General features: G+C 39.9%; 1 pseudogene; it reads right to left on the bottom strand.

Annotated features, from left to right (window-relative positions):
- Nucleotides 1-690: 690 nt before the first annotated feature.
- On the bottom strand, nt 691-13,935 carry LOC125246115 (annotated as a pseudogene).
- Nucleotides 13,936-68,116: the final 54,181 nt, after the last annotated feature.

The following is a 68,116-nucleotide window of genomic DNA, read 5'->3' on the forward strand; positions in this document are numbered from 1 at the left end:
ATCTTTAAAACAAGCAAAAATGTCTGCCAATAGGGTTAGAAACAGAAACAATATTATTCCTTACCCCCCCCCCCCGGCAGATAATTTTGCTTATTTTAAGCAATCTAGTGAAAGCATCTGGATTTAAGATTTAGACTGGAAACAAGGCAAAAAAAACTAAATAAGAAAAGCATTTTTGCTGTGTTAGATTAGAATAATTGTGCTCATACTTTCATTGATCAAGAGTTTACATTATGATTTATATATTTTACATTTAATGATAAATTGACATCATACAACAAATCATCATCATACAACAAATAACTTTTTATTTATAATGCATTCTGTCTGTTTGTGAGTCCTGTTTGTGATCATTTCAATATAATGTAATTTTGACAGTAATAATATGATTGATGTGACACTACAATAAGAACTGAATTACTGATTTCCATCAACACAAACAGAGTTTGATAAAAGCACAGATACACACCGTCACTCATCATGACTCACAAACACACACTGATGTCAGTGTCTATATGAGGATTCATTACACACATTTATTCTGACAAGTTATTTCACTGACAGAAGTTCAGCTGTAGTATTAATGTAATGAAGAGAAAATAAGAGACTCTATAACATCTCACTGTTACTGATTCATCATGAGCTCAAAGCATTATGGGGTAGAATCTCTCTACAGTCTATTCTGATTCATCAACACAGTTTCACTGATGATTTATTGCAAACATAAAACCCAGGATAGAGCGGTTGAGTGAATGTGGTCTGGACTGTGCGGATGAGGATCATTGTGTCTCCAGAGACGCTGTAGAAGGACAGAGTTCCTGCACTGTGATCCACATACACTCCTACTCTCCTGCTGATGGGCTTTACAGAGAGTTTAGTCTCTATGTTATTGTGCCAGAATGAGTAACTGGAGGAATAGCAATACAAACTGGAGGACTGATCATTATATCCAAACAAACACTCTTTACCTCGTCCCTTCCTGCTGATGCTCTTAAATGACACTGATATTAACACACCAGCACCACTCCACTCAATCTCCCAGTAACAGCGTCCACACACACTCTCTCTACACAACACCTGAGGCCAGTCATCAAATCTGTCTGGGTGTTCAGGATACGACTGAAACTTTGGGAAAGTTACAGTAATCACTCTGTTCCTGTCAGACAGACGGAGGCGTTTATTCACTGTGTTCAGATCGAGAGTGAACTGATGGGAATCTGATGGAGATAAAACACAGAATCAGGAATTTTTGATTTTTGATTTTTTCATTATCTTTTAATGTATCTGAACTCTTCATGTTCAATATATCATCAGTGTCTCAGTACAGTTTAACAGATATCCTGTGCAAATCATCATTTACATGATCAACTATAAAACTCTTCTGTCGTGTTTTCTTTCTCCTTCTACAGGAAGAACATGAACACACTCAGTGAGTTTTTCTGCTTGTTTTCTTAGTGACTTACATTGTAGGAAGTCGTTCCTGGTCTTGGGAACAATGTTGGTGAAAGTGACTGTGGAAATCAATAGACATGAAGACTGTGATTATCATGTCAAGAGAAAATGATCCCTGCATCCGTTCCTAAGACATTTCTAACATGATCTTCTACATGATATGAGATGATGGAGAATAATTTCTGAGAGCAGATGAATCTCCAGGACTTTACCTCTGTCAGAGAACTTCTTGAGCTCCTCTTTGCAGAAATCCTCCACTTTGTCTCTCAGCTGACGGACAGATTTTCTCACATCATCAAAAGAGGAGAGAGAACTGAAGTCATTTATGTCTGTAGATTCAGGAGGAGCTGAGAGAGACTGGAAACTCTACAGAAAACAGAAATCAAAGCTTATCACCTCCACACTTCAGCCAATAACCTGCACTACTGTCTGATTTGAGCAGCTCTTGATGATCTTTAGTAACTCTCCTCAATCCAGCACTTTCACAGAATCAGCTTCATTTTTCTTATGTTCATTATATCTTTTAGAGCTATAAGTTCTAGCGTTTGACACTTACACTATTTGATGATCAAACATCTGCCAATAACATAAATGTAACAGATCAAGAGCATCAATGGCGTCACATGACAGGGTTGAGTAGATTTGAGTAGATCAGGAAAAGCAGTTCAAAGGCAACGAGTAGACTGACCATTATTTATAACTTTTGAGCAGTTAGTGGCTCTGAAAATTCACAAGGACTCTTAGGACATGATCACAAGGTCATGTTTTGTGTTTTAAATACACTGAAGCAATGCTGATATACAGCCTGACTTCCTGTTTCAGGACTTCACTGTTAAATAATAAGTAAAGAGATTATGGGAAATCTAGCTGGGTGAAACTGGTACCATCAAGTTCATGGATTTCACATTGTTGAAAAAAACTTTTAAATATTAGTGAAGTTTTGAACTGTTGCTGTCTGGAAGCTCAATATATCTTTCAGAAAAATGTTTTCTAAGAGATTTCCAGAGCTGAACTGCATTTGTAAGTGTGTCTCTTTCAAAAGAAGATGATCAGATGAGAGTCTGACTGATGATTATATAATAACCGAACACACAGATCAACATTTCAGTCAATGGCTCATTCTGCTCTCATTAAATGTTTCTCCATAGCTGTGTCCCAAATCAGGGTCTGCAGCCTTCGAAGTGTGTGAAAGGTGTGGGCCTTTGGAGTGGAGGAAGGTCTAACTGAGAGACAGGGTTGTCAGATCTGCACAACAAATCCATACCAAAAGTAGTGTAATCATGGCAACAGTGTAATAATAGCCCAATTTCAGACTTGGCAACAATGAGCTGAGCGTCATTACATGGCCCAGCAGCTGTGTGACAGCTGACAGCGGAGCAGACATTTGTGAGTTTATAAAGGGAAATGGATGCAGAAAAGTTTTATGACTTTCTATTGGATTTTTTACATGCTTCAGTGCCGACGACGACAGGACACCGGACCATATGAACAGGTAAAATATGTACGGTGATGCAGCACGCCAAAGCCTGCCAAAATGGGCGGGGCGACTGGCTATATAAGCAAGCATTTCGCCATAGGATTTCAGATCTCTCTCCTTCAGCGACGACGACGCTTCTCTTCACTGGAACTTCGAGCTGAACGCCTTCGCCTGCTGGAACAAGCTCTCCCACCGTAGAAGAGGCACTGCAGCGGACCAGCTGAGATCGCTGAACACCTGCAGCGCTGCTCTCGAGCCGCCCGCTTCCGGCCGGCATCTCGGCGTGTCTCCTGCCACCATCTGGCGCTTCTAAAATAGCAAATTTCTTGCGGTTCGCAGCTTGCTAAAAGAGCTTTCTCCAGAGGTTTTCACCACTCTAAAAGAGCCTCCTAAACACCGTTTTCACGGCGACGTTACAAATTCCGCACCACAGCTGTGGCATATGCAGAGCCCCTCTACATGATGACGATGGGCTGTGGGGTGGAAGAATAAAAGAGCACTTCCTACTAAGCCCTGTAGGACGATCTCCAGCTTGGCTGGCAGAGCCTATTCCTTTGCGGGCCAAGCTGCCTCGGCGCTACACACCATGGCCATTCTCCAGGTGTTCCAAGCGAAGTTCCCTGGACGAGTCTGAAATTGACGCACCTGCCTTTCGCGACCTCCGCAGCGCCACGGATTTGGCCCTGTGTGCCACGAAAGCCACAGCCCAGGCCATTGGACGACCTATGGCCAACCTGGTCGTGCTAGAGCGCCACCTCTGGCTCAATTTGACGGAGATCAAGGAGATCGACAAAAGTGGCCTTTCTTGATGCCCCGGTCTCTCTAGCCGGTCTCTTCGGGCCAGCCGTAGAAGGGTTTACTGAGCGCTTCACTGCAGCACAGAAGTCGTCCCAGGCCATGCGACACTTCCTGCCCAAGCGCTCCAGCTCAGCCTCTGCCTCGAGTCACCCCAGGACTGTGCTGACTCAACAGCAGAGCAAGCCTGTTCCTTCTACCTCCTAGGCAGTGCCCCTAAGGAGCAGCGCCAGCAAGCCCGTTCCGCTAAGCGCTCTATCTTCCCGAGACGCCAGGGCCCCCGGCCAAGGATTGTGCTGGACCCGACGCCTCCAAAGTCTTCCTGATCTCACAGGAAAGAAAAGGAAGGGACAAAGTCCCGCCGTGGCCAAACCACCCCAAAAGCTCTCATGTTTACTTCCCCCGCCACCCCGTTCAGTTCCGGGTGTTGGGAGCGAAGTGTTTGTTCTGCGCCCTGGGCCCACTGCTGTTGCGCCCATGCAAAACTCTGTTGTTATGGCGAACACAATAAAAAACTTACATTTTCAAAAAGAGAGCAAAATTCCTCTTCCACACTCGTCAGTGTACAGGCCCCTACACAGTGGTCTGTCATCCGGCGCCATTCAACCCCTTGTCAGGCGGGCAGAGGCCTGGCAGGCCATCCCCAGAGTGTCAAAGTGGGTGTTGGGGATAATAAATCAAGGCTACTCACTGCAGTTCACCTGAAGACCCCCACACTTCAGCGGGGTGATTCCCACTTTGGTAAATCCGGACGACGCTCATGTCCTCCGTGCGGAAGCGATGACTCTGTTAGGGAAGGGAGCCATAGAAATAGTTCCCCCCTCAGAGAGCGAATCGGGGTTCTACAGCCGTTATTTCCTTGTCCCTAAGAAAGATGGCGGTCTCAGACCCATCTTAGATCTCAGGCTTCTGAACCTCTCCCTCATGAGACGGAAGTTCAAGATGTTAACATTGAAACAGATCCTCACACAGATTTGCCTTGAGAACTGGTTCTTCTCTCTGGATCTGAAAGACGCTTACTTTCACATCCAGATAGCCCCCCATCACATACGATTCTTGAGATTCACATTCCAGGCGTGGCTTACCAATATACAGTCCTTCCTTTCAGGCTGTCCCTAGCTCCTCACACTTTTACGAAGTGCATGAACGCAGCACTTTCTCCTCTGAGACAGATGGGAATCCGGGTTCTGAATCTAGGTCGCGAACCAAGCTAGACCATCACAGATCTGTGCTCCTCAGCCACTTGGAGTGCCTAGGACTCAGGGTCAACTTTGCCAAGAGCTCACTGCTCCCCAGCCAACTTATTATAGTGCAGTTTTTGACTCAGTCTGAATGAGGGCTGTAGTCTCGCCAGAGCGCGCCCTGGAAATTCAGCAGCTCGCGGCTTCCGTCAGGAACAAAGCCTGTTTCCCTCTGAAGTTTTTCCAGAGGATGCTAGGGCTGATGGCTTCCGGCTCCCCGGTTTTGCAGCTCGGCCTTCTGCGGATGTGGCCTCTGCAATTCTGGCTGAAACTCCAGGTCCCACCTCACGCTTGGCAGCATGGCCGCTTTCGCGTCAGGGTCAGTCAGGCCTGTTTAGCAGGCCTGTAACCTTGAACGAACCTTGGACCTACATTGAGTGGTCACAGCCATTTCGGCAATCTGACCAGCTTTTCGTCTGCTTTGGCGGCCACACCAAAGGGTCCCCGGTCTCAAAGCAACGACTCTCGTGTTGGATAGTCGATGCTATCGCTCTGTGTTACTCCTCTATGGGCCTTGATTGCCCCATAGGAGTAAGAGCCCACTCCACTAGAGGGATGGCTTCCTCGTGGGCCTGGTCTAGTGGCGTCTCTATCAAAGACATCACCCCATACACAGTACTCGTTCCGTATCTCAGGGAACCAAGGTTACGTTCACCAGGCTCTCCCTGCTCCGTTTTGTTCTGTTTTATATACTGTTAAACCTACGTTCTGTTGTAAATAGCTGTAAAAAGTACTTTAAGTAATGTATAGAATGATTTATTTTAATGTAAAACAATTTACTTATTGAAAAAATATTGTACAGAAGAATGTTTCATGTAAAGATTATTAAGTTGCATAAAAAATAAACAATGTATAGGACAATTACTTCTCTTTTATTTACATGTGAACATACATAAAAAAATAAAAAAATTTACAGAAATTACTCCAGCTCATTTACAAATAAATTACATTACACACACACACAAATGTATACAACTTATGCATTTCATTTTTAACTTACATCACAAAAATAAACTGTACAGAAATGAGGTTGTTTCATTGACAAAGTAACATTTAAAAAAACTATTTACAGCTATTTACAACAGAACGTAAGTTTAACAGTATATAAAACAGAACAGAAGGGAGCAGGGAGAGCCTGGTGGAGCTGCTGGACCTGAATGGGCTCCACATTAGACACCCTGGTAAGGCCTCTGCCAGCAGGACATCATCTGGGATGAGTGCATATTTCCACTGTCCACTGCGTGTCTACCAAAAGGTTTGCAGGGCTGACTCAATCGACAGCTGCCATGTCACCGAGATATTTTCAGAAAGAGGGAAGATTAAAAGAAATGAACTCACATACTCAAATCAAACCATAAAATATTTCAACATGCAAAACAGTTCTATGGTCCATTCAAATTTTGTCTTGGGCAGGGGCGTAGCAACCGGGGGGGACGGGGGGGACACGTCCCCCGCACTTTTAGAAACTGGTGATTCTGACCCCTGCTATTTTTTTGGATCCAGCGTGAATATTTCCGGCACCGGCAGTGTTCTCTGATTTGTTACTTAGATTTGAGTGAACTAACATTCAGCCAATCACAGAGCGAATCATCTCTTGGGCGCGTCTGCTATGAGCTTCAAATCTCTTGTTGGTGTTGTGAGTTTTCGTTCGTTCATTCGCCGTCTGGGATAAAATGCACCCCAGAAAAAAAGCAAAGGACGATTACATCCTTTTTTCAAACACACACTGTAAGTATGTTACAGTATGTCGTGATGACACGAATCACGCGATAAAGTTTTCATGTTATGATTTAAACTACTGTAACGTCAAAAGACAACAGAACCCGTATGGACCTCGTCACGTCGCGCCGGATTCAGTGTGTTAAATGCTCTCCTACTTGTTGCTTTGTATAAAAGCGTCTGCTAAATGAGACGTAACAAATTATTGGTTTCTGCTGTCTTTTGTTGCCTACGTGCTGCTCGCGGAGTAGAATTATCCTTTCAAAATAAATCAAATTTGTTTTGCACCGAATATCTTAAAATACTTTATCAAATTTAAAATATATATTTTTTTATACTTTATGTAAATATTCTACTTTATGTCCTAACTGGTCTGTAGGAAAGGCAGGCTGTGACGTCACTGACAGAGAGAGGGGACAGTTGCTCAACCTCTCCAGAATGTGTACAGGTGAGATTTGTATAAAAAAAAGCAGATTGACTATTTTAAGGCAGTGTTTTCTTAATTGGAACTGTTTCCCAATATTTTAAGGAATTACACATCAATTTAATTCCTTAAAACAAAAGATCAACCATCAATCACCTTTATTTATATAGTGCTTTTAATAATACAGATTGTGTCAAAGCACTGAACAGTATCAAATAGGAGAATAGAGTAATTTATAATGACAAGATTAAACACTGAATTTCCAGTTTAAGGCATTTTATTATTGAATGCAGAGAATATTTTAAATATCATAAAATATCTTTATCTAAATAAAGTATAGATGGTCTCACATTGGTCTCAAAGTCCTGCAGTATTTTTAAATTTTGAGGATGATTTCACAAAAATAGGTTCCTGTAAGCTATCACGGCATGTTCCCAAAATTGCCACTGGGGTGCTGTAAAATGCCAATTGGTATTCTATTTAGAATTTATTATTATGAACATCAGCTTTGGGTCACATCACCATACAGCTGTCCCCCCCACTTTTAAAATGGCTGCTACGCCCCTGGTCTTGGGCATCATAGCTTTACAATTGTGTTGCCTGTTACAAAGAGTCATGGTCAGCAGATATATTTTAAGATATGTCAGTGCAAGTATCTTTTAGTTAAAACAGCTCAAACATGCATTTTAGTCTGGGACTAGCTTAAGTCTTGTCTGTGAAACTGGGGGTATAACATTTTTAGAGATTCTATTATATAGCGTTCGTATTTTTTCACCAATATGTAATATCTCAGTCAAACTGTAATATCTATGATGTACGGAAGCCCTAAACGGCCATGGATTATTATTTTTTTCTATCGTTTTGTCGTGATCACAACTTATTTTCTCGTGATCTCGAGATAACAAAAGTTGTTTTGTCATGATCACGACATAAAAGTTCTTTTTAAAATGATTGATTCTGAAACGCACTGTACCCGGATTCTACTGTTGCTATAGTAACGAACACAACTTTCACACACATCTGATCGACGGATAAATCATGCGCTCTTATATCTTGTGGATATTTCAGCTTAATGTTTAAATGTTTACTTCACTTAATAATAAAGTTTACAATAAATTAATACATATAGGCTAATCAATCACTGTTCAATAAATGTATGCTTAACATTTTGTTTGTGTAATTAACATGTTTAATATTCAACACAGCATTAAACAACTTAACATTATTTTATAATTCTAAAAACTATTAGATTAAACCCACTTTATTTTCCTCACTCATTTGAAACAAATTTTTAAAAAATATTACATAATGTGTTTGTTATTTTTATTCGTCACGTAGGATAGGCTGTGATATCATGTGCGTTAAACTGTCTTCCTCCTATCTTCCATTAAAAAGAGGTGCAATACTCCAGATTTTCAAAAAACAAAACTTTAATCCAGTTAATATAGGCTAAAACAATCTTGGGATGCTGTTTGAAAAGCATGTTTATGTGTATGTGTGTTGTTTCCTACAAAGAAATGAGGAAAATACAATGGTTACACACTATCACTGAATTAAAAGACATAGGCTATAAATCACATTTCTTATCAATATACACTGAGTGACATAATGAGGTAAATTAACACTGAAACTGCGATGATTAAAATAGCATCTTACAGAATACTATACAGTGACATCAAAATTAGTTTTAATAAGCAGCAAGTTTAGTATCACACCGAACTATTGCGGTCGTGAAACTGGTGATCATGCAACTAGTCAGAACGATAACAGATACACTTTCAAGCAAAATAATTATAATCAGTCATTTAACAGTTAAGTTAATCACTTAACGCACACAATACTGCACAAAATAAAGCAATCACGAAAACTCTCTCTGTCCGAAACTCGTACAATCTGAGCCAATATAAACTAATACAGTAAAGTGGATATTTACAGCACATCATAAGTTATATTTGGTAATATACTGCCACCTGTTGGCACATTTGTGTAATTTAGACCAGAGATCAAGTCATGATCACAACAAAACAACTTTTGTTATCTTGAGATCACGAGAAAATTTAAGTCGTGATCACGACAAAACAACTTTTGTTATCTCGAGATCACGAGAAAAATAAGTCGTGATCACAACAAAACAAGACAGAAAAAAATAAATAATCCATGGCTGTTTAGGGCTTCCGTAATGATGTCCAAAACATAATTTTTTTATAAATACAATATTTGTCTCTGTGTTTGTCTAAATTTAAAGCACAGTACATTAGGATTTTATTCACTCCATCTCAGAGTAAATGTATAAATTAGGGCTGTCAAACGATTAATCACGATTAATCGCATACAAAATAAAAGTTTGAGTTTGCCTAATATATGTGGGTGTACTGTGTGTAATTATTATGTATATATAAATACAAACACATCCATGTATATATATTTGAGAAATATTTACAAGTATATGTATTTATTTATATTTTTATATAATTTATATTATATATAAATACATTTTTTGTACATAAATAACATATTTCTCTTAAATATATACATTAATTTGTGTGTATTTATATATACATATTATTTACCCACATTACTCACACATATATTATGCAAACTCAAACTTTTATTTCGTATGCGATTAATCGCGATTAATCGTTTGACAGCCCTAGTATAAATGTGAAAATATATTTTCACAGTTAACGTTACATTTAGCATAAGAGATAAACAAGGTTAACTGGTTGCTAACAAGGTTGCTAATGATATAAAACTCACATTACATAGTTTAACCGTACATATTTTACCTGTTCATAATGTCCGGTGTCCTGTCGTCATCAGCATTGAAGCATGTCAAAACCCAATAGAAAGTCATAAAACTTTTCTGCATCCATTTCCCTTTTTAAACTCACAAATGTCTGCTCCGCTGTCAGCTGTCATACAGCTGCTGGGCCATGTAACGACGCTTGGCTCATTGTTGCCAAGTCTGAAATTGGACAACTATTACATTGTTGCCATGATTACGCTACTTTTGGTATGCATTTGTTGTGCAGATCTGACAACCCATGTACCTCAGTTAGACCTTCCTCCACTCCAAAGGCCCACCCCTTTCACGCATTGCAAAGGCTGCAGACCCTGATTTGGGACACAGCTTGTGAGTCTCTTGCTCAAGTCCACTATGATCCTGTTCTTCTAGATCTCTGTTACCTGCAGGAAATGGATGTGATCCTGTGTGTGTGAAAGCTGCTCCAGCTCAGCGTCTCTCTTCCTCAGATCATTGATCTCCTGCTCCAGTCGCTCCAGTCGTCCTTCAGCTCGACTCACTGCAGTCTTTTCCTGATCTCTGATCCGCTGTGTGGCCTCAGAGCGGCTTCTCTCAATGGAGCGGATGAGCTCAGTGAAGATCCTCTCACTGTCCTCCACTGCTGTCTGTGCAGAGCGCTGTTAGGACACACATCACAATCACACAGTGGCTTCAGTGAGTCCTGACTGAGACTTCTCAAACTTCTCTTCTTCTCCAGACTCACCTTATGAGACTCCACAGCCTCTCTCAGCTGCTGAAGATCTTTCTCTCTCTGCTGGATCCTCTGCTGAAACAACCTCTGCGTCTCCTTCAGCTGGCGCTAAAGGACAAACCAATGACAGGAGAAACATCACATAAATCATCAAGTAAACAGATATGAATCCAGTATCAATGAAGTGGTGAGATTGAGGGTTAAAGATCTTGCATGGTAAGATTATAGGTTAAATCATAAGTGTCAGAATTATTTCATCAGTGTCTAGTTTTATAGGGATAGTTCATCCAGAAATGTAAATTCTTTCATTGTTTACTCATCCTCATGTCTTTCCAAACTTGTATGATTTTTTCTTGCATAACACAAAATAAGATATGATGAATGTCTTTGTTTCAAGAGCCCAAATCAAATATGGTGACTTATCAATAAAATTAAACCTCACTTTCTCATGCATGTCACCTGACTAAATATGCCACCATAATTGATTTTTCTTATTGCTTCAGAAGACTTAGATTACGCCCATTTATTTTATGCTACCTTAATGTCCTTTTTTAAGATTGAAAATCTTTTGACTTTCAATATACAGACAGATGAGACATTCCTTAAAATACCTTCTTTTCTGTTCCTCAGAAAACAGAAAGTCCAACTTGTAATAACATGAGTAAATGATGAATGTACATTAAACTACTGGTTTAAAGGGGCCCTATTATGCTTGTATCCATGTTCATCTTTCTTTAGTGTGTAATGTTGGCATGAAAAAACTGTAAAACACAAAGTCATTATTAAAGTTGTTATTCTCTATATCAGTGTCACTGTTTCTGAACTCCCTGCAACACCTCCATTGTAGTCTTGTGTTTTCTTCTGGGAACAAACACATCACAATATCCCTTATTTAAATAGTCTCCTCTCAAGGCATACACAAAATAAAGAGCCGAAGCCTGGTTGAGTTAGTTGGTAGTGTGTTGTTGTCATGTTCATGAGACCATTTTTACCACACCGAATCTAAACACCTTTTTCGGCCTTGCTAATGCAGACTAAATGGATGGTTAAAAAGTACTTTTAACACTATTCTTCAGCAGTGTACAACATCAGTCTTTTGTTGTGTTTTCACTATTATTATTTCAGTCATGACAACTCTCGGAGTGGATTAAATTCAACCAGCATTTATTGGCATGGGGCATGAAGTATACATGGCTTGATTTTGGCGTACAATATCTACTACGCCGCTGCTGTTACTGCTGCTGCTGCTGAGCAAATACAAATTTGTTCAGCTTAGTCAAATAAAACAACAAAGAAAAGGCTGCTGCAAGAATGGTAGAACCCCCGTAGCAGATCTCTACAGGTGGCGCTGGGGAGGAGGGGAGGAGGGATAACAGCGCTTTCACATTGCGCAGCTTGTCGATCGCAGGCTAGGGTACAATATATTTGGTTGCGTGGATTTAGAAATACTTCTGATTAGATGGTGCCATGGCATAGAAAGAACCCATCAGCGTTCAGCTCAAGGTTTGAGCAGTCAGCAGGGGTCCCCTATTCCCCATCATGGCGGAAGGCAGCACGTTCCGGCGAACAGCAGTGACTCCTCTACTCCCTCAAGGACAGCAGCTGCCCTTCCACAATCCAGGCGGCCGGCACCGAGTTCGTCTGTCCCCCTGGCAACTCACTTCAGCCCACCGCCTCGAGTGTCTATGGTGGCAGACCTTACTCAGCCGTGATCAATGCCACCGTGGATTCCCCACAATGGAAAGGGCTCTATGACAGCACGTTCCTCCTTCCTTCTGGGTTTCGGCACCAATGTAGTGAGGTATGTAGATCAGGAAAGACGGAGGCAGGAACCGGTGAACATTTCAACAACATTTAATAATATTCAAAATAAACAAACACAAAATGAAAGTAAAAGTGGCACCCACTCACACACACATAAACAAAACATAATATAAAATACTCCAGGCCTGGTCCTCTCTCGTCCTTCACTGTTGTCACTTCCCTTTTATACTCCTGGAGCCCCTCTGTAAGACTTGAGACGGTGTGGAGTGCAAGTGGCCTGCTTGCCACATATCGTTACTGGGGGTTGAGCTCAAGCCTCCGTTGAGGACATCAAGCCAAGTTCGTTTACCAATACTTATTAAGACTGGATGGGCAGGCAAACTTGTGAAATTACAGTTTTAACATCACATCTGAAATATAAGAAAGGATTAAAATAAAGAATGACCACCATGAAACATCCTGCTTGCGAAGGTGTTTCAGGTTGATCAGCCTGTTCTTCTTGACTGTCATTATTAGACTCAGGTTTGAACTGATAAAACTGATGCCATAGTGTGGTTACAGTAGTGCTTGCAGCATCTCAGGAAGCTGCTCCGCTGCTGATACTCGCCATTTATGGTAAGGCGCCATTAAATTACATTTACATCGGAAATTACATCCAATCAGATGTAACATTTACATCCAATCAGAGCATAATGCGATTTTTGGAAAATAAAACGTGTTCAGACATTAAATTATGGTATGCATATTGTGTATGTCATATTGAACATAATAATTTGACTCAACATTTTAAAAGTAACAATTTATGCAATTTTTTTTATTTTATAGTTTTACACAATTTACTTAGTAAATTATTTAAATGATGAACTCTTGGTGTCAAGTTTATTGTTTAGCTTGCTGGGTACGAAATCAGTACAAATTTCATACCTGTTTCTCTGTCCTCTGTGCTGCAGCTGATACAGTTTTGTGGTTTTTATGTTCATCCATACATAGCACACATATACACTTCTGATCAGTGCAGCAAACCTGATCAGAAAACCTCAAGGATCTTGTCGTGTTTCTGGCAGATCATCTCCTGCAGTCGTCCAGTGGCTTCAGTCAGATTGTGTCTCTTTCCTTTAAAGAAACTCTCATGTTGTTCAAGGTGATTCTGACAGTAAGAGTTCAGACACACCAGACAGGACTTGATGGCTTTGTGTTTTCTTCCAGTACAGACGTCACACTGCACATCTCCAGCTCCAGCGTAACAGTCAGCAGGAATTTCAATCTTCTTCAGTTTTTCCAGCACTTCAGCCAGCATGGTGTTTTTAGCTAAAGCAGGTCTTGGACTGAAGGTCTGTCTGCACTGAGGGCAGCTGTAGACTCTCTTCTGATCCTCCTGATCCCAGAAGCCTGTAATACAGCTCTTACAGTAACTGTGTCCACAGGAAGTGGTAACTGGATCCTTCAGGAGATCCAGACACACTGGACACAGGAACTCATCCTGATCCACTAAAATTCTGGCTTCTGCCATTTTACTGCATGAATACAGAGAAACAAACACACAACAGCTCAACTACACTTCAGTTTCTCTTTCCCTGAACCCATGTGATTCCTGTTTCCTGATTATACTTAAGTGACGTGTGCAAAAGTCTAAAGGTCACAGAAAATAAAACATTCACTAGATGTGAGTCTCAGAGAGAGACTCGAACAATGTAAGTTACAGAGAAGCTAGACAAAAAGTACAGTAATACTAACATCCTAATTGCTTTTACTTTATGCATCATGAAATATTAAGTCATTTTAATGACAGGATGATCATTACTGTGTGTCTTTTCTCACCAAGAAGGATGGACATGTTTTCAAACATTTCATTAAAGTTTGGAATCTCTGATTATCCCTCCATCTCCTCATCCTTCAGCAAATATTTCTCATTTGGTAATTAAGAATGGAGGCATGTAACCTGGAAGTGCTGAATGACAGGCACTCGCATAGATTTCAGTATTATTATTTTTTTCATTTAAAAGAAAAGGCTTTGTTGTTTCTTTTGATATATTGTATGTTATGGGGGCCATAACATTTTTATAAAAATTATCAAAAACGCTGATGCTGAGTGGAGGGGAAAGAGTTAATAGGTTCATTTGTGTTTATACATTTATCATCTCTGACCACTAGATGTCTCTTAGGATATGAAAAAACATATAACAATATATTAACCCATGTTTAAACCATGGTCTGTCTGGATACTCAATTCTGTTTGGCTGAAAGGTGTGCAATAAAACTGTTTAATGCACAGGTAGTTCCAAGTCAGAATGCTATTTCTAATGAGCTGTAACTAATGAAAATAACTGTCAGTTTTACCCTTCCAGGTCAAATATTGTGCTGCAAACATCAATAACAGCTTTAAGTTCTCAATATTGGCAAATGATCATGGTATAAGCGGGATAATTTACGGCTAGCTATGCATTAAACCATTTGAATGCACAATGTGGTGGCAAAGAACCACCTGATGCGAAGCATCATAAAGTATAAATATACATAAAGTATACTGTGAACAAAAGGAAATAAAAGAATAAACCTCAGTTAAGCAACATCAAAACAAAACGAAAGGACGCAGAATTACAGTCTCACAACATCAAGTGTGAACTCATGAATGCATGTATGACAAGAAGATATGATTTTTAAGAAAAAAATTGGGGTTTTATGTGTGGCAGGAGCGCCAGGTAATGGGGAAAATAGAAACACCAAAACTATACCTAACGCTTGACTACGCCACCCGGAATACTCTGGGAAATATCAGCTCTACACAGGGAGGGCACATAGGTTTGTTACCAATATGTGGGTGATTAGAGAGACATAGGCAAGGGAGTACAAAGATGGGGCAGCTTTATTAAAGTATACAAAAGCTTAAAAACTATCCATACATTGGTCTTGCAAGGACTCCATATTCACACAAAATACAAGAGAAGAGAAAAATACTTTACTAACCCAAATGAAATAATAATAACAATAAGAATACAAATACAATAATAAATACAAAAGAAAGTTTAAAGAAGTTAATACCCAACACATACACACAAACACAAACAAAACACTCTGGTGAGATCACTCCAACCTATCAAGCACAGCATTCAATGTGGACACCATTTAAATGACAGCAGCCAAACCCCTCCCCTATTCACTTTTCCCACTCCTCTAAATGTAAAGGAGAAGAAAAACAAACAAACCAAAAAACAAACAAACAATAAACACCAATAATTAGCTGGTACTAACCAACCAAAATGAATCAACTTTTCACAAAACAAAATTACAAAAAAGCAAAACAATATTCATATCAGTCACACTTTGTAACTTAATGAAAAACGTCTAGGTTACTGTCGTAACTCCTGTTCCCTGAAGGAAAGAATGGAGATGTTATGTCGATACTGACGAAATGGGTACAAATCCTCCAAGTGGTACAAAACGAGCCAATGGAAATTGGCCTGTGAGATTTACATGCGGAATCCCACCCACCCGCCACATCCAGCACATCCAGAACACCTGGGACATCCGGGTATAAATAGGACCTGCAAACTTTTATTCATATTTTGCTGAGGAGCTGAGACAAGGATCCTGGCCATTCAGGGGTGGTTCGGGGCTATGGGAAGGGGACGTAATGTCTCTGTTCCCTCATTCAGGGAACGGGGGTTGCGACAGTTCCTATTCAGTCAGTCACATTCGACGTTACGCCGATACTGATGTAATGGGGTCCCAGTGGAAAATGCCATAGCAACTGAACCATGTTGGAGATCCTGGCAAGCCGTGACGTGCCCAGAGCGAGAGCTACTCACAAATGTCATAACCTACCCAGCGTCCGGAGTATGGCTGAGAGAAGTCCTCCATACCAGGGGATGGACAAGACAGGGCCTTACCCAGGGAATGGTCGAAGCTGCTGTTTCCTTTCAAAATCTACAATCGAGCTGCGCTTTATTCAGCACTATGGGAAATGTCTTTAGTGGTGACCAGCTGTGAATATGTGTATAAAACGTCAATGAAATTGACCTAGAATTTCGATAGCGTCGATAGTGACGTCATCAGAATGCGGCGCATCAGAGGCTATAATTAGATGAACCACAGGTGCGTCTGCAGGTCTTTTGTCTTCAGAGGCCATCCTGTGAAGTGTGTGTGAAACAAGCTCTGCTCAAGGGGGAATACGACGATGCCACAGGTTGAAGAGATGCTTGTGAGCTATCTTTCGCCTGGTTCGGCATCATCCTTAAAGAAACCCACTCTCCCCACAAAGCCGTGTAGAACCACCTCAGCACTTGTGGGAACAGCTTTTCAAACTGCAGGTCAAGCTGGTGCTGCTCTGCACACCATGGCAATGTTACAGGCATATCAGGCTGACCTGCTGAAGGACCTGAGTGCGGGTAGTACTATCGACGAGGAGGCATTCACAGAGTTTTGTCGAGCCACAGACCTGTCTCTCCATGCCACCAAGCAGACGGCTCATGCTATCAACCATTCTATGGCTGCTTTGGTTAGCACTGAGTGGCATCTGTGGCTGAAGCTCACAGGCATCAAGGATAAGGACAGAGTATTCCTCTTTGATGCACCAGTGTCACCTTCCGGCCTGTTTGGCGACTCAGTCAACACTCAGCAGGTTTCGGAAGGTGAAAAAATCAGAGTAAGCTTTAGTGCAATTCCTTCCTCATTGCACTCAGGGAGAAGGGCTGTCGGCCACCCAGTCCCAACCCAGTCCTAACCCAGTCCTTCAAAAAGGGTGGTTCAAAAACAAAGTGTGGTAAGCCGTGCTCCCCTTCGCAGAAAGTAGGGGTCGTCTCACCACCCCCAGCAACCTCCCAAGCAAGACCTTATGACTATTATATCCAGAAAGAAAAAGTCCTGATGGTCTTGCACCCAGCCCTGTGGGGATAGCCCCCCTCAGGACGGGGCACGTAAAAACATTTAGCACCCACCCCTTCTCGATATCCCCACAAAACCTCTCCTGCCACCTGTGGTGCTTTGGGGGGCAGCGATTTCAAGCGATTCCGTTCCGTTGATTCCTATTACAGACCAGGAACACCCCCTCAATGGGGAAGTATCAACATTTGTGACCATTTCAGAGAACTTGGCAGCATGGAAGCTACTGCCAGGTATTTCTGCGTGGGTTCTAAAGACAGTGTTCAGACATTAAAGGACGCTCTGGTTGTTTTAGCATTTCTGCTCCTCCTAGTGGTCATTTTATATTCTACAACTTAAATTTATTTTATTCAGTTTCTGAAGAACAGCGTTTCATTCCATCATATTAACAACACTTAACGAGGCACTGCCTGTAAGTAAAGTTCATTGATTATTATTATTGATTTATGCTACTTTGTATGTTTATGAAGGATTACAGGTAGATATAATCATTTTCACAATACAACATTGTGAAATTCATTGTTCTGTTCTTATAAAATATTTGTACTGCTTAAGGTCTTATTAAGCATTTATCTCTCAGTAAACATGTTGCATGATTACTTTATGTTGGGCACATTCAACAGTTTATTTATACAATCTTTTTATTTTATAGTTTTACACATTTTACTCAGTAAATCATCTGAACAACGACTTCCTGGTGTCAAGACTTGTTATTGAGTAGTGTTTAGCTTGCTGGGTACGAAGCCAGAACAAAGTTCCTGTTTCTCTGCCCTCTGTGCTGCAGCTGATACAGTGTTGTGGTTTTTATATTCATCCATCGTACACAGCACACATATACAAAATGAAAATGGAACTGAAAATGGTCATATTAGAGATCAGTGTTTTCTTCACATCAATCATGCAGATGAAACTCTTGACAGCTATTTGGATGGTGCAAATACTGCCAACCAAAGGATCGAGAACTGGTGGGGGTTTCTGTGCAAGGAATGCATGGAATTCTGGTTTTCCCTGTTTGCTGATTTCAGAGAGAATGGATACTTAGATGGAAGATTCTTGGACAAAAGTTTGCTCCAGTTCTGCTGAATGGGACTTTATACATGTGAGTTCAATGCTTTGATGCTCAAATGTGGTAATTTCGTCTCGGATTTCATCAAAAAATATTTTAATTTGTGTTCTGAAGATGAACGAAGGTGTGACTCAGTCAGCCACAGAAGAAATGCACAGAGAAGATATGATTGATGTATTTTTTCAAACCTATTCCAACAACATCCTTAGTGTTGGTTGATGAAAGTGGCCAATATCAACTCCACAAACAAGGTATGTCCTCTCACCGTGTTTTCATAATGTTCACAACATGTACAATGGTACACTATAAGCTCTGTATGTAGTTTCCTTTAACTGTTTTTTTATTATTAAATAATTTTGGAATCAAAATCTGAAGCAAAAAATCAGAGTCTATGACATAGACTCCGATTTTTTGCTTCAGATTTTGATTCCATCCAGTCGGATGATATCAAACCATGTTTGATATTTTGAGCCGATTTTAGAACACATATTAGTGTACTATATGTGTTGCTGCTAATAAATACAGTACACGGTACAGTCATACGCTACCCAAGCAATGCAAATCAAGGGTGCAAAGTCACAAAGATCGAGGAAAAAAAAGGAGACTACTGTACAAGATCGGGTAATAATGAAAAACTTACCATCTTTCAGCTCACGAATCACAAGCTTGGCGCTTGACGAGTAATCATGTTGAGACACTAAAATATACTGCTTACATCCGCTAGATGGAGCTCGCAAATGACATACATGAATTAAATGAGAAAATGCAGAATCTGCCGTTTGTTTAGAAATTGTTTGCGGCAGTTTTGTCACATAGTCGGGTCAATGCAGCTCACGTCACTCTCAGGTTGAAAAATACGGAAATTCTGTACCGTGTACTTTACCGTGTTCTATCCATTATACATTTACGCTTTATCCTGGATATGTAGCTGGATTAAAATGTCAGAAGCTGCGAATTATTGATTATATTACATTAAATGTACACAGTGACTGATAATTGATTATATTAAAGGTAACAATTTGGATAATCATAAAACTACACAATTTACCTCTAACTTCTGTTGTTATCTGTCCATACTGACTGTGTCTACCGACCCCTGTCTATCTCCAAACGCATTTGCCTCGCATCTTCCACTACTGTGGGTCATCCAAGCGGCAACCTCACCCAGTTTCTCGTGAAGCCAATACGGAAGTGACTTAAACTGCAATTCATCGACTGCGAAAGAGAGCAGAATCTCATTGAGTCCCATGTTAAAATACCTAATTTTACAGCAGAAAAAAACATGTTTACAGCCTGGTGCAAATTGTGGTTTTGGTCTATACAGCGAATTTTGCCCTTAATGACAACTCTGAGGGGGGTTAATTTTATTTATAACTCATCCGTTTAAATTATATTAAGCCTTAAAGTTCTGCATAATAAAGAGTGTGGTCACTTGAGTGACAGGTAGATGCCGCGGTCTGTGAGCCGTCACTTTATTCCAGCCGCTGAATTTGGCATCTCAGCCGTATTTGTGCTTTTTTTCTGGATTATTTTATACAATTCTAAAATAATATGGCTTGCTGCGTTAATGGTCAAGACTCGAGACAGATGTGTGTCTGTGTAGATGTGCTCGCATGTGGAAGATAAACAGAACACGTTGTTGGATCGTGGCATTGGCTGAAAGTTTTGTTTGTGAGATTTATACAGTGACAATGGCAGGAGGATATAAAACTCTGACAGGACAGTATGCTTGGATATTATAACTAAAACTGCTGCATTTTGAAAAATTATACTTTTGACGCGGGCTCATTTGTTTGTGACATACAATCATACAATTTTACAACATAAAGGCTGCTCAGGTTGCATTATTTCTTGAAGAACGATAATGGAGAGCAGATATTCAGAAGAAATGTGATGCAAACAATGGATAATATATTAATATTTCATGGATTTAACACTTTTGTGCACAAAAAGTACTGTTTTTTTTTTTTCTTTTCTTTTTTTTTTTTCAATGGACACTGACATTTTACCCAATTAAGTGCCACGGATTGAATTGATCTCGCAATCATTATTTCATTATAAAGTAATGAAGTCCCATTTGATTTTTCGTGTTGTTATTTGCACACCCAACATGCAACACAAATGCTGGTGCTGGAGCATCTATATCTTTATAGATCTTTATATCATTACATTGGCTCCCTATTAAACATCGTATAGATTTTAAAATCTTGCTACTTACTTATAAAGCTCTAAATGGTTTAGCTCCCCAATATCTAAGTGAGCTCTTGGTGCATTATAGTCCTTCACGTCTATTGCGATCTCAGAATTCAGGCCAGTTGATAATACCCAGAATATCAAAATCAACTGAAGGCGGCAGATCCTTTTCCTATTTAGCACCTAAACTCTTGAACAATCTTCCTAGCATTGTTCGGGAAGCAGACACACTCTGTCAGTTTAAATCTAGACTAAAAACACATCTCTTTGCTCTTGCATACACATAACACATTATCAATACATTAACATTTTTCAAATCCGTTAAAGGATTGTTACGCTGCAATAATTAGGTCGGCCGGAACCGACAACATTTCCTATAACACTAGATATACCTGTACATCAGAATAAGAATGGCATCTACGCTAATATCAGTCTCTCTGCTTATCCTGAGGTTTGCTGGGTGCTGGATCCAGGCCGTATCCAGATCAGATGGAGAACCTGTGTCTGGACCTGACTACAACGTAGCCCAGGAGACAATGGGCCTACAGATCCAGTTCTGGCTGCATCTATAATTCAGATTTTTAAATCTCTGTATCCGCTTACATATATTTATATATAATCTATTTTTAATCTCTATAATAAAAATGTATAATTCAGATTTTGATCTCCATATCCATTTACATATATTATATATATCTTCCAAGGGTTTTTTTCCCTCCTAGGACTTTTTTCCCAGTGTTAGCACGCTGGGTTTTTCTCCTAGGGGGTTTTTTCCACCCCTGGGAGTCAGCCGACATTGGCTTAATGTAGCACCATCTTGTATATGTTACATATTACCACGCTTGCTTGTACAGCTTATTTTTAACCACTTCTCTTTTTTCTGTGCTCCTAATATGTAAAGCTGCTTTGAAACAATTACCAATTGTAAAAAGCGCTATATAAATAAATTTGACTTGACTTGACTTGACTTTAAAAAGACACCGTAGATTGCCAATACACATTTAGAACTTTCTAATGAATTTGTTATCTTTAAAAATATTTTAGATAGTATCTAAGATAGATAGCTTCTTTGCCTGCTAAAATGATCACGTCGCGCTAGGCGGCGTGGTTCCCAGTCACCTTGGTTCCACCCACGTCCCGCCTCTTTGCCCATTTTCAGTTATCCGGGAGTGACATGTGGTGATGCGCAGCTAAGATGGCAGTGGCCTTATTTTCGCTTCAAAGCTGCTCTTCAGAAATCTACGGGTGACGTCACGGACACTACGTCCATATTTTTTTACAGTCTATGGGGTCATCTCATCTCTTGCATTTGTTTCGCCTGTCTGTCATGCGTCTCCTAGTAACCAGGTGCGTGTTTCTGTTTGTGTTCCGAACGATTTAAAGTCTGGTAGTGTATGATGCCTAGCTTTTCTCTGTAACCATTTACAAAGTCGGCAAGTGTATGATGCCTAGTGTTTTAAAAATCTGTTCCACCCTTTAATGTGTGGACATTACTGATTTTATTTACTGCGGTGTGTATGCTTCCGATTCCTCCACCAATGCAAATCTGCTCTTGTGGTCCAAACCAAGACTTCACAGTTATCCCAGGAATAGACTGTCTTGGTGACTATCAACAGTATGTCGTCACTCTATATCCCACCAGAAGGTGACATGAAGTCAAGATATTTTGTCCTGTTCTGTACAAATACTGGTATACAAATATAAATCAATACTCTTTTTTCATTTCCAATTTTTTTTTTTTTTATAATTCAAAGCCTCTAAATCTCTCATTAACCAAAATAGTACCATCCTTCTTTCCAGACAGGTATTATTTGTGGTGATACCTTCCATAGAGTGTTTCGAGAGTTTGCTTTCTGCAGTTTTAAGAAATAAGATCTGTGCCTGATGTGGCCCTTTAAATACCCAGCATGCACACCAGACGTGCTGGCTATATCTGCAGATGGTAACAGAAAGCATTACCAGTTCTAGAAGTCATTGGAATCACTTTTTTCATTTACAATTCAGATATAGAGCGGCACAGTTTTGCAGTGGTCTTTTTGTGTAGCCCTGCGATAGCCTGTCCAGGTTGTACCTCACCTCTCACCCAATGCTAAATGAGATAGGCTCCAGGACCCCATGCCATGACCCTCTACAGGAAAAGCGCGTATAACTACAGTATTAGTTGGATGGACTGATAGTTATTTATATAGAAACTATGCTTAACCTTATTGCTAAAACATGTAACTTTTCATATACATACAATTTCAATCATTTTGTGGGATCTGAGCTAGGGTTGCCAACTTTGTCACTATGAAATAAGGGACAAAATGTGGAGAGGTATGGTTTTAGTGTGAATATACAGTGTTTTGTTTTAAGAACTTTGTCATAATGATAGCTAATCTCTATCATTCTCTAAATATTAAAGGTGCTATAGAGGATGTTTTGTTTTATACATTTCTGCAATATTACTTGAAACTGTCTTTACTAACTGATAAAAGACTATTTATAAGGTAATACACTGAAAGGAATAATATCAATATATTTCATCTGTGCACAAGGTAGGGCCTTAAAAACATCAGCCAATCGTTTACGTGATCATCACGTAAACGATTGGCCCTCTGGCTTGTCAATAGGTGCGTTCCATTCGACCACAAGTGGACTGCAAAGTGGACTTCACAGGGTATTTCGCCATCTTAAGTGAGATTCCATTCCGAAGGAGCGAACATGTTCAGTTCGAAGGGCACTGCGAACGGGATAAGGAATAAGATAACATCGATACATCACTTCACAGGAAGTAGAGAGGTTAAATTACCCAACTGTCATTGCGCACCGCGTCACCAGTCAGAACTACGATGGAGCAGAGCCGTTGAAAGAGTTTTTAACGGCTCTCCGATGGAGGAATTTACATTTGAATTTTGAGTATTCATAAATTTTGTTATTATTATACGAACGAAAGTATGAATGGTTATGGCGATAAGTGTATTTGCATATTTTATTGTATGAATAGGCATGACAAAGTAAAAGTGTTGAAAAACAGCTGAGGCTCTGTCATTTTTTATTTTACTTTATTTACCTCAGAAGTGTTTACTCTGTGGCTGCACGTGGAAAAGAAAGCACACAAGATGAGACCCAGACGGTGGATTAAGAATACATTATACAGTTAACCAAAATGAGAATTTATTTTCATATGGCATGACAGTTACAGATTCAAATCTGTTAAGAGTCCATTTTAAATTTGAAAGTAAATTATAATATCTATTTATTTGTTATATCATTATCTGCGCGACACCGTCGTTGACTTTCTTTGATGACGTTTGTAGTGCGTTCCAAATGAGTGATTATTGTCAGCGAAGTCCACTTCAACGGATATACCGTGCTCAGGGAGTAGGGAGCAGTGAACACTGCGTAGGGACCCTGTCGAATGGAACGCAGCTAATCACTGCTATGACGTTCATTGTGAGAGACGTGCGCTCCAGTAACTTTCCACAGGCGCCGCATGCGCAATGTTAATAACAATAACAATGTTTTTGTCAGGAGTAACAACTGCAGATTATGAGTTACCTGCGGTGAGTCCGACATAATGAATCCACTAACACGACACAGTGAATGCTGGTGGTAAACAAACACTCGTGTTCCAATACTCGTGCACGAGTTTTGGAAGGCGTTCCCTCGAAATGAGCTGTGAAGGAGGGGAGTTGTTCTTAAGCATGCGCTCATTTCAAAAACTCACTAACAGTATTTGGTTTCTCAGTCGTCGAAAACATCCTCTATAACACCTTTAATACATAACGCTCATGCCTTGGCAGCATATGATAGGTTTAATAATAGTTTGTTCAGTTACAGCAGGTACTTTAACACAGTCCTTTAATTGAACCATTACCTTACCTTTATGTAGCAAGTGGCTCAATTGTAGTGACTACGCCACTCCAGAATGATGAGGAAAACAACCAATTAAATGCACACAAGAAGGCAAGAGGCACAAGTTTCTGTACAAAAAAAAATAAATAAAATAAAATTAGGGATAAAATTGTTGGCTAGCAATAATTTAAAACCAAACAGGCACATAAATATATATAAAGAACATTTTTACAAATCTTACTAATGAAAGTGTTCTAAATTCCCTGTGTGAGTACACGGGAAGGACTTTTATCATGAAACATCGTATAGTGTATTCCGCTGGGTGGCGCTAGTTTCCGCTATTGTGTTTTATTTTCACTTTCACCAGCCGTTTGCTCAACCATTTCTTCAGATGTTAATGTGTGTGATTTAGGGTGACCACCCGTCCCGCTTTGTGTTGTACCGCACAGCATTTTAAGGCCCTGTCCCAAATGGCACACTCCTGGACTTGTGGACTTCCTCAGAGTCCACACTTTGGTGACGTCATGTAGTGCAGACCTATAGGGCCCTTGGCGCGAGTCCACGAGGGTGCATTGAGAGGTATTTTTGGGACAGACTCGATCGTCACGCCGGAAATAACGGTCTGGTTGTTTTTTGACAGGAGCTGCAGGTTCGGGGACTATGCTGCCTATTGTTGTTGTTGTTGTTTCTCCATGTCAACTATACAGCCTGCTTTTGCTTATGCCACCTGGGCATTAGACAATATATACATGCTTATTTAAATAATGTATACAGTTGTAATAATACATAATGTTCCATTTGAACTAAGATTACAATTTTAACACATAATAAACATGTGCGTGAGTTTCAGATGAATTTACAGGTTTAAATATAAATACTAGGTTTACATATGACTCAGTAAAGCCCTGACATTCGGTTCTATTTATTTAATGAATCATAATGTGATCGTATTATTCAACGCTCTATTATTATGTTTGAGATATCAACCACTGGTTGATGACCATAATGTTTGTATAAACTGTAGGTAACAACTGGTAAAATGTACACCTAGGTCATAAAAACCGTAATGATACCTACACTTAAATATTTTCTTCTCAGCCATGTCATCAATTGCTCTTGAGTGAAATCTCCTCCCAACCGTTGTCTGATTGGCCTTTCGCAAGGATTCGTGGGTAGTTAAAGTGCGCGGAGCCTGCATCTATGCGGACTTCGCTGAAGACCGCTTCAAGGGTACAAAGGGGGCGCTGCTGAGCACACTTCAGAGCGTTAAAATGCTGAATGGGACTTGGCGAACACGCGCAATTTAAGTCCACGAGACTGAAAGTCCACATGAAGTGCGCCATTTGGGACAGGGCCTAACTCCTTGTCCCGCACGTCGCATATTGAGAAAATGTCCCGCATTTTCATCAGTCTGTTTTGACGAGCATGCTGGAGCAATTGTGTAGTGATCATGTTCTCCAACAGAGGGGGCTGTGTAGCTACACTTTTGTAGCTACACAGCTACAAACTGTTTGTATGTTTTATAACAGGGCCTCAACAGGGTGCGAGATTGTTTTGCACAATTTTAAACGTCCACAAAAGTTCCGCAGTAATAACGCAGTAATTTCCACACACACGTCTTAACTACGTGGTGAAGGTAGGCTACACTCAATAAAAAATAAAATAATACACATACTTTGTGCTTAAAATAAGTCTAAAATGCAAAATAATAGTTAAAATTAGTTAAAAGTTAAAACAGTTGTAGCCTAATTTCTGTTCAGTAGCTAAAAACAGCATGTGAAAATTAAAATATTAAATTCAATAATGTTAAAACATATTTGTTAAATATTTATCTTCTTATAGGCCTATTTATGTTTTATTTTTGAAATGTAATATGTTTTTGTAAAGTCACACGAATGTTAGGCTATAACAGTATTGTTTAGAACTGCTTTTACAGTGGTTACTATTAATCGTGTAAAACTTTTTTTGGTTGTATTTAAACCAGAGCAAAAATCCTAATAATGAAACTAAATTATAATTATTCATGTAATAATAGCCTATAAGGAACCCACAACAATTAAAAACAAAAACATTAAAAAACATATTGTCCCTGTTTTTTAAATAGATAATAACAAATGAGATTTTTGTTCACCTAAAATGGGAAATGCCCCCAGTTTTCATTTCAGAAATCTGGCCACCTAATTCAAAAATAGTTATCTGCATGATGCCTGCTGCCTTTAGGGTCAGTGATGTTGAATTTAAATGACATGTAAAATAAAGACATGTTATGTTATATTGTGATGTAATGGTGTTTTCTGGAAGGGACTAAAGAACAAAGTATTTTTTTAGCTGAAAGGCAGATTACAAATGTTGTCATTAAGTTATTAGATTGTGTCCAGCCCAGCTACTTTTCTGATCTCTCGAGCAGTTTTTGCCAGTTCATTTACTTCTTCTCTCAAGTGGTGCTGAGTAGCAGCAAAGGACAATCCTGCAGCCAAACCACTGCCCACACCTGGAAGGTGACTCAACAGATCTGCACAGCAAGACACTTTTGCAGCTGAAACACAGACTTTGACTGTGGTCACTGCTTTTTTCTGGATGCCATTAGCAAACTTTGATGTACACATTTGGCATTGTAGGATGCTCATACTTGGTGGGCTTCATTGTAGTTTCTGTGACACCAGTAGGTGCTGCTTTACGATCATCATCATTTAGGCCTAGGATGCGATTTATAAAGGAGGATTTTCCAGATCCTGTCATTCCAGTCACAGCGATGTCCAGTGTGACATTGAAAAACTGGCCAATTGTTTCTTTCGCTTTTGCTTTAGCCCTTTCCAGGGTGGACTCGCCTGATGCTTTTACTGCCTCAGAAACATCATGGTCTTCAGTTGCCATGTTTTAAACTGCAAAATAATATAGAAGTACCTTAAGCATTACTTTATTCTTGAAGGGTGAAGAATGTAAGAATGTTAAACATATCTGTTAATTTAATGTGATCCACATTCAACCCTGAGGCTCTTTGTTTAACAAATGGAGTCAACAGAAAGTTACATTTAAAGGCAGATAGTGTTTCGCCTAAAGGCCCACGTAACTTTAATAGGATGTACATTACAATTAAAATGATCAAATAGACATTGCATTTGATGGTTACAGTGTTTTATACTGACCTTTTGAGTGGAGAGCTTTCAACCTTTTCTTTCTTTTTGTGTTCCTCTGCCCTGTCAGTCGACACAAAATCACGTTTCATAAATTAGACAACATTGATAACTGGGGTTAATTTACTTAAACAGCATAAAACTACAAATAACAAAGTTAAGGGATACAGGTGAACTAATGTTGTACTAAACCCACAATACTTTAAAGAATCAGCTAAGGGTCCTGATCCCCCTGCCAGTTTAGTTTTACAACAGTTTTTTCTTTCTTTTTCTTTTCATTTTTGTGTATTCAGAAACTATCCTGCTTTAAATTATATATTGGTTAACTGTAATGCGGTGTCAAATATTGGCTACATAAAGAAATGTTGAAACTGACAAATCATACAATTATTTTTATTTACTTATTTTTTGCTATTACATTTAATAAACTAAAATAGTGTAAATTTAAAGATACTTGGTTGATACACTTGACGAGAGATATAATACTTATTAAAATAATGTAGTTCAATAATGTATTTTTTTTAAAAAGAATTATAATTACCTTAAATTCTTGGATTTAGCAGGAGAAGCGCTGACAATGCTTTGTGTTTCTTTTCAGTGAGGTTTGAGAAAACAAGTTTATAAGGAGATATAGAGCCTGACAATCCTTTTAATTGAGCTATGAGCTGCTGTAAAAGTATTAAAAGACAGAACATAAGTATAAACCAATATGGAGAAGAAAAAAAAATTATATATAAAGATTATACAACATATATTGTTTATATATTATAATCTAGTCATACGGTCTGGTCCATTTTGAACATACCTTGAACTTTTTCAAAACATATAGTTCATATCCATAAACGTGTGTCATGTAACAATTCAAATGTAATAATGACTTTTTTAGTTCCTGCTGCTGATTTTTACCATTCAGGTACAGCTGGAAATCTTTAAAAATGGGGGCAGGCCATCCACCAACAGTTGAGCTGCCCATATGAAAAGAAAAAAAAAAAAATCAACATATACAGCAACCATATATCTTCCTTGCTTAAATTGACCAGAAGTACCTTCTGTGTTTCATGAAAGTCCAATACATGTCATATAAAAAATCAGACCGATTATGGCCACTTTCATACTAAAATGCACACATACAACTTGTAGGGGATTTTTAGATCATATATGAAAACTGTAAAAAGTGTTATATGAGTTTTACATGACAACAGCATGCAATGGTTTATGGTATTAGCAGAAAATATAGGAAATAACTGATATTAGCGGTATATCTTAGATTGAATCTTATGCTAGTCATAGAATTTTAAATTTTGCATCATTTGTTTATATGAATTTAATGCAGATTTTATGTTTTTAATAGGTAAATGGTGTACCTGTTCAAGCTTTCCACCTAATTCCTTATATTACAGCAATAATATTATATCTCTATATACAGTGGGTACGGAAAGTATTCAGACCCCCTTTAAATTTGTCACTCTTTGTTATATTGCAGCCATTTGCTAAAATCATTTAAGTTCATTTTTTCCCTCATTAATGTACACACAGCACCCCATATTGACAGAAAAACACAGAAATGTTGACATTTTTGCAGATTTATTAAAAAAGAAAAACTGAAATATCACATGGTCTTAAGTATTCAGACCCTTTGCTGTGCCACTCATATATTTAACTCAGGTGCTGTCCATTTCTTCTGATCATCCTTGAGATGGTTCTACACCTTCATTTGAGTCCAGCTGTGTTTGATTATACTGATTGGACTTGATTAGGAAAGCCACACACCTGTCTATATAAGACCTTAAAGCTCACAGTGCATGTCAGAGCAAATGAGAATCATGAGGTCAAAGGAACTGCCTGAAGAGCTCAGAGACAGAATTGTGGCAAGGCACAGATCTGGCCAAGGTTACAAAAAATTTCTGCTGCACTTAAGGTTCCTAAGAGCACAGTGGCCTCCATAATCCTTAAATGGAAGACGTTTGGGATAACCAGAACCCTTCCTAGAGCTGGCCGTCCAGCCAAACTGAGCTATTGGGGGAACCAATAGTCAACCATCACTGCAGCCCTCCAACAGTCGGGGCTTTATGGCAGAGTGGCCCGACGGAAGCCTCTCCTCAGTGCAAGACACATGAAAGCCCGCATGTTTGCCAAGATGGTGAGAAATAAGATTCTCTGGTCTGATGAGACCAAGATAGAACTTTTTGGCCTTAATTCTAAGCGGTATGTGTGGAGAAAACCAGGCACTGCTCATCACCTGTCCAATACAGTCCCAACAGGAAAGCATGGTGGTGGCAGCATCATGCTGTGGGGGTGTTTTTCAGCTGCAGGGACAAGACGACTGGTTGTAAACGAGGGAAAGATGAATGCAGCCAAGTACAGTGATATCCTGGACGAAAACCTTCTCCAGAGTGCTCAGACTGGGCCGAAGGTTTACCTTCCAACAAGACAATGACCCTAAGCACACAGCTAAAATAATGAAGGAGTGGCTTCACAACAACTCCGTGAAGCCGTGTTCTTGAATGGCCCAGCCAGAGCCCTGACTTAAACCCAATTGAGCATCTCTGGAGAGACCTAAAAATGGCTGTCCACCAACGTAAGCAAGTCCTCAAAGGGTAACTTCACCGTCCAGGCTCTTAGTGTTCACCAATCGGTCGATGTGTTCAAAATGGCATACTATCATACTACTCTTACTGTGAGTAATATGCAGATTTTCTGTATGCATGGAATACACTATATTTGCCATCATCTATTATATAGAGCTCAAGAACACTGAAATCAGTATGGAAGCTGCGTTCAGAATAGCATACTATAGTATATGAATTTTCTGGATCCAGTGAATTTTCCGGATTACCTAATGAATTTGCTGAAATCTTTGACTGTTTACTGTTTCCCACAATGCATTGACATTTCACCTTCGTGAAGAGTGCAGTGTGAGTGAACTGGAGGCGGGGAATAATTATAAATGTAGCCTACACGTTACTGTAAAGTACACACTAGCTGTTCCCAAAAACACAATATTTTCATAAACTGCACTTTAATCTATATGGCAAGTTTCTAATCAAGTCAAATCAAGTCACCTTTATTTATACAGCACTTTATAGTGTTATAGTACAGATGGCTCGGAGACAGAAGATCACAGTTTAAGGTATTTATTAAACACAAGCAAATGAATAGTCAAACGCAGGTGAGTAGATAGGCAGTTCTTGTGAGAGTGAATGAATATTGATACTGTCCTTTCTGAATCGTAGATGGTGACTTGAGGAGGATCGCTGGAGCAGTGGAGACAGAAATGACGGAGAACACTCACACACACGATGGAGACACTAGTGTTGTCACGGTACCAAAATTCCAGTAGTCGGTACCGATACCATGAAAATTTTACGGTTCTCGGTACCAATTTCGGTACCACAGCAAAATCTGTTGGAACTATTTTACTATTTTATATAGCTAGTTTTAAAAACATTAAATATGATTTGGAGCGTGTGTGTATGTTTGTATGTGTATAGGCTGCCTCAATGAAATAAATTTTGAAATATAAAATAAATGCTCAAACATCCATTTTGTACTGTTGAAAAAACGAGCATATGCTGGTGTGTTATGAAGCTCGTATGCTGGTTTGAGCTGGTGTATGCTGGTCAAGTGCTGGTCCTAAGATGGTTCTGGACTAGCATGGTCCAGCATAGGACCAGCATAATCCAGCTCAAACCAGCATATCAGCTTCAAAACCTACCTTACCAACATATGCTCGTTTTTTTCAACAGGGGTAACAGACGTGCGTGTTTATTTTAGCTATTCCGTCAGTGAAACAATATACTAGCCTGTAAATCTATGAAATAAATATAGGTAAATAATGGTAACCTAAATAATAAGAAAGTTAAATATTATTTTAAAAAACATTCGCTTTTTATTTCCACACAAAGATGCGTCATATAGCCAATGTCCCGTTATTCTATAGTCTTTGATATAGCCTACCGCTCTGCGCTTTGAGAGGGATGAGGACACGAGCAGGAAAGAGACCATTTCTCTGTAATAATATCTTCGTTATCTCCTGATGTTACAAGCAACTGACACTTGTTGTAAAAGGTCTGAAGAGCGAGTTTTATCCTCCGCAGGAGCAAGACATTCTGGCTATGTTGGATTTAGCGCTGCCAGAGAAAGCGAAAGTAAAAATCACCGGCGTGTGTGAAACGCGCTATACAAATAAACTTGACGCGCCTTATGAAGTCTAATAACAAGCACAAACTGTGTTAAATAGAAATTGACGTTTAAGCACAAAGGTTTCTGTCCTACGGTGTTTTTTCTACTTTACCACAGTAAAGAATGCGAATAGCCTATAATAGGCCTAAATGCGAACGAAAGGAACGTTTATAATCCCCTGTGTGAGTGAAGATTTGGGAAAAGAAACCATGAGAGAGATTCCATGTGGAATAACTAATGGAATATTGTTAATATTGTAATATTGTGGAATAACTAATGAAATTCTCTGCTAAGCAGGAGACCAGATCGCGATTCGCAAAACAGAATACAAAGCTTACATTTATGGACTCGCGTACCTCTGTCATTCTGCATGAACCAATATGTTTCCATGGCTGCGATGTCACATTTAATTGCTAACCTATTATTTCTTTTGTAGCTAAACAAAGCTTTGTGCTTCACTCGTGTCATATTCAAGTAAATACTGCCAACAACCTTATCGGAATCTCGGTACTACCGGAACTACAGAAATACGGGTATCGTCCCATTTTCAAAATTTCAGTACCGACTTGGTACCGAAGTACCGGTACTTTTGACAACACTAGGAGACACACAAGGTAACTTTGGAACACTGGAGACAGGTAAGTAACAACAGGAGTCCTTGAGGTAAGCATCCAGGAAGAGTCCTTAGTTGCGAACGAGACCGGACAGTGAGTGTGTGTGAGTCTTTTAAGCGTGTGGTGATTGGAGAGGTGATGGCATGCAGGTGCGAGCAATTAGTATTTAGGAGAGGGAGTGCATTGTGATTGGCTGATGAGGGAGCCTGGCGTGACTGTGACAGTACCCCCCTCCCTACGGCCCGCTCCTGAGGGCCGTGGACCCCGACATCGTGGTGGTCTTCCTCTTCCACGAGGGGCAGGTCTGTTGGGATGAGCAGAGTGGAAGGTTTCCAGCAGGTTTGGGTCGAGTATGTCGTTACGTGGTACCCATGAACGTTCCTCGGGACCATACCTTCCCATATCCTAACCAGTCTACCAGATACTCAAGCTGACCACCACGGCGTCGGGAGTCCAGAATCTCTCTCACTGCAGGAGTATATAGTCGTGAAAGGGCTTCAGCCTTAGTGTTCTTGGATCCAGGTCTGTAAGAAATGTTGAAATTGAAGCGGGTGAAGAATAGAGCTCAGCGGGCCTGTCTTGGATTTAGTCTCTTGGCAGCACGAAGGTATTCCAGGTTTTTGTGATCTGTGAGCACTAGGAATGGGTGTCTGGCCCCCTCTAGCCAATGCCTCCACTCCTCGAGGGCTAACTTGACAGCTAAGAGTTCTCGGTTGCCCATGTCATAGTTCACCTCCATCGGGTTGAGCTTTCGGGAGAAGGCGGCGCATGGAGGGAGGCGGCTCGGATTCCCCTGCTGCTGCGACAGTACTGCTCCTACTCTGGTTGTAGAGGCATCGACTTCGACTACGAATGGCTTGTTAGGATCGGGATGTACTAGGAGAGGAGCTGTTGTGAAGGCTTCTTTGAGAGTGTTGAAAGCTTCTTCGGCAGATGTTGTCCAGGACAGAGACTTGGGCTTGTTTCTCAGGAGGCCAGTAAGAGGGTTGGTAATGGAACTGTAGTTTTGAATGAAGCGTTAACAGACATTTTTCCTTGCTTTAGATTATAAAGTTTCTCACCAATGGCAGAGTCCCAGGAGGGTTTTCCAAACACCTCTTTAAAGTGATCGACGAAACTGGAATATGACTGGATTGCTGGGTGTTTTTGGGATGAAATGGAATCAGCCCAAAGAAGCGCTTTACCGCCTAGTTGTGTAATCAGGAACGCCACTTTGGATTGCTCGGTGGGGAACATGTGCGGTTGCATCTCCAGGACCAGTGAGCATTGTAGGATGAAACCGTTACAATCCTCAGCCGAACCAGAGTAGGGCGCTGGTTTGGCCATGGGACTGGCGTACAACAGCGGTGAAGGAGTGATGGCGGTGTTTGCGGAAGTGATGGATGGTGGAGTCAGCGTGGGTGCTGGGTGCACAGTGAGTTTTCGACGTAATGCATCGACCAGGTCCTGGAATGGGTCGGGATGGCTCATGCTTGTGTTACGGTGTAGGTCCGGTCTTCTGTTACACTACAGATGGCTCAGAGACAGAAGATCACAGTTTAAGGTATTTATTAAACACAAGTAACTTTGGAACACTGGAAACAGGTAAGTAACAACAGGAGTCCTTGAGGTAAGCATCCAGGAAGAGTCCTTAGTTGCAAACGAGACCAGACAGTGAGTGTGTGTGTGTGAGTCTTTTAAGTGTGTGGTGATTGGAGAGGTGATGGCGTGCAGGTGCGAGTGATTAGTATTCAGGAGAGGGAGTGCGTTGTGATTGGCTGACGTGGGAGCCTGGTGTGTCTGTGACATATACAATACAGATTTCAAAGCAGCTACAGTGATAGACATTGTTTTATAGTTCGATCAATTGAACCCTTTGTAAATAAACAAGAGCCTTAGTCCACATAAAATCATTATAAATATGTGTGTCATATGTGACAGTGTCACAACGTGATTAAGCTATTTAGACCATTACGTTCAATATAAACTAATCTTTCTCATTTTTGCGTTCTCCTCCCAAGTTAATCAGAGGCAAAAGTGTCCCAAAATAAGCAATAATAGCCTAATGGTTTATGATCTATGCACCAAGTATATCCTTAGTAGCTCTAATGGTCATACGTTTTCCCATATCGATTAGGCTACAGGTCTCATAATGACGACCAGTCAGTTCAGTTTTGTGAAAACGTGCACTTCATAGTATCGTAGTATTCTCAATAGTATCTAAAATTTCAAAATATAAATCCGATGCTGGCCAGCTTGAATCAGTCATATGAAATTCTCTTGACAAATAAAAATATATATTTAGCATATTAATACCTTTTTTTTATGCTGACAAAATATAGACTAGCTTATTTACCTAATACGTATGGCATAATCTACCACAAAGTTTCAGAGAATTATTTGTGATGTTTTGGAAAACCAGCTATAGAGTTATTTTCACCTATAGATGTATCATTGAAGTTCTACACAGTAAAAAGTGGTAGGTGTTCCTGTAAAGACCTTACCTGAACCCTTAAAATTAGCTTACCTTCAAATAATCAGTTTGATTCAAACATTATATTTTTGACTTGAATCAAACCAGTTAATGTTACCACATTAAGCACACTTTTATAATTAATGTTTTTTCAGTGTATGTTTTTGGTTGAGCAACTGTAAACAAAACAAAATCTCTTCAACTGATTTTAAGTGGAAAAATATGATTGTTTCACTGAATAGACTTTACACCAACAAACAGATTTAGATCAAGACTGTTGTTGAGGACAGTCGAAAGGAAGGACATTTTCACTCAGATTTGCACATAAAAAAGCACATTTATTTATAAGGTAACAAGGTACTACTCTGACCCGTTATTTGTTGCATATTGTTAGAGCTATCGTTGTAGGTAGTATGCACTGTATACTAGGTGTAACCCCCCTTTTCGGTTCTTTCTTTTGTTTCAACCCTCCCGGAAAAGACCACATGGAGACGTAAGCTGAGCTCACTCACGTTTACTGGACTGGAATAAATGAAATGACACCATACAGAAGTGAAATACAGCCCATCTGGTCACATTCTCCTCAACAGCTTAATGTGACTAGTTCAACAATCAATAAATCAGTTTGTTCAATTATTAAGAGCTCAGATTCTTTTTGTTTTTTTATGCACATAGAAAACGTAACATTATACAAACATTAGTACATCATACCTGGAATAAATAAAATGACACCATTCAGAAGTGAAACACAGCCCATCTGGTCACTGGCAAAAATAAATACACATAAGGAAACAAGCAACGAGAAAACACAGACAGAAAAATAACGAACACCAGATCCTCCCAATGCACTCAACAGTGAGCTCGGCACAAACATCAGTCATCTGTCAACTCCGTCTCTCACGACTGTCACATATGACACATGTTTTAATTCCTCTGTATATTATAATGATTTTATGAATAGTACAGTTTTAATAGGTTTACCTGTTGTCTTAGTCATTTTAGTCCATTTTATTATCTGTTTTATGTGTGTATGTCTTTAAATGATTCTGGGTCTGACTGTCATGAGTGATCAAATTACAGGAAGTAGACATAAAGGAAGCAGCATGGCATGCAAACGGGCTGTGTTTGAAATGGCACACTGACTTACTAACTTTGAAAAGAGTGTATTAAGTACATCTAAAAGAAAGGGATATGGGGACACCTACAGGTGACTAGGGTAATCTCAGTGGATTCGGCCATTTTCTCCTCAGTCGCATTAAGCTGTCGAGGAGAATGGTAGGTGTAAAATTTTCTCCGGTCGAATCGAAATAAAGTGTTGTCATAGATGTATTTATTTCTCTTTGGGGTCAGGGTTGTAATTTTGAAAGTATTGTGATTTACGATTCTTGTTAAAATGGCTGATCGTGTGTGCAATTCACTTCACATGTCAATGTAAAGTGTCGAACCCCCAGATCTTACTTTACAAGTAAGTTTTCATTCAGACTTATTCAATTACATTTTTAAATACACAGTCACACAAGTAATATGAAGAATACACATTATTTCAGGAAAATAAAATATTTGCCATATGCAATTCATATATGTGTACATTAATATTCTATAACATCATGTTGATATTCATACTGGCATTAAATGCCAGTTCAATGGGTACATGAATTTATCACCGAAATTCAACACACACACACACACACACTGTTAGGCTTGTATTTGTTCATGTAACATGAATCTGTCTATTGAATGTGTGGCTGCATGATTGCATTTTCTGTAAAGGCAAAACTAATGTTTGGGTGCAGAAACAATTTTTAATTACAGTATTAAAATAGTGACAAACATGGTTTACAAGATAAAAATACATTTTAAATTCAAAACAAGTGTAAAACTTTATTTCACAATAATAATATATCACAATATAGTTATTTTTGTTAACTTATTTATCGTTATTAAAACATGAAAGCAAATTACACACAATAGGATTAAATAGATCAAAGACAGAAATTAAATGAAGTTTTTTAGGTACAGTTGGTAGAGGTCAGACTCAATCCTTGTCTTTATCTTTTCTCAGAGTTGTCAGAGCATCAGGTGTGTAAATTCAGTTCAGGAGGAGGTTTATTTAAAGTAAACTGGATTAGATTAGAATAATTGTGCTCATACTGTTATGTCTGCATCAATATACTATAATAACACGTTATATTCTGTTGCATTTCAGAGAATGCAAGGAAAGAACAGGAGACATGACTGCACTGCTTTGCACTGGTTAAAGGCTGATTTATACTTCAGCGTCGGACCTACGCCAGAGCCTTAGAGCCGTAGGCTATATGTTTGTGCTATATGTTTTCATTTATACTTCTGCGTAGTTGTCCGCGTCGACGTGCATGCAGACCACTAGTAGTTGAGGATCAAGGCAAAAGCCGAAGAAGAAGCATCTTATCATGTACGTTATCAGAGAAGCTTACAAATAGAAGCGTCGGAGAAGCAGAAAATAGATAACGACTTTTGTTGCAGTTTGACTGCATGTATCCCCTGAAACAGTGTTTTTTCATTCATATGGAAGCTGAAAGCGCTCGCTCTTCTCCGAGTGGTCCGCGCCAGTTTTTTGACCTGAGGGAGGGGTTCTAGCAGACCAATCACAGCACTTGTGGTCCACATAGAATTGACGCGTTGTTACAGGTTTTAAGAGGTGCACGTCAGGCTGCGCCATAGGCTACGTGTAATACACACAGTCTACGCCGTAGCTACGCCATACACTCGACGCTGAAGTATAAATCAGCCTTAACTCGGCACACTGCAACAACAACCAACAGCACAGGAGTGCCATCTAGTGGCCATCAGGTATTATAACATCAACTCAAATACATTACACATACTTTCACTGATCAAAATTTACTGTATGATCACATGATCTGGGTTTATATAGTTTACATTCATTATTAAATTGACATTTATCAGCTTTATAACAAATTACTTTTTTATTGAATTATACATTTTAATGAATCGTGTGTGATCATTTTAACTGAATGTAAGTTTGATAGTCATAATAGTAATAATAAAAATAATAAAATAATAATAAATTGATTTACTTGACACTACAATAAGAACTGAATGACTGATTTTCATCAAAACAAACTGTGATAAAAGCACAGATACACACCGTCACTCATCATGACTCACAAACACACAATGATCTTACTGTCTATATGAGGATTCATTACACACATTTATTCTTCATGTTATTTCACTGACAGAAGTTCAGCTGTAGTATTAATGTAATGAAGAGAAAATAAGAGACTCTATAACATCTCACTGTTACTGATTCATCATGAGCTCAAAGCATTATGGGGTAGAATCTCTCTACAGTCTATTCTGATTCATCAACACAGTTTCACTGATGATCCAGAACTATAAGCCCAAAACCCAGGATAGAGTGGTTGAGTGAATGTGGTCTGGACTGTGTGGATGAGGCTCACTGTGTCTCCAGAGACGCTGTAGAAGGACAGAGTTCCTGCACTGTGATCCACATACACTCCTATTCTACTGCTGATGGACTTTACAGGGAGATCAGTCCATATGTTATTGTGCCAGAATGAGTAACTGGAGGGAGAGCACCTCAAACTCCAGGACTGATCATTATATCCAAACCAACACTCTTTACCCGATCCCTTCCTGCTGATGCTCTTATATGACACTGATATATACAGGGCAACAAACACAGGTCCACTCCACTCAATCTCCCAGTAACAGCGTCCACACACACTCTCTCTACACAACACCTGACGCACATCAAATCTGTCTGGATGATCAGGATACGACTGAACTGTATCAGTGTATGTAATCACTCTGTTACTCTCAGTCAGACGGAGGCGTTTATTCAGTGTGTTCAGATCCAGATTGAACTGATGGGAATCTGATGGAGATAAAACACATCAAAATCAGGAATTATGAATCTGGGGCCGTATTCACAAAACATCTTAAGGCTAAAAGTAGCTTCTAAATTGCAGATTTAGGAGAAACTCTTAAAAATAATGGGCGTGTCAGTCCTAATTTTAGGTGTCCTAAATTTTTGCTCTAAGAGTATTTCACAAAGCATTTTAGAGCTAAAACTAGCTCCTAAATCTGTGAAATGTTAGGAGTAGTCAAGAGAACACCTGAGTCACTGAGATCAAATCACAAACAGTCCTAATCCACCCAAAGACACTGAACACCATTAAGTTCTCCCGATATCCTCAGCTGAGAGTGAGGAGCGGGTCGGCGGAGGGATGCAGAAAACTGTCGAAGTAACTATAGGTGAGTTGGCTCTCATCTTTGTATAGTTTAATTAGTGACACTTAGCCTACATTTTAAAACTTTTATGTCAACATTTTATTTGACTATGGCAACATTTTTATTAAAAAATATTTATTTGAATAGGGCAACATTTATATTTTAAACCTTTATTTGAATATGGAAACATGACACCTCATTCTACAATATTTCTATGATTAAATCGCTGACTCCTCCCCATCAGCCAATCACTGTGTGTATACTCTATAGCAACGAGGTCAACCCCATTAAGTCTGTTCCTTAGTAAAAGTTTGTCTCAGCAGATTTGTGAATAGGTTTTAAGAGAAAATTCTTAACTATGAACTTTTACTACTATTTAGGAGAACTCTTAGTGGTAAGATAAAATGTTTTGTGAATACAGCCCCAGATCTTTTATTGTATCTGAACTCTTCATGTTCAGTATATTAGCAGTGTCTCAGTACAGTTTACCAGATATCCTGTGCAAATCATCATTTACATGATCAACTCTAAAACTCTTCTGTCATGTTTTCTTTCTCCTTCTACAGGAAGAACATGAACACACTCAGTAAGTTTTTCTGCTTGTTTTCTTAGTGACTTACATTGTAGGAAGTCGTTCCTGGTCCTGGGAACAATGTCGGAAAAAGAGACTATGGAAATCAACAGACATAAAGAGTGTAATTATCATGTCAAGAGAAAATGATCCCTGCATCCGTTCCTAAGACATTTCTAATATAATCTTCTACATGATATGAGATGATGGAGGATCATTTCTGAGAGCAGATGAATCTCCAGGACTTTACCTCTGTCAGAGAACTTCTTAAGCTCCTCTTTGCAGAAATCCTCCAGATTGTCTCTCAGCTGAAGGACAGATTCTCTCACGCCATCAAAAGAGGAGAAAGAACTGAAGGGATCATCATTTACGTCTGTAGATTCAGGAGGAGCTGAGAGAGACTGGAAACTCTACAGAAAACAGAAATCAAAGCTCATCACCTCAACACTTCAGCCACCCAGCCAGCAATGACACGTGGGGCCCAGATGGGTTAACTACGGGTTCCATGGGTACTGTGTGGGCATGGGCTTTGGCTGGGTGAAATCAGCGGGTCCCATGTAGGTTTTGTAGTACGAGTCCCACATAAGAAGCCCATATGAGCTGATTACATGGGCCCCATAAGGGACAGGCATGGGCCAAGTGGGCATGGGTTTGATCTGGGAACACATATATGGGTCTTGCATGGCATATTTATGGGCCGAGTGGGCATGGGTTTGAACTGGGAATGCACATATGGGTCCTGCATAGAATTTTTATGGGCCAAGTGGGCATGGGTTTGAACTGGGAACACATATATGGGTCTTGCATGACATATTTATGGGCCAAGTGGGGATGGGTTTGATCTGGGAACACATATATGGGTCTTGAATGGCATATTTATGGGTCAAGTGGACATGGGTTTGAACTGGGAATGCACATATGGGTCCTGCATAGAATTTTTATGGGTCAAGTGGGCATGGGTTTGATCTGGGAAAACATATCGTCGCTGTCTGATGAAAACCACGTATGTCCATTTTGCCGATTTTGAGATTTTTCGACGGATTGAATGTCCAGGGTCATTTTCGTATACAGTATGCTTCACATATCTAAATGGCCAATGAAAAGTTGTGAAATCAACATCTGATTTTCACGTATATCCATTTGGTGTCAAAGCTGTCAATCACGCCGCATATCTCCCGCCCTGTGGAAGCATCTCGCCGGTCTCGTGAAGTTTCATCGAAGCTCAGCACTGGATAGCCGAATAACACTGTGAGGTAAAGTATCAGCAAACGTTTGTTTTTGACAACTGTTCTCAAGTTTATTATATATTCACAACTATTATTTATCGGTAAATGGTCTAGACAAAGTAATTGTCACCGAATATTTTTATTTATTTTTATATTTGTGAACCTGGCTGACGAAAGTACGACATTGAAGCTCTCCACAGTTTAGTTCTAATCTAGTTCTTCACAGATTAGTTTGCTTGCTAGTATGTAAATAAACTCGGTCTCATTGATAAAATTACGGTAGGACTGTGCAAACAAAGTATCTGTCTAGCATTACCATGTCAGTGTATTGATTCATTGTCCCTTCATATTTTGCAAGAGACATTTAATACATTTATAATTAATATTAAATAAACTAAGCGTATTTAATAAACTAAGACGTAGGCTATTTAATAAACTGAGCGTATTCATCTGTCAATATGAAACGTGACTTGGCCATTCTAATTAATGATCGGAAGAACGCGTATCGACCACCGTTACTGTAAAATATGCACGTATGTCCATTTAATCTCAATTTTGGTCAAATGTGGATTATATCATTACACTGGCAAGAATATGGTTACATGTAAAGATGCCGTACCAAGTATGACAACGCTACATTCAACTGCTTTTGAAATACGGTGTTTTTTTCACTTCCTGAAAAGTAACCGTTTTGGACATACGTGAGTTTCATCGGGCAGCGACGATATATGGGTCTTGCATGATATATTTATGGGCCAAGTCAGCAAGGGTTTGAACTGGGAACACATATATGGGTCTTATATATATTTATACAACAGTTCTGTCTGGTTCTCGAATCTGATTGGCTGATAGCCATGCGATATTTCAGCGATAACAGCACTCCTCCTACCTTTTCACCGTTTGTATCACTCCGCTTGAAGTGACCGTCATGGCGGCCGACCAAATCAACCGTAATTTTTACAAATACTACTTGTTGTACCACAAACTGTAGTTTTAATAGTTTTTTAGGCGAGAATGTAGTTGTTTAGACCTGAAATATGTGACTCATATTTAATAACAGCGCCTATTTTACAACTTGTTTTGACGTTTTCGGAGATGTGAGCTCCAGGGCATCAGCGGCCGTTCAGTGCTTCTGTAACCACCGAGAACAGCTTAATCTCGGCCAGTGCTTCGTGGATTTGCCGCTGGCTCTTATAGTGGTTAAACATAAGACATTATTCAATTTGAGTACATAGAACAGGCAATCTTTGGTCTTTATTAATCTATTATTTGTTCCAGAGCAAGTCGAATTGTGCTATGTTAAATTTGATAATAATAAACAACGTTATGTTACATCATTATATATAGCATATTGGCTTCAACTAGACGGGACATATCAGACGAAGACTCTTCTCCGCTCTTCAAATACGTAAAACATTAAACTTTATAAACATAGGGTTTTTTGAGTAAAGAAAACGCTTTACAATTTTTTTTTTTCAAACATCAGATCTTTATTTACCTTGGCATTGCATAGAGGAGATGTCCAAACTGCATGCGCACTTCATTCATGAGGGGAGGCGGATTAATGTAATGAGGTTTGATTGACAGTTTGAGGATCCAATGGAGTTAAGAGGTTTTGTCACAAGCTCTTTAAAATCCTTTTCATTCGTTAAATATTTGTAAAACCCACATACAAGCGTAAATGTTTTTTTTGTTTGTTTGTTTTTGTTTTTTGTAAATAACTAGTGCTTTGTTTGACTGAACTGTACAATTGTGCTTATTTGTTGTTCAATAAATATTATTTTATATAAATATGTCCATTAGTAAGTAATATGGATTGAGTGAAAGTTACATTAAGACGCCATTAGATGGCGGCAACACTTTACAGGAGAATGAGTCAGTGAAGCACAAGAGACTTTTAAATAGAAAGGAACTTTTGCAAAGGAAGTTGTTTTTAGCGCTGTGGTGTTATACAAAGATCGCTTTCCTCAGAGGACATTCAAACGTACTTTTATAATGGATATAATATTATGGACATCGACTTGAAGAATGAATGTAATGCAATATATCAGACACAGGTAATAGCCTACTCTCTCTTTCTCTCTCTCTCTCTAATATTGTATAAAATTCAATGTGTTTCAATGAAGCGACTCGACGTTCCTTCGTTACTAGTTCTAAAGTGACATTTTAGAGTTAGTAACGGAGGCTTGGACCAACTGTCAACTTGAGATTTTAAACATTCCTTCGTTACTAGTTCTAAAGTGACGTTTTAGAGTTAGTAACGAGGCTTGGTCCAACTGACAACTTGAGATTTGAATCCGTGGCGGAAGGAAGTAGTGCTGCACAAAAGAGGGTTTTAAAGACACTCCGTTGTTGTTCTTATTTATTTACACACTCGTGCCGTCGAACTGTTGTATAAACGCAATATCACACTCGTAGCCGTGCGATATGGCTGTATATCAGCACGCTGTGATTACCTGCGGCCTCGTGCCTACGGACGAATCACAGCGTGCTGATATAAAGCCATATCGCACGGCTACGAGTGTGATATTGCTCATATATCTATGGGTAAAAAAGAACATCGACAACACATGACTGTTTTGGATGTATTTTTTGGAGAGATGTTTTGTTTTCTTTTTTTCAGACATTTTTAAAAAATATATATTTTTTTTATTTATTTACCGGTACGTTGTAAAATTTTAATTGTTAAAGATTATGTTTGTTGTTCAATGTATTATATAATGAGTGTATTTTGTATTGTATTTTTGGAGGGGTTTTTTCAGAGATTTTTTTAAAATATATTTTTTAGTTTACCGTATGTTGTGACATAGTTTTTTAAAGATAATTTTTGTTGTTCAATTTAATATATTTCTTGCAGTTCAAAGCATCAAGTGTCTTGTATTTATCTTGTACTTACATTCATTCTTCGTTTTTAATTTTTCTTAGATTGTTTCCTTAAATGAATGGTTGGGCTTACCTTGCATGAATTGCCCAGTTAGGACCAACATAAGATCCTTACAGAGCCCACTTTAAGCCCATATGGGCATTCACGGTTGAATCCTGGTGCAAGCCCACTTTAAACCCCTTTAGGCAGGTGGGGCCCAAATGGGTCTGACACAAATTCCCCGGTTAAGACCCACATAAGACCCTTACAGATCCCACTTAAAACCCACCTGGGCATCCATGGCTGGCCCCAATGTGGATCCTGGGTGCAAACTAGGGATGGGCATTTTTCCAAAATATTGTATTCGAATATTTGGGCTCGTAAAAAATTAATATTCGAATATTCGTTTATTTAAATTAAGTTAAACGAGAAGGACGTTATTGTTTTATATTCATCAATATTTTGTAACCATTTCTGAACAAGCTTACGATTAGGCAATCTACACAACAAGCTTACATTATATCTTAAGGTTTTCTTTTAGTTCAAAGCATTACAACAATATGTTTAAACAGAAAATATTAAGAACAAATGCATTTAATCTCAAGCAGCGCGAGCGGGAAAAACACTAATAAAGCAGACAGCACCAGTTATCGTACAAAACGTACATAATACACTGGAGTCGGTATATGGTTATCGAGTTTATATTGTTTCACATGTTCATGTTGAGAAAAACAATAATATCCTCATGCTCAGGTGAGAAAAAGAGCCGTGCTGACAGACGTTGCAAAGACACAGAGATAATAATACATAACTGTATGCTAAGCTAAGTTTCTAACAGCAGCACTTTGTTTTCTGTTCGTAAATATATCTCCTTCGAAGAAACTTAAAGGAAGCTTATGTCTCAAAATCATTTTGCTATCAGATAAGTTATCATCTTGGCTCACTCGGGGATAACTTACAGCTGCGCTTACCTGTCGTGAATGCAGTGATGGACAGCTGTCTTTCCTCACTTGATGGGTGTTTAGATTTCATGTGCTTTCTCATTATGGTGGTGATATTATGATAACTCGGTTTCATTAATTAATTTGATCAAAAGTAATTCCATTTTGTAAGATCATTTTCATCTAAGTAATTCCAAACTTTCCGAGGCAGACGACAACATTATGTGACGATCAAATAAAATAAACTTGTTAAACACGCTCCACAGCGCAACCTGGTGCATTTAGTTAGAACTGCGAGTTTTAGTGCTTAGGATTTATCATGGATTCACTGCATTTACGGCCAGCAAAGCAACGTAGTAAAATTCGAATAGTATTTTTATTTTTCGAATATTAATTACAGAACGAATATTCGAATATTCGACTATTTGTGCACACCCCTAGTGCAAACCCACTTTAAACCCCTTTGGGCAGGTGGGGCCCAAATGGGTCTGTCATGAATTGCCCGGTTAAGACCCACATAAGACCCTTACAGATCCCACTTAAAACCCACCTGGGCATCCACGGCTGGCCCCCATGTGGATCCCGGGTGCAAGCCCACTTTAAACCCCTTCAGACTGGTGGGCCCCAAATGGGTTTGGCATGAATTGCCCAGTTAGGACCCACATAAGACCCTTACAGATCCCACTTAAAACCCATCTGGGCATCCACGGCTGGCCCCCATGTGGATCCCGGTTGCAAACCCACTTTAAACCCCTTTGGGCAGGTGGGGCCCAAATGGGTTTGGCATGAATTGCCCAGTTAGGACCCACATAAGACCCTTACAGATCCCACTTAAAACCCATCTGGGCATCCACGGCTGGCCCCCATGTGGATCCCGGGTGCAAGCCCACTTTAAACCCCTTCAGACTGGTGGGCCCCAAATGGGTTTGGCATGAATTGCCCAGTTAGGACCCACATAAGACCCTTACAGATCCCACTTAAAACCCATCTGGGCATCCACGGCTGGCCCCCATGTGGATCCCGGTTGCAAACCCACTTTAAACCCCTTTGGGCAGGTGGGGCCCAAATGGGTTTGGCATGAATTGCCCAGTTAGGACCCACATAAGACCCTTACAGATCCCACTTAAAACCCATCTGGGCATCCACGGCTGGCCCCCATGTGGATCCCGGGTGCAAGCCCACTTTAAACCCCTTCAGACTGGTGGGCCCCAAATGGGTTTGGCATGAATTGCCCAGTTAGGACCCACATAAGACCCTTACAGATCCCACTTAAAACCCATCTGGGCATCCACGGCTGGCCCCCATGTGGATCCCGGTTGCAAACCCACTTTAAACCCCTTTGGGCAGGTGGGGCCCAAATGGGTTTGGCATGAATTGCCCAGTTAGGACCCACATAAGACCCTTACAGATCCCACTTAAAACCCATCTGGGCATCCACGGCTGGCCCCCATGTGGATCCCGGGTGCAAGCCCACTTTAAACCCCTTCAGACTGGTGGGCCCCAAATGGGTTTGGCATGAATTGCCCAGTTAGGACCCACATAAGACCCTTACAGATCCCACTTAAAACCCATCTGGGCATCCACGGCTGGCCCCCATGTGGATCCCGGTTGCAAACCCACTTTAAACCCCTTTGGGCAGGTGGGGCCCAAATGGGTTTGGCATGAATTGCCCAGTTAGGACCCACATAAAACTCTTACAGATCCCATTTAAAGCCCATCAGTGTAGCCAAGTTGCAAAGCCCACTTTGGACCCCTTTGGGCAGGTGGGGCCCAAATGGGTCTGACATGAATTGCCCAATTAAGACCCATGCAGTACCCTTACAGGTCCCACTTTTAGTACGTCTGGGCTTCCACGGCTTGCCCCAATGTGGATCCCGGGTGCAAGCCCATAATGGGGCCCACATTTGCCACCCATGAAGCCCTCATCTGGGCCCCACATGTCATTGCTGGCTGGGCAATAACCTGCACTACTGTCAGATTTGAGCAGCTCTTGATGATCTTTAGTAACTCTCCTCAATCCAGCACTTTCACAGCATCAGCTTCATTCTTCTCATGTTCATTATATCATGTTAGAGCTGTAAGTTCTAGTGTTTGACACTTACACAATATGTGAACTTTCTAGGAAAACACTTGATGATAAAACATCTGCCAATAACATAAATGTAACAGATCAAGAGCATCAGTGGAGTCACATGGCAGGATTGACTAGATTTGATCAGGAAAAGCAGTTCAAAGGCAACAAGCAAATTGACCATTATTTATAACTTTTGATCAGAAATTTAAAAGAACTCTTAGGACACGATCACAAGGTCAGGTTTTGTGAATCATTGCTAATATACAACCTCACTTCCTGTTTGAGGACTTCACTGTCAAATTCATTAATGTGTTAATGAAAATTATTATACAATTTTTCAGCAAGTTTCAAGATTATTTGATTTTGGTAAACATTACTCAAGTTGTAGTATAAGTTAAAGATTGTAAAAACATAAGTAAACAATGATGGAAATCTACTGTAGCTGGGTGTAATTAGTACCATCAAGTTCATGGATTTCACGTTGTTGTTTCAAGAGTTTGCCTGCCCATTCAGTCTTAATAGTTTATGGAAAACAAACGTGGCTCACTGTCCTCAAAGGAGACTCAAACCTAAGCGTCAACTCAAGGTCCAAGTTAAAACCCGCTATAACAATACTGCACAGAGGGAGAATAAGAGAAATAGAGGAGGAGATATGGAGATGGAGGTGGAGGGATACCAGAGAAATTGTCGCTGGGACAGCACAATGACTGCTGTTTATATATGCTGGTAATGAAGATTGACAAGACTGAATGTTTAGGCTCCTCCCAAACCTACATTTTTCTAACTTCATTTCACAAATTTGCCTGCTTTTTCAAGTCAAGTCACCTTTATATAGCTCTTTTTACAAAGCAGATTGTTTCAAAGCAGCTTTACAGTGATAACTGGTAAGTAATTTTGGCTGCACAGCAGCTTTTAAAGAAAATGGCATTATTGTCCAACTTAAGTAAATTCAGTATTGATTCATTTGGTTGTAAAAATCAATAATTTGTTCATTCATCTATATATCAGGACTGGAGAAAACAGTGATGTCATCGTCCAGCTCTGTTCTGTTCGCATACAATGGTGTCAATGCAGGCAGATCAAAAACATTGTTGAATGACAAGTGTCCCCAACTAAGCAAGCCAAAGGCGACAGCAGCAAGGAATCCAAACTCCATCAGGTGACATCAGATGACAAACGTGATAAAAATGTAGAAAAAAACCTTGGGAGATACCAGACTCAATTGGGTGTCCAGTTCTCCTCTGGCCAACAGCAAACAGTGCATGATTATGATTCAGGCAATGTTACAGGTCATCACATTGGGATTGCAACAGTCAAACTATTGGTCCATTTCCATTTAGTTGAAGATCGTTTTCATCACACCGGTATGAGATGGTTTGTTGGGAATCTGTGCCACTGGCTGTTGTGTCAGTGAGGCCTTCACAGGGGGTGATCTAGTTGACTCAATCTCTGCTGATACTTCAGGGCTGCGTTGTGGTCGTGTCTAGGCACAGATCCTCCATCTGATCTGGATACGGCCTGGATCCAGCTGACTTCAGTAAACCTCGGGATAAACGGAGAGACTAATATTAGGGTAGATGCCATTCTTCTTCTGATGTAACATATACATCTGGTGTTCCCGGTTCCGGCTGCCCTAATTTATGCAGCCTAACAATCCTTTAACGGATTTGAAAATATTAATTGATAACATATTATGTTAAAGAGATGTGTTTTTAGTCTAGATTTAAACTGACAGAGTGTGTCTGCTTCCCGAACAATACTTGGAAGATTTTTCCAGAGTTTAGGTGTCAAATAGGAGAAGGATCTACCGCCTGCGGCTGATTTGATGTTCTAGGTGTTATTAATTTGGCCTGAATTCTGAGATCGCAATAGATGTGAAGGACTATAATGTGTTAAGAGCTCGCTCAGGTACTGGGGAGCTAAACCATTTAGTGCATTGTAAGTGATTAGCAAGATTTTAAAATCTATATGATGTTTAATAGGGAGCCAGTGCAGTGATGACAGAACCAGGTTAATATGGTCATACTTCCTGGTTCCCGTAAGAACGAAAAACCAGTCTTAATAGTTAACAGTAAACAAACTTGGCTTGCTGTCCTCAAAAGAGGCTTGAACCTAAGGCTCGGCTCGAGCTCCAAGCTAAACCCACAAAAGATATTTACAGTATCTCACAGAAGTGAGTACACCCCTCACATGTTTGTAAATATTATATCCTTTCATTTGACAACACTGAAGAAATTACACTTTGCTACAATGTAAAGTAGTGAGTGTACAGCTTGTATAACTGTGTAAATTTGATGTCCCCTCAAAATAACTCAACACACAGCCATTAATGTCTAAACCACTGGCCACAAAAGTGAGTGCACCCCTAGGTAAAAATGTCCAAATTGGGCCCAATTAGCCATTTTCTCTCCCTGGTGTCATGTCACTCATTAATGTTACAAGGTCTCAGGTGTGAATGGGAAGCAGGTGTGTTAAATTTGGTGTTATCGCTCTCACTCTCTCATACTGGTTACTGGAAGTTCAACATGGCACCTCATGGCAAAGAACTCTCTGAGGATCTGAAAAAAAGTATTGTTGTTCTACATAAAGATGCCATAGGCTATAAGAAGATTGCCAAGACCCTGAAACTGAGCTGCAGCACGGTGGCCAAGACCATACAGCAGTTTAACAGGATAGGTTCCACTCAGAACAGGTGTAAGTTGAGTGCACATGCTCAGTGTCATATCCAGAGGTTGTGTTTGGGAAATGGACGTACGAGTTCTGCCAGCATTGCTGCAGAGGTTGAAGAGGTGGGGGGTCAGCCTGTCAGTGCTCAGACCATACACCGTACACTGCATCAAATTGGTCTGCATGGCTGTCGTCCTAGAAGGAAGCCTCTTCTAAAGATGATGCACAAGAAAGCCCGCAAACAGATTAAGACAAACAGACTAAGGACATGGATTACTGGAACCTTGTCCTGTGGTCTGATGAGACCAAGATAAACTTATTTGGTTCAGATGGTGTCAAGCGTGTGTGGCGGCAACCAGGTGAGGAGTACAAAGACAAGTGTGTCTTGCCTACAGTCAAGCATGGTGGTGGGAGTGTCATCAGGGGCGCAACTATCCAGTGTTAGAGGGGTATGCAGCAAAAATTTTTGGCGCCCCCCCCCTAAATAAATAAGTGTGCCGCACATCATCATGTATGGGTTTGAAATAATAAATGTTTATTTTAAAGTATATCAGACAGCCACTGTAAGCCTACCATAATTATATGGTATATATGTACATATATATATATATATATATATATATATATATATATATATATATATATATATATATATATATATATATATATGTAAAAAAAAATCTATTTGTTTCCATGATAAACCAGCCTTATTGCATAAGTAATGTTTTCCAGCTTCTAGTGCATGCTACCTTATATTTACCAGTTGTCATTTTACTTTAATAAAATTGAGATATATCATGCATGGGATTGGTACCAAAGGGTTTAACCAAAATCTAAATGTAGATATCAGCAACATTATTTTGCAGTAAGTTAGTAAACACTTGTCAGTCAACATTAATATTTGCAAGCCTCCAAGTTTGGTAGCAAATACAGGTCCTTAATTATTTGAAGGTTGACTTTTTTTGTATTAAAAACACTTTTCTTTTATTGGTCGGATGAAATATGCTAATTGTTTGAGATAGGAATTTTGGGTTTTCATGAGCTGTATGCCAAAATCATCAGTATTAAAACAATAAAAGACCTGAAATATTTCAGTTGGTGTGCAATGAATCTAAAATATATGAAAGTTTAATTTTTGTCATTACATTATGGAAAATAATGAACTTTTATCACAATATGCTAATTTTTTGAGAAGGGCCTGTATATGCATGATTCCACGGTAAACCAGAGATATTAAAGTTGTTTTCCAGATTCTTGTCATTTATTGTACATGCTACCTTATATTTTTCAGTTTTCAGCTCAGCAACCTCGGTTTTGCATATTCTAAGCTAGCTACATGTTCTGTCTGCTACATTCCCAGTGTTAGCAAACGCTAGCTAGTCTGTTAACATGAATAACGTATTTGCAAGCCTCCAAGCATAGACGTCACATTTTAAATCCTACCTGTTGCCTTTCACCATCCACTTATTTAGCTGCTGTCGCATCCCTTGACATGCCATCTCCTTTTCCCTCTTTCTTTTTCTATTTTTAGCCCCCGATAGCTTTTTTGCTTTATCCATCTTTTTCGAGTTTCAATTACAACTCACTAACGTTACTGCTGCTCACTCAGCGCTGCGCCCCGCCCACTCGCGATATTATCCTTCTATGTCTAAATTCTATGATGGAATCTTATGAGGGCACCGGCGCCTACTCTAGCCTGTTAGTCCTCTAAAATTTATATAACTTTTTTTTTATATATAACTTTTATATAAATTTTTATTATTAAAAAAAATCAAAAAAAAAACATCGCTTTGGCGCCCCCCATGGTGCGGCGCCCCTATGCGCCGCATATAGCGCATACCCACTTTTTGCGCCACTGAGTGTCATGGTCTGGGGCTGCATGAGTGCTGCCGGCACTGAGGAGTTACAGCTCATTGAGGGAACCGTGAACGCCAATATGTACTGTGACATACTAAAGCAGAGCATGATCCCCTCCCTTCAGAGACTGGGCCGCAGAGCAGTACTCCAACATGATAACAACCCCAGCCACACCTCCAAGACGACCACTTTTTTTTTGTTTTGTTTTTTTTTTGAAAATGTTATTTTGCTTTTTCCAAATATAACAATAACAACGAATAACAAACATCTGACAAAACACAAAGGAGGAAAATAAATCCAAAAATAAACAATAAATTACACACACAAAAAAGAAAGAAAAAGAGATACATGTAAAACAGTTAAAAAAAAAAAAAAAAAAAATCAAGTCAAGTGGCACTATATTTATATAATTCAAAAAGGGTTTCCAGATTTTATAAAATAGATCACCCCTGCCCCTCACTGAATTTGTGATCTTCTGTAAAGGTACACAGCTGCAAACCTCCAACAACCACAGTCCCATTGGCATATCGGAGTCTGCTTTCCATTTCAAAGTTATACATTTTTTGGCTATTATTAACAAAATTTCCATAAGTTTAGTAGCTTGACTATTTCGGAGGTTAGAGTTGGTAAAATTACCTAATAAACACACCTCAGGATCCACTGGAAAATCAATTCCATGAATCTGTGATATACTTTCACCCAAAACACCTTCACTTTAGGACACAACCAGGTGAATGCCAAAATGTTCCTTCTTTACCACATCTGAAGCAAAGTTGTGAAATACTGTTGTTAAATTTATGTAATCTAGATGGAGTGAAGTAAAGCTGGTGTAAAAAGTTAAATTGAATTAGTCTATATCTAGAATTCAAGGTTGAGGTGACCCCATCTTTACACAATTAACCCCACAGGTCCCCATCAATTCTTAACCCCAGATCCTCTTGTTGTTCAATACATGTCAAATCAGGTATCTTAGGATACATTTTAACTTTGACCCTTAAACAATCACGTAGTTGGAGATAACTAAAGAATTCTTTATTACTTAAATTATATTTATTTTTTAAATGTTCAAACGACATTAAAACATCATTATCGAAACAATGCTCCAAATGTGTAATTCCCTTATTTGCCCATATCTTAAATTTTTCGTTTTGATAATACATTGGTAGCAATCTGTTTCCCCATAAAGGTGTCTTAGGGGAAAGAAAATTATCCTGTCCCAACATCGATCTCAGTTTATACCAAGTCTGAACTGAATGAATAATCATGGGGTTATTTGTTTTTCTTTTGATCAGTTTGTCATCCCATGTATATAAAATATTGGCAGGGATCTCTTCTTTTATCTCATAATTCTCTATAGAAAGCCAAGAGGGAAAGGGGGTAACAGCAAACATCTGAGCCAGATACCTGGATTGGGCTGCCCAATAATACATCTTAAAATTGGGAAGTCTCAATCCTCCTTGATTTTTAATCCAAAGCAGGTTTATCAAGACTGACCCTAGGGGTTTTACGATGCCAAATAAATTATCTTATTAACCCATTAAGAGAAGTGAAAAAAGAATTAGGGATTAATATAGGAAGAGATTGAAACATGTATAAAAATTTGGGCAAAACATTCATTTTGACTGCATTTATTCTAACAAGCAATGTGAGCGGTAGATCCATCCAATTTGTTAAATCTCTACTCACCTTCTAAATTTATAGAGATTTTTTAAATTACCATCCACCTGAATACTCAAATATTTAAAACCAGTAGGTGAGCACTTGAAGAAAAAGTGATCTAGTGCAGTATAGTCAAACCCTGATAATGGCAAAATAACACTTATGCCAATATTAACTTTATATCCAGAGAAAGTACTATATAATTGTAACACATTCTGTAAATTAGATAAAGAATCTATGGGGTTAGTAAGAAATAAAAGAATATCATCAGCAAACAATGATATTTTATGCATTTCAGGGCCGATTTCAAAGCCTTTTAAATCAGGGTTATGTCTAATAGCCTTGGCTAAAGGTTTGATAGCCAGCGCAAAGAGAGCTGGGCTTAGGGGACAATCTTGTTTACATCCTCTTTATAAAGGGAATGCAGCCGAAATAATTCCATTAGTAACAATTTTTGCTTTGGGAGATTTATATAGTGACTGAATTAGGTCAATATATGCATCTCCAAATCCAAATTTTTCAGCACTTCAAAATGATACGACCATTCTACTCGATCAAAAGCCTTTTCGGCATCAAGAGAAACAGCTACTCCTTGTATGCGCTTTTCTTTACCAATATGGATGACACTGAAAAATCTCCTCATATTATTTGCTGATAGTTTTTCAATTTCAAAACCAGTTTGATCTGGGTTGATTAACAGTGGAAGACGAGTTTCTAATCTCTTGGCTATCATTTATGTAACTCATTTATAATCCACATTACAAAGTGAAATTGGCCTATAGGAGGTGCATTTCAGTGGATCTTTACCTTTCTTAAAGAGTCTGGAAAACATTTGTCCGTCCTTGACTGTTCAAGCACTTCCATCAAATAGGGCACCAGCAAATCTTTACAAATTCTTTATAAAATTCAGATGGGAAGCCATCCTCACCTGGAGATTTATTATTAGGCAGTAGACAAATAGCTTCGATCAACTCAGAGGCAGAGAAAGGTTGATCCAGACTAAGCCTATCTTCCTCTGAAAGACAATGTAAGCGAACTGAGGTTAAGAAAGAATCCATTTGAGAACGAACTATACTAGCCTGAGAAGTATATAACTCTGTATAATAGCGCTTAAATGCATCATTAATCTCTACAGGATTGTATGTTTTCACATTACCAGTATCTATTGCGTTTATCATTCATTTCTGTTAATCTTGTTTTAATTGCCAGGTCAAAACTTTGTGCGCTTTCTCGCCAAGCTCATAATAACGCTATTTAGAACTAATGATAGCTCTCTCTTCCTGGTAGGTGTTCAATTTATTATATTCCATTCAATTGGGAATTTTTTCTTTTTGTTAACCCCTTAGTATATGCAATATTTTGACCCCTAAGATAAAGTATCCCATAATATAAAGCTATTGGAACAGAAAGGTTTGTTTGTAGAAGTAAAAATATCAATTTGTTCTCTAATAAATTTATGGAAATCAGATTAAGAAGAATAGGATTTAGTCTCCACCTATAAGTCTGTCCTATTTACTCTGGGATAGCCAATGATATTACAAGGGGGGAATGGTCACTCAATAAACAAGGAAGGTATTCAACATCCAGTACACGATATAAAAGTTGGGTGGATAACAAAAAATAATTGATAAGAGTGTGTGTGTCTTGAGGATGTGAATAAAAAGAGTAAGCTCTATCTTGTGGATGTTCCTGTCTCCAAACATTCATTAGATTTAAATCTTTCATAAAAGCAGTGGTGGATTTAGCTGCTTTAGAAAGAGGCAATGGTTTAATCAAAGATCTATCAAGTACATTGTCCAGACAAAAGTTAAAGTCTCCTCCTACCAAAAGTAAGCCTGATGATTGAGCGATTTGAAAAAAAAAAAAAAACATTTTGTATAAATAAGTGATCATCTATATTTGGAGCATATATATTTAACATTGTCCACTGTTCAGAATACATATGCCCTTGTATCAGAATCAGAATGAGCTTTATTGCCAGGTATGTTGTTTACACATACTAGGAATTTGTTTTAGTGACAGAAGCTCCACAGTGCAACAGAGTAACAGCGACAAGACAAGACACATAATAAAAAGAATAAAATAATAATATACAAATTTACAAGATAGACAAAGTGCAAAAAAAGCAAAAGACAATATATATTATTGACAATTGTATGTACAATTATGTGTGCAAATTGAGATATAAATAAGTGTTTTAAGTAAATAAAGTGTAATAGTGTTGTGTGTTCTGTGTTTGTCAAGTGTTCATGAGATGGATTGCTTGAGGGAAGAAACTGTTCCTGTGTCTGGTCGTTCTGGTGCTCAGGGCTCTGTAGCGTCGACCGGATGGCAACAGTTCAAAGAGGGAGTGTGCTGGATGTGAGGGGTCCAGAGTGATCTTCTTTGCCCTTTTTCTCACTCTGGATAAGTACAGTTCTTGGAGAGTGGGGAGGGTTGTGCCAATGATTCGCTCAGCAGACCGGACTACCCTCTGTAGTCTTCTGAGGTCATATTTGGTAGCTGAGCTGAACCAGACGGTAATTGAAGTGGAGAGGATGGATTCGATGATGGCAGAGTAGAACTGTTTCAGCAGCTCCTGTGGTAGGTTGAACTTCCTCAGCTGGCAAAGGAAGTACAACCTCTGCTGGGCCTTTTTCACAATGGACTCGATGTGGTTGTCCCACTTCAGGTCCTGGGAGATGGTGGTGCCCAGGAACCTGAATGACTCCACTGCTGCCACAGTGCTGTTCATGATGGTGAGTGGGGGAAGAGCAGGGGGGTTTCTCCTGAAGTCCACGGTCATCTCCACTGTCTTGAGCGTGTTGAGCTCCAGGTTGTTAAGACTGAACCAGACAGCCAGCTGTTCAACCTCCAGTCTGTAAGCAGACTCGTCACCGTCCTGGATGAGGCCGATCAGTGTGGTGTCATCCACAAACTTCAGGAGCTTGACAGAGGGGTCTTTAGAGGTGCAGTCGTTTGTGTAGAGGGAGAAGAGCAGTGGGGAGAGAACACAGCCCTGAGGGGCACCGGTGCTGATGGTGAGGGTGCTGGATGAGAATTTTCCCAGCCTCACTAGCTGCTGCCTGTCTGTCAGGAAGCTGGTGATCCACTGACAGACAGAGGTGGGCACGGAGAGCTGAGTTAGTTTAGGCTGGAGGAGTGATGGGACGATGGTGTTAAAAGCAGAGCTGAAGTCCACAAACAGGATCCTCACATAAGTCCCTGGTCTGTCCAGATGCTGGAGAACATAATGCAGTCCCATATTGACTGCATCATCCACAGACCTGTTTGCTCGGTAAGCAAACTGCAGGGGGTCCAGTAAGGGTCCAGTGATGTCCTTCAGAAAAGCCAGAACCAGTCTTTCAAATGACTTCATGGCCACAGACGTTAGAGCCACAGGTCTGTAGTCATTTAGTCCAGTAATTTTGGGTTTCTTTGGGACGGGGATGATGGTGGAGCGTTTGAAGCATGAGGGGACTTCGCACAGCTCCAGTGATCTGTTGAAGATCTGTGTGAAGATGGGGGCCAGCTGGTCAGTGCAGGTTTTCAGACAGGCATCTTCACTGAACTGAATTGCAGGTGTGGGGGAGAGGGGGGTTGATGGAGGTGTGAATGGTGATTTTTCAAACCTGCAATAAAACTCATTCAGATCGTCTGCCAGTTGTTGATTCTCCACAGAGCTGGGGGATGGTGTCTTGTAGTTGGTGATAACTTTCAGACCTTTCCACACTGAAGCTGTGTCATTAGAAGAGAACTGATTCCGAAGTTTATCAGAATAATTCCTCTTTGCCACTCTGATCTCCTTTTCCAGTGTGTATTTGGCCTGTTTGTACAAGACTCTGTCCCCTTTTCTGCGAGCATCTTCTTTGGCCTGACAGAGGTGGCTGAGTTTTGCAGTGAACCAGGGTTTGTCGTTGTAAGATAAATGAGTCTTTGTAGGAATGCACAGATCCGCACAGAAACTGATATATGATGTAACAGTCTCTGTGAGCTTGTCCAGATCGGTGTGAGCAGCTTCAAAAACACTCCAATCAGTCCATTCGAAACAGGCTTGTAAAGCCCGCTCTGTTTCGGTAGTCCATCTCTTTACAGTCTTTGCTACAGGTTTAGCTGATTTCAGTTTCTGCCTGTAGGTTGGTATGAGATGAACTAAACAGTGATCAGAGAGCCCCAAAGCTGCCCGTGGGACAGAGTGATATGCATCCTTTATTGCTGTGTAACAATGGTCGAGTATATTACTGTCTCTGGTGGGACAGGTAACATGCTGTCTGTATTTGGGCAGTTCACGTGAGAGAATCGCTTTATTAAAGTCCCCGAGAATGATTAGAACAGAGTCCGGGTGTTGTTGCTCGCTCTCTGTGATCATATCAGCGAGTATCTGTAAAGCCGAGCTCACGTGCGCTTGCGGAGGAATGTAGACGCTCACCAGAATGAACGAGCAAAACTCCCACGGCGAATAGAACGGTTTGCAGTTAATGAAGAGTGTTTCAAGATCTGGACAGCACATCTTCTTTAACACCGTTACATCTGAACACCACCTTTCGTTGATGTAAAAGCACGTCCCGCCGCCGCGCGATTTCCCCGTTGATTCTGCGTTGCGATCTGATCTAAACAGCTGAAAGCCCGGCAGACTTAACACGCTGTCCGGAATGGCGTCGTTCAGCCAGGTTTCCGTGAAGCACAGAGCAGCCGAGTTTGAGAAATCCTTATTTGTCCGGGAGAGCAGAAGGAGTTCGTCCGCTTTGTTGGGCAGAGAGCGGAGATTCGCCAGATGGATGCTAGGCAGCGGCGTTCTTAATCCGCGCTGTCTGAGCTTCATGAGGGCGCCAGCGTGCTTTCCCCGTCTGCGCGTCCTGAAGCGTCTAAACAGCGCTGCCGCTCCGCCGACTACAACATTCAACAAAACGTCTGAATAATCGAAATCCGGTAAAAGATTTTGTGGTGTGTACTGCCGAATGTTCAGCAGTTCATCCCTGGTAAAACTGATGGTGTTTGAAAAACAGAAAACAGGAAAAACTAACAAAAACAGAACAAACACTGAAGAGCTAAGCACTGTGGCTGCCATGTGCGGCGCCATCTTGATCGCGAATCATTACATATCTTCCTGAGGGGTCAAATACCGATTTTGTAACAGTAAAAGGGATATTTTTATTTATCAGTATAGCCGTTCCCCTTGACTTAGAATTAAATGAGGATGCAAACACTTGACCTACCCAATCCCTTTTTAATTTTTTATGCTCCAAGTCTGTTAAATGCATTTCCTGCAGGAAAAATATTTCTGCCCCCAATTTCTTAAGATACATATAGACTCTTTTTCTTTTAACTGGACTATTGTTACATTCACGCCTTCCCAGACTCCAGTTCCCAGAATCCTCCTGTTCTCCACACCTGTCTGCACTTCCCTCATCAGTCTTCCTGCCATCTCCCCGGATTCCCAGCACCTGTTGTCCTCGTCAGCACTCCCTTTAAGTTGGACTCACTCCCTGCACTCCTTGTCTGTTATATTGTTTGACTTAGTGTGTAAAACTGTCTCTTAGTTCCTGGTTTGTGAATAAAGCCCATATAATTGTGGATTTCCGTATTCGCCTCATCAATACAGCAATGCACGTAACAACTATGTAGGCCCTTTGTATTAAATATCACAAATTTCAAAGGCTTTATCAAGTATTATATATAATATCCAAAACATCATATAAAATGCCCTCATAACCACCGATTTGAAATAACATGTATCTCTCAGAGAATCAAATAATCAAAATAAAAGAAAACATATAAACACAGAAATTCTAACATAGCTGCTAAACCAGAACTATACCACAGCAGAGAAAAAAAAAATCAGTTGAGAAACGATTAGCTCACGCTTCTTTCCAAAGGAAAGATGAAAGGCTAACCACGAGCTCTCTTTATACATAAGAACACACTGATGCAACAGTAATTTATAAGAATAATGCCCCAAATGATTAAACTCAAATCCAAAACTAATAGTCTGTCTTTAGTCCGTAATACAATGGAGTCCCTAACCAAGAAATTGAAGCAAGGAAAGAGAAGATAACAATAATAATAATAATAATGCAGACACCCGCTGCAACCCCTTAAATGAGGTGGGGAAAATAAACCAAAATACCATTTCAAATAAAATCCTGAGCAAACAAAGATGATCAGGTTAGGTTCCCAAAGTATCAGACAGACAAGTCACTCACCAAACAGTTCTAACAATTAATCGCTGAGTCAAATCAACCTGGAATATGAGCCATTATCCGTCCATCCCGGAGCGCCCTGGACTCCGCCACGTCCAGCAAACTTCTCAGTCATGTTCCAACAGAAACTTGAATTCTTCATCCGCCATGTGACAGAACCGTGTTCCACCATCCTCCGTAAGAATTTGAATACGAGCAGGATAAACGAAGTGACAATTGACATTCTTCTCCTTTAAATCCTTGAGCGCTGGGATCATTCCTCTTCTCCGGCTAATCACGTCCAATGAGAAATCCGGAAAGTAACTTACTCTCTTCCCATCAACGGAAATTGGAGCTTTATCTCGGACGATACGTAGGATACTTTCGTAGTCCTGGAATTTCAGAAGTCGAATTAGGATGGGCCGTGGGGTCCTCCCCGAGATTCGTGCCACCAAAGATCTCTTCTCCCAAAACGCTCGGCAGCCATGTCTTAAAGAATTCGACCGTCTCTCAACCTTCAACTTCTTCACTCAATCCAATCAGGCGGATGTTATTTAATCTGTTGTAATTTTCCATATATTCCAACTTATTTCTGAGAACCTAATTGTCTTTTTTGAGGAGACTGAGCTCCTGCTTAACACTCCCAATGATCTCGCAAAACTCTATCAGCGCGGCGGCGATAACCCCCGCTGAGGCGTTACCCTCGGCGCCATTTTGCAGAGACTTTCTCTTAGTTTCAGTGGTTCTATGCTCATCCTTCCTTTGTTTCGGTCGACGATTATTCCCTGGTTGCTCACAAGTACCAGGCAGACTTTAATCACTATTGGGTAATGTTTCAGTGTTTGTTTAAAAAAATATTAAACAAATTCTAGAGAGCTCTCCTGGTCACATCTAACTACCTCGCATCCATCACGTGACTCCAGACGACCACTGCCTTGCTAAAGAATGTCTCTAGACCTAAACCCTATTGAGCATCTGTGGGGCATCCTCAAATGGAAGGTGGAGGAGCACAAGGTCTCTAACATCGACCAGCTCCATGTGTCGTCAGGGAGGAGTGGAAGAGGACTCCAGTGGCAACCTGTGAAGCTCTGGTAAACTCCATGCCCAAGAGAGTTAAGGCAGTGCTGGAAAATAATGGTGACCACACAAAATATTGACACTTTGGGCCCAATTTTGACATTTTCACTAAGGGGTGTACTCACTTTTGTAGTCAACGGTTTAGACATTAATGGGTGTGTGTTGAGTTATTTTAAGACAGCAAATTTACACTGTTATACAAGCTGTACACTCACTACTTTACATTGTAGCAAAGTATCATTTCTTCAGTGTTGTCACATGAAAAGATATAATGAAATATTTACAAAAATGTGAGGGGTGTACTCACTTCTGTGAGATACTCTAAAGGACAGCAAGCTGTGCAGTCAACTGCAAGTAGTTATAAGTACATACTTGCATACAAACGAAGTACATACATAGCGATGTAAGTACATACTTGCAATGCCTCTGGGCAGCTATTTCAGGCATCCAAGACAAAGGCCTATCTATTTGAATGAGGAAATCACAAAATCTCATAAAAAAAAATGTTTGCCACAAGCTTATTAAATAATACAATTCAACAACAAGTCTGACATAAACTATCCCATAAATATTATTTCTTATGCACAAATCGCATTAAAAATGGCTTACATTTTGGGCTGGAAGAGCCAATGTGCATACAGTTTGCACATCTCAGGACACTGTTTGTATAGCAACCGGAGCTTGGCAGCTGCAGTGACACAAAGACTTTACCAATTAGTGATTTGTTTTTTTATTTAGAAGGCTGGATTATTCCAACATATTGCCTTTTGCACTATCTACCATTCATAAGTAATATGAGTGCACCGACTTTGTATGTCTAAAGGAAGACCACCTGCTTGACAAGCCAAAAAGGGGGGTGTCATTTTAAGGCCTAGAATCTTAGCTTTACAGTGAACATAAGGAATATTATCAACTCTTAACAACAGCTTTTAAATTTACTGACATTTTAGAAATGCTCTATTTTCATGGTATGAATTTTGTTTTTACTATTTTGAATTGAAAATGTGATCTGTAAAAGCATCATACTGAACAGATAGTCTTATACTAAGTATATATTTTGAGAAGATGCTAACTAGAATAATCCAACATGCATGTTTGTTTAAATTAGAGATCAAACTACTTCTTATGTAAGAAAAAAATGCCACATATGTAAAAAGTATTAGGCTTTTAAACCACGTTTTGGTTCGTAACTTCACAAACCTTAGTAAAGCACAGGAATTCACATATCAATATTTAGTGTAGTTGGTCTTGATTCAAATGAGCCTAACCCCCCCTTTTTGAACACAGGTCCACCGGTGTGGGAGTCGGCAATCTAGCAAGGAGGCTAAAGACCACAGTCTCTAGCTCTTACTAGCTGACCTCCATTACATATGCATAATATTACGTGATACGTGTTTCATTGATGATGCAGTGTTGAAAACATTATTTGAAAAAGAAGAGTAATTAGATGGTTAAGTAAAGTTACTTAATGTAGATTTAACAAAATTTATCATGAGCATTGCAATGTTTGGAGGGGATGTCATAACAAATGTGGAACACTTTCTGTGGAAATACAAACCGGAAGACAGAACAAAACGAGTGGTCCATAAGGTCTATATTGTTTAAGTATAGTGAGGAGCGACGGAGGAATTGGCCAGTTTGCACATAGAGGAAAAGAGCATAAAGCTTTATTTTGTTCGTTTTCACAGGAAATGGATGTTTGCTGCGGCAAGAGCATGCCACAATTCCTTAACTGAATGGAAGAGGTTGAGCTGGAGTTTGCTGTGGATGCATTATGGTTGCGCCAGGATGAATTTGCAGGAGTACGCTGAGGACAACTGGTTCGATTTCCATTATGTGCAGAAGGGGATCCAGATTTAGAGGATCCTGGTGTTGGCTTGACAACAGAAGAGTATTCTGCGGAACACTTTTTGTTGCGGGTAAAGTGCTAATTGAGCTCATCAGATTAAAGAAAATTTAAATAATATTGAAGTTTTCCTGTACTTTTTGAAATAGAGAATTTCCTGAAGAGTTAAGAGAGTCTGACTGATGAATACATAATAACCAAACACTGATCAACACTTCAGTCAACTGCTCATTCTGCTCTCATGAAATGATTCTCTGTGAGTCTCTTGCTCAAGTCCACTATGATCCTGGGGCCCGTTCTTCATACGTTGCTAACTCAGTTAGCTGGATTTGATTGATGGCGATTTGGCATAATCTTAGATTGTTCGATTCTTCGACGCTCATCCTAGACTTGCTGTCATAGCAACAGGTCCGTAAGCTTAAACCTGCTCAGGAGCAGGCTTATTTAATGTAAAAAGGATTAGATTACGGAGGTGGTGCTCAAAGTTTGTCCCAGCCACTGCTACTTTCCCACAAGAGTACCAGGGACAATAATAACGATTTTAAAATAAATTTGCAAATAATATTATAATGTCGTGTAGTATATCATAATATAGACACAGCCAGTTTTACTCATTGAGAGATTCATTCGTGAGGGAATACCTAATAATTTTATTGGAGTCTTATGCAGATGATGTACAGATAGTCTATGCCGTGCGTGCATTAATTTGAACCACAACAGCTATTATGGGAGTGGCTTAATGCCATGCAGGAGATGCAGATAACTTGATCTTGACCCTTAAGAAACTTTGATGCTGTCAAATGCTTAAAAGGTAAATTACTTGCTAATTACAACATTGAAATAAAAAGTGCCTGTACAAATACTAGAAATCATGAACATAGCCTAAATAATTGGGTAATGTAAAATAAAAAAAAAATAAAAAAATCATTTATCTATTATAACATTTATGTCATTCTTCTGTCATTTTATTCACATGGCTGTTTTTTGTCAGGTGTCTTTTTTAAATATATGATGTCATTACGTTGCCGCCTTGACTCCAGCCAATCACTCCATTGCTGATTATGGTTTCGAGTATCGATACATCTGCCCTTTTCAGGGAACACGAGATTGCACAGTAATCTTAGGCAACTTAATCCAGATATTTTAATCCAATCTGCAAATTTGTTCGAAGAACCAAATTAGCCAGAGTTCAGTTATCACGATTAGAAGATCTAGCATCTGTTAAATCATCTCAGATGTATTAAGCAAGGTATGAATAATGGACCCCTGTTAATCTAGATCTCTGTTACCTGCAGGAAATGGATGTGATCCTGTGTGTGTGAAAGCTGCTCCAGCTCAGCGTGTCTCCTCCTCAGATCATTGATCTCCTGCTCCAGTCGCTCCAGTCGTCCTTCAGCTCGACTCACTGCAGTCTTTTCCTGATCTCTGATCCGCTGTGTGGCCTCAGAGCGGCTTCTCTCAATGGAGCGGCTGAGCTCAGTGAAGATCCTCTCACTGTCCTCCACTGCTGTCTGTGCAGAGTGCTGTTAGGACACACATCACAATCACACAGTGGCTTCAGTGAGTCTGACTAAGGGTGCGTTCACACTTGTGATGTTTGGTTCAATTAACATGAACCCTGGTGCGATTGCTCTTTTAGTGCAGTTCATTTGAACATGTGCGAACGCTAACATCCGAACCCTGGTGTGCACCAAACAAGCGGAACGAGACTGCTGAAAAGATGGGTCTTGGTTCGCTTCCAAACTAACTCTAGTGCGGGTCGAATGATATATGAATGCAACACAGACCAAAGACATGTAAACGAACCAACAACAGGAAGATGAGACCCTAAAAAGGACAGAAACCTCATGCATATCGGTTTTTCTTGTCATAGTCATGAGTTTGCCCATCACGGACATCAGACGTGCATCGCCACGCAGTAGATCATTTGTGTGTGTGACGGAGGGATTCCTGCTGCTGTTTTGACTCCTTTACATATTTTATAAGCTCTTCACAAGTTGGCCAAAATACCATCATATGCAGGCTACGCACACACAACAAGCGCATTTATCTCAGCGCACAGCATTGTTTTGGATGTTCAGTAAGTTCTGTCTTAAAATAGGCAATACGTCCAATCTAACCAATCAGGTCGTGAACATATCCTCATGCCTTTAGGTTCAGTATTTTTTGGTTCTGTGATAAAATTAATCTGAACGCTAATCGGACTTAGAAGAAGGGAGTGACCTCCAACTCGCTGCATTCATTTTCCTCTCCATGCTCGTTACCCCGGAGCGCTTCCCAGAGGACACGGGGGCACTCCTCCTCTCCCAGCGACAAGAAGTAGCTCCGCACAGCTGGCCAGGTGGTGATAAGTCTGTCAATTGGATTTAATCAGGACTAAGCGTTTTTGCTTTTTTTGGTCCAGACCAAATGAACCAAACAAACCGAACTACAAGTGTGAACCTGAGACTTCTCAAACTTCTCTTCTTCTCCAGACCAAGGTTATAATCGTTAACGAAAACGAACGAAAAAACGAAAACTAGTCGTTAACTGAAATAAAAATAAAAACGAGGCATTACAAAAAACCCAAAAAACTAAAAACTAAAACTGTAATGTGTGTTTGGCAAAACTAACTAAAATAAAATAAAATTATAGACAAAATGTCCTTAGTTTTCGTCTTTGTCAATGTCTTTCATAAAGCAAATGTTCAGCTGCATTTCCTTTTCCTGCGTCTCTCACTCACGCGTCTCGCGCGCGCACACACACAGCTGTGTGTTCGACGATGAAAGCAAGTTCGCTAAAGGTTGGTATCTCGTGTAGTCTGGGTAAACCCAGCCTGATCTGCCGCCGATTTGATTTCGCTCGGCAACTCAGTCTGGAAACCCGTGCATTCATTTCTGCTGCGCTGTTACACTTTTGCGGGAACCAATCACAGACTGGCTTATCCACCTTGCTCGCTATTGGCGGGTATAACACGATGACGATAGAGAAGTGACGGCAAGCAACTTTCAAACTCTATCTGATCTACCCGTCTCTCGCACGACCGTCACTCCAAAATAACAATGCACAATCACAGTAACGCCGATTGTGTTAAGCATTTACCTTATCTGAGAGAACTGTAGCAGAGCGTTGATCCGACAGTCTCTTCATAGGAAGATTACAAACGGCGATTGATGACACACGGCGATTCTCTGCTGTTATTTTGGTGGTTTGCTTCACAATGTGAGTACAGGACTCTTTTACTCCAATGCCCCTTGATGGTAGACAATATTTTATTATTTGCTCTATATGTTTCGTCTCCCTGCTTCTTGAATCTCGCGCCGCCTGAGCTGACTGGAATTCTTTTGGGTTGTCATGACAATGACGTAGTTTAGGGCGGCTATATTCCGCGTTCATTTACACTGAACCAGAACAGTATCAGAGTCACCTTTTAAACTCTCGACGATGCTGAATGACTTCTTTAGTTAGCAAACAAATTGCTCGAGTGGGTGTAAATACCACTCACTTTCATGTTTTTTTGCACAACCTGCAAAAATCGCTCGGTGCCATTGTTGCTTCTGCAAACCGCGGATCAATGCTACAAACCTGCGTCTCAATCAGCTCCCTAGTTCCCTAGGTCGTGAATCAGTATATCATGAAAGTGAGTGGCTGATTCCCTGATCAGTGCCCTGACTGACTACTAAACTAGGGCTGATTGAGACACACGGTAAACCTGTCTGGAGTTTTCGCATCGCTCTGCAAAGTACGTCACTCGGATCGTTGATCTGATTGGTTGAAGGACTATCCAATTGCGTGACTAATGCTCGTTGATCACGCCTCTTGTGCAGTAGGAAATACATAGCAAACTCCCCAGACCAATGTTCAATTTTAAATTGAGCTTGGTCTGGTGATAGCCAGACTATATCTCGTGAACACCTTTACACAATCACACATTAAAAAGTGGTATAAAATATTTTTAATTCTTAATATAATTTTGTCAGTGTGTTAATGTCGACCCGAGAAGCGATTGCTACTTTAGAAAGTTAACTAGTCGCAAGTTTGAGGAAAAATGCACTTGGATTGTCGATGTCAAAACACTATATAAGCTGTGATTCAAATATTAAATGTTATGTCATTTGTTTACTCTTTTAAGGCCAATTCACACCGCACCGACAAGCACCAATGAACAAGTTGGCCGTTGGATTTAGAATTCTATGAGAAAAAAATGTCATGTTCACCGCCCCAACAAACACCGACAAACGAGTGACGTCTGACTGGGAACATTCCAAAACTATATGTGTAACCATGTTAACAATATTGTCAGGCAAGTTTATTATATTAATAATATAGTATCATAGGCCTATATATTTTCATTGTATTAAAGTATTGAGGCAAAACAAAAATACTAGCCTGAAATCAAAAAGCGCTGTAGCCACAGATCTGATCACAGCCTATTGCGTTGCGGTTGGTATACACCGGTTTTTAAACTTTTTTTTTTTTTTTTTAGCGCTACCCTTTTTATTAATGAGACAACAAGCCAAAACGGATAAAAAACAAAACTGAAGGTAAACATGCGTTGCTCATGGTGGTTAACATTATATATGGTATATATGGACTATTGTACCTTTTGTATGTTTTCATTTTTTTTTTTTTACTGTATTTTATTTTTTATAACGAACAAGCTGCGATGTCACATTTCCACTGCTTTGTTGTGTGTGCGTGAGGCGCGGGCGCAATCAAACAGCTGTCTTTGCAGGGGACTTGCCTCATCGTCATGGCAACTGTGGGTACACGATCTGTGCACACATGCTTCTTTCAAGTCATTTCCATTGTCAGTTTGAAATACTTTATAACGTTTCCCCACACTTGTTTGTAGTTCTTTCTTCATGTAAGTGCAGATAGTCTTAGGATAGTAATAATAGATAGTAATAGGCAGAAATGCATATTATGTTCCTTATTAGGGTGACCAGATGTCCCGAAAAATTCGGGACAGTCCCGAAATCTAAACTGTTGTCCCGAATCCTGAATCTGGCCCTAATTGTCCCGAAAATTGTACTAAAGCAAAATCTTGAGTAGTTATTGTCTGATAAACATTAAAAACTGTCTGCGGAAGTTGAGTCGTCCTGCAACCAGCCCCCGCCGGCTGCTCATTGGCTGCAGCATCTTTTTTCTAAGTTCTAAAAAAATACCATAGGCGGCTAGGCACGAAATTAGATATGCATTGATAAGCTAATTTTCATTCATTCATTCGTTGGTATGGCTAGTGTACCGGAACCCCAACACGCTGCTAAAAAGCAAAAACGTCTCTGCAGGTACCGGGAGGAGTGGGTGGGGAAGTATACATGGATTGCCACAGCCTTAAGTGATGAAAGTAAAGTGTTCTGCAAAGTGTGTAGGAAAGAGTTTGGTGTTTCTCACGGAGGGGAGGCAGATGTTAGGCTGCATGCTAGCAGCAAACTACACTGTACCAACACTGCCATAGTACAGACCAACACGTTGGTCTCGTCCTTCTTTAAGAAGCAGGATGATTCCATGTATAATAAAATAGCTGCTGCTGAGCTGACCTCCGTGTTCCACTGTGTGGCCCACCAACAATTATACAGATTGCTTGACTGTGCGATGAAGTTAACACCAAAACTGTACTCTGATTCGGCTATAGCTAAACTCGTCATCTGCGGTCGCACAAAAGCTGAAGCACTGGTCACAAACGTCCTGGCACCCCTCGCATCTGACTTCTCCCAGAGCCTCGAGTCAAAAGACATATTCTTTTCCATTGCAACAGATGCCTCTAATAAAGGCAATGTGAAAACATTCCCGATCTCTGTGAGATTCTGGACTCCTGAGCAGGGCATCAAGAACAGAATTCTTGATTTCTTTGAACAGGCAGCCGAGAGCGCAGATGCTGTCACTGACACCTTACTGAATAAATTAAAGGAACACAAACTCAGCATCCATAACATCTCGGCATACTCGGCTGACAATGCGGCTGTGAATTACGGCAGAAAACACTCCATTTACCAAAATCTAAAAAAAATCAACAACAAGATCCTGCCCGCAAACTGCCCAGCTCACATTATACACAATGCCGTTAAACGTGCCAGCAATGCACTGCAAACAGATGTGGAGACTATTGTGATGAAATCATTCAACCATTTCAGCTGTTCTGCCAAGAGAGTTTCCACCCTCAAAGAAATTTTTGAATTTGCTGACATGGAGTACCATACACTGTTGCGCCACGTC

Source organism: Megalobrama amblycephala, linkage group LG14 (genome assembly GCF_018812025.1).
Source record: "Megalobrama amblycephala isolate DHTTF-2021 linkage group LG14, ASM1881202v1, whole genome shotgun sequence".
Lineage (NCBI taxonomy): Eukaryota > Metazoa > Chordata > Actinopteri > Cypriniformes > Xenocyprididae > Megalobrama > Megalobrama amblycephala.